Genomic DNA, 72,089 nt, shown 5'->3' with positions numbered 1-72,089 from the left:
CCTGAGGACCGGGGAACACCAGAGCGTCGAGGTGGGCGGCCTCTGGGTCGAGGTGCAGGTCTGCCTGGGTGAGACTCATGGAACTCCCGGAGAAGATCGGGGTCTAGAATATCATTTCGGGGCACCCATGAACGTTCCTCAGGTCCATATCCCTCCCAATCAACGAGATACTGTAGAGCCCCACCTCGACATCTGGAATCCAGGATCTCCCTTACCGAGTAGATCCCGGTGTCTTCTTCTAGGGTAGGTGGGGGGGTACTTCTTCAGCACCAGGACCTGGGAGAGATGGGAGAGAGACTGGTGAGTGATATGGTTTAAAGTGAGACATGTGAAAGACTGGATGTATACGATAGGTGCTGGGGAGTTTAAGTTGAAATGCCACTGGATTGATCTCCTTAACAATTTCGAAGGGTCCGATTTCCCGGGGATTCAGCTTTCTGCAGGGGAGCTGTAGACGGATGTTCCTCGTGGACAACCATACCTTCTGACCTACTTGGTAACACGGAGTGGATGAACGATGAATGTCAGCAGCCCTCTTGTGTCTTCTAACGGCTCCCTGCAATTGATGATGCGCCGAGTTCCATACCCTCTCACTCTCACGGAACCAATGGTCAACAGACTGGACATCCGAAGGCTCATCTGACCAAGGGAAAAAAGGTGGTTGGTAACCGAGTACACACTGGAAAGGTGTTAAGCCAGTAGTTTGCTGTCTCAAGGAGTTTTGTGCATACTCGGCCCATGGGAGGTACTGACCCCAGCTGTCCTGGTGGAGCTGACAGAAAGCTCGAAGGAACTTACTGACGTCTTGAATTTTCCGTTTCGTCTGACCATTAGACTGGGGATGATATCCGGAGGATAGACTGACGGCCACACCTAGGCGTTTGAAGAAAGCCTTCCAGACTCTGGAGGTGAATTGAGTACCACGGTCAGAGACAATGTCTTCAGGAATACCGAAATACCTGAATACATGCTCGAAGAGGAGTCCTGCAGTTTCCATAGCTGTGGGGATGCCTTTGAGGGGGATTAACCTGATAGATTTAGAGAAACGGTCGACCACAATGAAAATGCATGTCTTACCCTCCGAGGCAGGCAGGTCTGTTGCGAAATCGACCCCCAAGTGTGACCATGGACGGTTGGGAATGGGAAGAGGATAAAGTTTGCCCGTGGGCAGATGATTAGCTGTCTTGGTGGTGGCACAGACTGAGCATCCTAATACGAACCTCCTGACATCTTGGGCCATTCCGGGCCACCAATACTTCCCCTGGAGGAGTGAGAGGGTTCGACTAATGCCTGGGTGACCAGTGCCAACTGAGGTATGTATTTGGTTGATGAGGGGCATACGTTGAGATGAAAGAATGAACTGAACATTGGCTGGACATCCCGGTGGTGGCTGGACAGTCCTTGCTCTTTCACATGTCCACTGGATTGGGCTGATGATCATGGAGGATGGAAGGATGGTCTCTGGTTGGTCAGATTCCTCCTGAAGTGTGTGGATGCGGGATAAGGCATCAGCTTTCTTGTTCTTCACTCCTGGACGGTAGGTGATGGTAAAGTTGAAGCGGGTGAAGAACAGGGCCCATCGAGCTTGACGAGGGTTCAGCCTTTTAGCGTCTCGGAGATATAGTAGATTCTTGTGATCCGTAAAAACGGAAACCCTCTAACCAGTGTCTCCATTCTTCTAGAGCAAGTTTGATGGCTAGGAGTTTGCGGTTTCCTATGTCGTAATTAACCTCTGCCGGTGTGAACTTGCGGGAGAAGAAGGCGCATGGATGCAGTACCTGGGTTTTACTGTGAGGTTGTGAAAGAACTGCGCCGACACCCATAGTGGAGGCGTCGACCTCTACGGTGAAGGGAAGTTGTGGATTGGGATGAATGAGGACCGGAGCGTGGGTGAAGGCTTCTTTCAGCTCTTCGAAGGCTTTTGTAGCCAAGGGAGACCAGCTCAGTGATTTCGGTTTGCCTCGGAGGAGTGAGGTGAGGGGTGTGACTATGAGGCTGAAGTTGTGGATAAACCGTCTGTAAAAGTTTGCAAATCCCAAAAAGCGTTGAAGGTCCTTGATTGTGTTGGGAATGGGCCAGTTCTGAACCGCTTTTACCTTCCCCTCGTCCATAGAAATTCCGGACACTGATACCTCATAACCTAAAAAGGCTATCTGGGAGGTGTGGAACTCACATTTTTCGGCTTTTAGGAATAACTGGTGTTCCCGGAGCGTCCGTAGGACTTCCGTGACGTGTTGAATATGTTCTGGTAGGGATCTGGAACAGATGAGGATATCGTCGATATAGATGATCACGAACCGGTTCAGGAAGTCCCGGAACACATGGTGCATAAAGTCCTGAAAGACAGATGGCACGTTCGCTAAGCCATACGGCATCACCAAATATTCATAGTGGCCTGTCGGAGTCACGAATGCTGTCTTCCACTCATCCCCTGAACGGATTCTGACTAGGTTGTACGCACTTCTTAAGTCAAGTTTCGTGAAGATTCTGCAACCACTTAATTGTTCCAGGGCCGCAGGAACGAGTGGGAGGGGGTAGCGGAACTTGGTGGTGATACTATTGAGTGATCGGTAGTCAATACAGGGTCGGAGGCCTCCGTCCTTCTTAGCTACAAAGAAGAAACTTGACGCAGCAGGAGAGGTAGAGGGATGGATGTAACCTTGTGCAAGAGCCTCTTGAATGTACTCCTCCATGGCCTCTTGTTCGGGAATAGAAAGTGGATAGATCCTTCCCCTGGGCACTGGTTTGTCTGGGAGGAGATCAATCGCGCAATCCCATGGCCTATGAGGCGGTAGCCGTGAAGCTTTCTTGGGACAGAATACGTCAGCATATTCCTCATATTGGACCGGGACCTTGGAGGGGAGGTTCTGGTGAGGGCTTTCAATGGAGGTGGTACATACTTGTACTCTGGATGTTGATGGCCTACGTAGTAGGAAAAGCAGTTGAGGGAAACAGGTCGACAAACAGTGAGAACTCCATTTCTTCACCTCGCCGGTTTCCCAAGAGAGCTCCGGGTGGTGTTGTATAAGCCACGGACGCCCAAGAATGACATCTGAGGTGGAATTTTCCAAAACCAGAAGGGAGATGTCCTCCACATGCAGCGCTCCCACTGTCAACGTCACAGGTCCTGCACTATGGTGGATGTTGGATCTGTTTAGTGGTTTGCCGGTGATGGAGTGGGCTTGGAGTGCCTTCGGAACTCGGATCTTGGCTATCTGAAGGGTGTGACAGAGGCTCGAGGAGATGAAGTTGCCCGCTGAACCGGAGTCGAGGAGAGCTGAAACAGACATAGAGTGATGGAGAAAAGATATCAACACTTGAGTTTGTAAGGGTGAGTGAAGGGGTGGTTCAGACTGGATAACACTCACCGGGTGTCGTGGTGGGCGAATGGGGCATGAGGAGACCGTATGCTCCGAAGCTCCACAGTACAGACACAACCCCTGATTAATTCTCCGTTGATGTTCTGACAGTGAGAGATGCATGGAATCCACCTGCATGGGTGTAGGTTCTGGAGGAGCGAACACTGATCGGCTGAGAGATCTGGGTGGTGAACCTTCCGTCGTTAGACACCCTAGTCGGCGATGATCTGTGCGAATGGACAGTTGAATAAATCTCTCCAATCCCATTTGATCGTCATAAGAGGCGAGATGTATCCGTAATGATGGATTCAATCCATTGCGAAAGGCTGTAATCAACGCAGTTTCATTCCAGCCACTCACAGCTGCTAGGGTGTGAAACTTCAAGGCATAGTCAGTGACGGTCATGTTCGCTTGTCGTAAGTGATATAGCTCATCACGCGCCGAGGAATCAGCATCAGAAATATGAAATACCTCCTTGAAATGTGATATAAATAAAGCATATGACTGTACCGTCTGGGAGTTCTGTTGCCACAATGAATCTGCCCATTGGAGAGCCTTTCCTCGGAGATGTGAGATGATGAAGGCTATTTTAGAACGCTCGGTGGGATATTGTTGAGGTTGCATCTCGAACACTAGAGAACACTGAAGCAGAAATCCGGTGCAATTCTCCGCCGTACCAGAGTAGGGCGCCGGGCTGGCCATGGGAGATGCGACTACGGTCGCAGAAGAAGACGGCGCTATGACCGGTGCGGTGGCGCCGGATTGTAGCGATGTGCGAAGAAGATCCACTAATTCGCGAATGGGATCCGACGCTGGAACATTCATTGTGCTTCCGGGATAGGTCTGGTCTTCTGTAATGATACACAAGCCACAGGCCAGGGTAAGCAAAACAAACGAGATGTTTTATTGAAGTCCATGCACAGATGTATCGCAAATGATCTGTAAGAAGCACCACAAAGTTGCAGCACGCACAAACACACACGCTGGGGAAAACACAGGGATAAGAGAGACAGGATCCTTGACAGGAGCTAGTAGATGCTGGAGAATAATCCTGTAGCCCCGAAGGCGAGGGAGAAGGAAGGAGAGCCGATTGTTGAAAAGCAAACGGGAGTCTGGAGCTTGAATGACTGCGGGAAAAAACACGTTAGTACATGCGAGACTAGACAAAGACTGAGTGACTGAGATCGACTTATATAGGGTGTGTGTTGATTGATAAATGCAGAGCAGGTGGTGCTGATTAGTACTCAGGGGAATGTGAATGCTGGTGAGTGAGAGAAGGACCTGGTGACTCCGTGACATGCTTGCAAAGCATCATTATTGTTATTCTGCATACTTATTAATCTGCTTGCTAAAGCACATTCTTGTTCTCTTGCATACTTATTAATGGTGCTTGCAAAGCATCATTATTGTTATTCTGCATACTTATTATTATTATTATTATTATTATTATTATTATTATTAATGGTGCTTGCTAAAGCAACATTCTTGTTCTCTTGCATACTTCTTCTTCTTCTTCTTCTTCTTCTGGACACTTTTTCGGCGCGTAACTTGTCCCGCAGCTTTTGTCCTAGACCCATGAATGAGGTGTCAAATCGACCGGCTCGTTGAGGACAGGTGTGCTATGACTTTTATAAGCGATCGGAATTCCAGAATTCCCGTTACGGAAGCTCAAAGGGTTTTTTTCCCCCATAGACTTGAATGGGGAATTCTTAAAATTCTTTTGTTCTCTCTGTAGATGTAAAGCACACTCTCAATACATGTAACTATCAACTCCACACTATCAATCCAATGTTTCCAAATCCAAAGTATTGTCCCCCAGTCAATACACTTTCGTCCAAAAGTATTGGCACCCCACCGAGTATTCACGTGACGTCACGTGCAGACCGGCACCCAAAATAAGCAAAATCATAAAGTTAGCACAACATGGACATGTCATATATCAAAACACTCAGCCCAATGAGGGGAACTGCCTCACGCGTGTTTTAGGCATGTCACGTGACGTCACGTGTAGCCCCGCCCCCAAAATAAGCAAAATCAAAAAATTAGCACAACATGGACATGTCATATATCAAAACACTCAGCCCGATGAGGGGAACTGCCTCACGCGTGTTTTAGTCATGTCACGTGACGTCACGTGTAGCCCCGCCCCCAAAATAAGCGAAATCAAAATGTTAGCACAACATGGACGTGTCATATATCAAAACACTCAGCCCGATGAGGGGAACTGCCTCACACGTGTTTTGGTCACGTCACGTGACGTCACGTGTAGCCCCGCCCTCAAAGTAAGCGAAATCAAAAAGTTAGCACAACATGGACATGTCATATATCAAAACACTCAGCCCGATGAGGGGAACTTGCCACGTGCAAGCACCATTCACATTTTCTTCAGGAAATGTACATTCTAGTTAATGGTGCTTTCAAAGCATCATTATTGTTATTCTGCATACTTATTATTATTATTACATTTACATTTACGTCATTTAGCAGACACCCTTATCCAGAGTGACTTACAACTGAGCAACTGAGGGTTAAGGGCCTTGCTCAGGGGCCCAGCAGTGGCAGCTTGGTGGACCTGGGGTTCAAACCCATGACCTTCCGATCAGTAGCCCAACACCTTTAACCACTGAGCTACCACATCCCCATTTTATTATTTATTTATTATTTATTTATTATTATTAATGGTGCTTGCAAAGCATCATTATTGTTATTCTGCATACTTATTATGTTGGCTTTGTAGAAGCCAACATTCTGATTTCCTTTATAAGCTTATTATTATTATTATTATTATTATTATTATTATTATGTTGGCTTTGTAGAAGCCAACATTCTGATTTCCTTTATAAGCTTATTATTATTATTATTCTTAGACAAAAATTTATCAAGAGTAACTCCTCCTAGGGCTTTCGAGCCACAAAATTCGGATATGTCGTAGACCCTGGTCTGAGGTTTGTTGCTATTACTTTTCTAAGCGAACGGAATTCCGGCATTCCCGGTACGGAAGCTCAAATTGGCCTTTTTTTCCCATAGACTTCCATTATAAACTTTGGAGCTCGGCAAGTTTTCGAGCGATTTATACCAAACTCGGACAGGTTCTTTAGGACCTTACTCCGGACGAGGGTTTATTTCGGCGTTCCGACAGAACTTTCGGTTTTCCCGTAGTCGACGATCGAACATCCCATAGACTTGAATGGGGAATTCCTAAAATTCCTCTAAGCTCTCACACACGCAGCGTGCGCAGAGCTCAGGCACGGCTTCTCTCCTGTGTTCTATGCAGTATAATAATGAGTAGAAGTCCATAATGACTGCAGTATTGACATGAAATGTCCAAACACTCAGTAGCCACTTTTTGCCAAAAGTATTGGCACCCCATCAGGTATTCTGGTGACATCACGTGATGTCACGTGAATAGTATTTAGAAATATAAAATACAACGAAATAAAACAAAGTATAATAGATTAAAAAATCTATTGTAAACTAAAATAAGCTAAAGTGTTGTAGTGAAAGTGGTGTCTGAGCTGATCTTTCCTGTCCTGATAGCTGACTGTAGTAATGTCAATATGACAAAGAATAAAAAAGCAGCATGAGGAGAAAAGAAACCTAATAACTTCACCTCATTTGATAGATTCACATTCATGACATCTCATCACCGTTTACATTTAAATTGTTGACATTCGAATTTAAACACAGTGAGAGAACTTCATCAAGTGAGCGACTATTTAGAGACACTTTTACTATTCACGATTTACACAGCATGCGTTATTATTTTCACACAACACACAGCACACTTTTTACACAGCAAACTTTTATTTGAACAAATTTGACTTTTCAAACGAGGCACATCGCACCATCAAGTTAGGAAAATGGTAAGTTTCCTGATTATGACTTTGTTGATTAGTAAATTTTAAATAAATATTTACATTTAAATATATCTAATATTAATACTTGCACAATCTTGAACAACAAACTTGAATAATCTTGAACCTTTGTATTATTTTAATCTTCATATTAACCTTTTATTTTATGATTATGTTCTGTAAAGCTGCTTTGAGACAATGTCAATTGTTAAAGTGCTATACAAATAAACTTGAATTGAATTGAAAAATGTAAATTTGATCATCAGGATCCATTTTATTTAAACATTCATACTGTCTAGTTTAATGTCAAGTTTGTATGGTTTAATATTCACTTACATTTATATTCATTTCATATTAAATTGTAAGACAAATAGCTTATTATCTTAGGGAGCACTAAAGCCTTAGACATGATGATTTAACACTGAAGTGGAAGAATCCAAGCCTGTGGACTGCAAAGAGTACTACCACAACCTGCCACCTGACATCTACCCCAATCCCCCAACGGTGAAGTCTGTTGAAAAAGAACAACTGGAGTCTGTGTCTCCACCTGAGACTCTGTCGCCACCCAAACATGTGACTCTACCCAAACCTCTATTTCTGCCTGAACCTGTATCTCCAACCGCACCTGCATCTCCCAGTGAACCTGTGTCTCCCCCAAAGCCTGTGTCTCCACCTGAGACCATGTCTCAACCCAAACCTGTGTCTCCACCTGAGACTTTGTCTCAACAGGAGTCTGTGTCTCCACATAAAACTTTGTCTCAACCCGAGCCTGTGTCGACTCCTGAGACTTTGTCTCAACCCGAGCCTGTGTCTCCACCTGAGACTTTGTCTCCACCTGAGCCTGAACCTCAACTGGCCTCGGATCTGCCTCCTGTCCAGACAGTTAACGCTGTGTCCATCGACTCTTCGCCGACTCCTCCAAAAGTGACATGGGAAGAAATAATGGATGCACTGGATGCTGAGCTGGAGGAGGCAGAGAAGCTTAAGGAGCAGGAGGTCAGCAAGGAGAAGGAGATCCTTAAACTGGTCAAGAAAAAGAGGGGGAAAGTTCTTAAGAATAAGGACAAGATTGAAGAGTTCATAGAAAAGAAAGAAAAAGTTGAGGACTTGGCTAAAAAGAAAAAGATAGAGCAGAGGGAGGAGGCAGTGGATGTTTGGAAACAGAAGACAGCCTACAGCACAAAAACCCAAAGGTACAGCATTAAAATCTGTCTGCATATCGCAGACCTGAGAGGACAAGCCTTTGTGTCCATATATGGACATGAGGACATGTCGCTAATGTGATCTGATTATCATGAAGCTAGAGGCACACATTACTCACTTTTACATGCTGCTTTGGGATTTTCTGTTTATTCTTCTGTTTCATTGATTGGCTTATTTAACACACTGGATGTTAACTGGACTTTGTTTATTATTTATTAAACAATAATATTAGAATACAACAATTCAGTCAGGACCACTTTGTCAAAAAGAAGATTTATTGAGCGATATGCATACAGTTAGTGTTGGTGGTATGGTTCTGTTCTGGGCGAATTCTCCCATGCGCCTTCTGTGCGCATGCATGGATGGAGCGGGGAGAGCGGCGGCTGGAGAATCGAAGAGACCCCCCGGAGCAACAGAACAGAACCATGGCATGCATGTAATTGAAAAGGTTTTTTTTATTTTTTTTTTTTTGCTTGCAGTTGGAAAAACATAGAAGCATGGATTGGTGAATAGAATAGGGGAGAGAGGGGGAAGAGGGGAAAGGGGAAGGGAGAAGGAGAAGGGAAAGAGACGGGAATACATGAAGGTAACTTAATGGACTGATGGCGGGTTCTGGCTGGGAGGAATTTAAAGGGTCGTAAATTACAGAAGTCGTACCGGATTGGGCGCGCCGGAAACAGCTGATTAGCAGCTGATGCACTTGACTCCGAGGCCTGCCTGAACTAACGCGAAGCTTAATTATTATTTATTTATTTATTCATTATTTTGACACCTCGTTTCAAGAGTGTGCTCGAATGCTCAATTAACGTGAGACTTCTAGTCATTAAGGGTTAGCGGCAAGGACAGACATTTTGTATGCTCCGATGAAAAGTTTGTTCCAGTCTAAAAGGACTTGAATGGTCATAAGGAAGAATTAAAGACTCTTTCTCTTTCTCATAGCATGTAGCCAACAAGGTATTTGCTTTATTTTCTGTATTATATGTCTGTAAAATGTCACTTTGCATTTGATTTCACTTTTCGTTAATGTCATTATTTTGTTTTTTTGTTAATGTGATTATTTTATTTCAAGTTAATGTGATTATTTTGTTGTTAATATTGTTTAGTTTTCATGGTGGATTTGGAGAAAAGTCTTCAAATAAATAAATAAGTCTTTGGAGAACCACTTGTGTCTGTGTGTGCTTGGAGGGAGTTACACTAATAAAAATGTGTAAAAATACAAATTCCAAATGTTGCACAAATGGTCTGAGTTTTTAATGACAGTAAATAAATGTTGGTGTAAAAGACTCACACAGCAGCAGTAAAAGTGCTGTAAAATAATCAGCTCTAAAATTCCAGCTCAATAAAACAGAATTAGAAATGAATAACTGAACATCATTAAAACCTCATTTATGAACTATGTAATAACTGATGAACAGTGTTTACCGTAACTGAGTGTAGATATATATATGTATGTATATATATATATATATATATATATATATATATATATATATATATATATATAATTACATTTACATCATTTAGCAGATGCCCTTATCCAGAGAGCCTTACTTTTTTTCCATCTCATTTTTATACAACTGAGCAACTGAGGTTTAAGGGCCTGGCTCAGGGGCCCAGCAGTGGCAGCCTGGTGGAAGTGGGAATCAAACTCACAACCTTCTGATTGGTAGTCTGGCACCTTAACCACTAGGCTAGCACATGCCCCCGTAAATATGGCAAAGTACCATATAGTATAGGACACAACTCTGGTTCACTCAAGTCAAAAAAACTATAGATATAAATACAGATCATGTTTGTAACAGTAAACTGATCAGAGACTCACACAGTAGAAGACGTGTAAGAGTCAGAACACATGTGAGATTATATTTATTGTTGTGCGGTAAAAACAGTAAGTTTAATATGTTTAAAAAAGGACACGTCTGCTACATCACCTGTCACCAATCTGACTCGTATCACTCATGACCTCTGCTTACTTTTTTAACTTCCTGAGTTCCTGTGCAAGTTCTCCACAGTGTTTGTATGGGTTTCCTCCAAGTTCTCTGGTTCAAAAACATGACAGGAGGCAGAGAAGCTACACACACTAAAGTGACCCTGTGTGTTTATGGAGCCTTAAACCTTGTTCCTTAAACAATACTGACCTAAGAGAAATTTATTCTTGCTCGATGATGTCACGTGGCCGAGGAGCCAGAGATCTGATTTGGATAATGAAGCTGCTGAGTTGTGAAGATGCTCAAACTAACAATAAAACACAAAACACATCCATTGTTGTTTATTTCTTACACACATCTAAATCCTTCAAGTTGGCCGTTATTAACAGTGGTGAAGGTAACAAACTACAACTACTCACGTTACTGAAATTAAGTACATTTATTTTGGGGTATTTTTACTTTTATGAGTATATTTTTAAGTCTATAATTTTACTTGTACTTAAGTACAAATTAAAATTAATAATTTATTTAGTTATTTTAAAAATCACGAATCTGCATTTCGTTAGCCAATAAAAATATCTCATTAGTGATGGGAAGTTCGGATCATTTTACTGATTCAGTTCATTGAATCTCGTTCAGCAAAATGAACAGATCTTTTTTCGAGTCATTTTGTTCACTTCAGAGGAATGTAATTAAAATGTTTCCAGCTCAGACTGCATTGCCTTAGTGCCTATAGTGCTGTCACGTGCTGAACAAACCACTCGAAAGGTGAACTAATCTTTTCTGTTTAATGATCACATGCGATGATGTGCATGCACAGTCAACACAAAATGAAGGAATCACTCCCCTAAAACGAGTATTCTCGAGTCATGGTTCGTGAACGACACATCACTATATCTCATCTTAACGGACCAATGAAAAGCCTTGGATTTGAATGAAAAACTAAAGATTCAAAAGTGTTTTAGTTGTCTTTTATAAAATGTGTTTTGTTGTCTGGATCTTGTCTGATTCAGCAGTTACTGATAATTCAATAAATATCACCAACTAAAAATGTATTGGGATGTGTATATTGTATATGATGGCCACTAGAGGGCAGTGCAATGCTACCAATATAGTTATGTTGTGACTGTGTGCAACACCGGGAGCAGTTAATAAACGGGGTTTCGAACGGGATACTCCTTGTATAAGTCTCATCAATATATGGTACCAGGATAAATGATTAAAAATGATGAATTCCATCAGTTCACCAGACGAATTAAAGTTGAGAGGAAATATAAATGAAAACTGGAAAGCTTTCAAGCTAAGTTTAGAACTTTATGCCCTCACCATTGGGTTGGATGGAACCGAACGAAGGAAGTTAACATTGCTGCTAACAGGTGGCTGGACCTGGTGCACTGGATGTGTATAAAACGTTTGTCTTCATGGAAGAAGAAGAAAAACACATGTATGATGCAGTGATTGAGAAATTTGAGCAATATTGTACACAGACGAAAAATGAGACATATGAAAGGTTTGTCTTCAGAAACAGACTAGAATAAGTGTCAGAATCCATCAAACAGAATATCATGGATTTAAGATTGAAAAGTCAGTCATGTCATTTCGGAACATTGTGTGACTCCATGATACGTGATCAAATAGTCATTGGAGTACAAGATAAAAGAGTGAGGATGCAATTGTTAAAAGAGACAGACCTCACTGTAGAAAGGCCAATAGAAATTTGCCAGGGCTCAGATAAAGTCTCAGGACTCAGTTAAAGACTTTTAGCGAGGAAAAAGAGACAGCAGAAGTGGATAAAGTTCAACGTGCTAAAGACAAACGAGTAATATAAAATAAAGATTAATCTCCAAGAAGAAAATGCACGAAAGCAAAGGTTGCGGAAAGTGTGGAAATAAACATGCACCGAGAAAATGGCCAGCTTTTGGAAAAGACTGCAGATATTGTTGGGGAAAAAATCACTTCGCAAAATGCTGTTATTCAAAGAAAAATGTATAGCTAGTAGAAAAGAGGAGTGGCAAGGAAGATGATGAAGCAACAATCTTCGTAGACTCAATCGAAGAGGAACAAATTACTCCAGGAGGAGAACGGATGGCTCACATGGATGTAAACGGCATTGATGTCACATTAAAATTGGACACAGGGGCACAAGGTAAATATCCTCCCTATGAAAGACTTTCTGAGACTGAAAAGAAAACCAAAAATACATCAAAGAAAAGTGCATCTGAAAATGTATGACAACAAAACTATACGTACAAAGGGAATATGCAGAGTCTGTCTATCCTACAAAGGAAAGAAGTAGGATGTGTTTTTTGTACTTGTGGATGGAAACAGACAAGTTATTACTAGGGCTGAAATCGTGCATACAGTTTGGATTGATAAAGAGAGACCATGTCATAAACAAGGAAATGACAAAGATGCAACTACAGAAGGAATTACTCAGAATGACTGGATAAAAGAATACAAAGAGTTTTCAAAGGAATAGGAAAATTATTAGGAATAGGAAATAATAGGAAATAGTAATAGGAAAATTTTTAATTAAACCCCCCCCTACTCGAACCGCCACCTTATTGTATTGGAGGGGTTTGCGTGCCTGAATGATCCTAGGAGCTATGTTGTCTGGGGCTTTCTGCCCCTGGTAGGGTCTCCCAAGGCAAATAGTTCCTGGGTGACAGGCCAGACCAAGAGCGGTTCAAATACCCCTTATGAGTAATTTATTAACAAGGTCCGTGACGTCGCCCGGTATGGCGCAACCGGGGCCCCACTCTGGAGCCAGGCCCGGGGTTGGGGCTCGCATGCAAGCGCCTGGTGGCCGGGTCTTACCCCACGGGGCCCGGCCGGGCTCAGCCTGAAGGAGCGACGTGGGGCTGATCTCCTGTGGGCCCACCACCTGCAGGAGGGACCATAAGGGGCTGGTGCAATGTGGATTGGGTGGCAGTCGAAGGCGGGGGCCTCGACGACCCAATCCCCGGACACAGAATCTGGAGAATCAACAGAATCTGTCTAGGGACATGGAATGTCACCTCGCTGAGGGGAAAGGAGCCTGAGCTGGTGCGGGAGGTTGAGAGATACTGACTAGAGATAGTTGGGCTTGCCTCCACGCACGGCTTGGGCTCTAAAACCCAACACGTTGAGAGAGGCTGGACTCTCTACTACTCTGGAGTTGCCCGCGGTGAGAGGCAGCGGGCTGGTATGGGCTTGGTCATAGCCCCCAGCTCAGCAGCCATGTGTTGGAGTTCACCCCGGTGAACGAGAGGGTCGTTTCCCTGCGCCTGCGGGTCGGGGATAGGTCTCTCACTGTTATTTGTGCTTACGGGCCAAATGGCAGTGTAGAGTACGCGACCTTCTTGGCGTCTCTGGAAGGGGTGCTGGAAAGTGCTCCAACCGGGGACTCCATCGTTCTACTGGGGGACTTCAACGTTCATGTGGGCAGCGACAGTGACACCTGGAGGGGCGTGATTGGGAGGAACGGCCCCCCCGACCTAAACCCGAGTGGTGTTCTGTTATTGGACTTCTGTGCTAGTCACAGTTTGTCCATAACGAACACCATGTTCAAGCATAAATGTGTCCATCAGTACACATGGCACCAGGACACCCTAGGTCGGAGGTCGATGATTGACTTTGTGGTTGTTTCATCTGATCTCCGGCCGTATGTCTTGCACACTCAGGTGAAGAGAGGGGCGGAGCTGTCAACTGATCACCACCTGGTGGTGAGTTGGATCCGATGGCGGGGGAGGAAGTTGGACAGACTTGGCAGACCCAAATGTACTGTGAGGGTCTGCTGGGAACGTTTGACAGAGTCTCCAGTCAGAGAGAACTTCAACTCCCACCTCCGGCAGAGCTTCAAACAGATCCCGAGGGAGGTTGGAGACATTGAGTCCGAGTGGACCATGTTCTCCACCTCCATTGTCGACGCAGCCGCTCGGAGCTGTGGCCGTAAGGTCTCCGGTGCCTGTCGTGGCGGCAATCCCCGAATCCGGTGGTGGACCCCGGAAGTAAGGGTTGCCGTCAAGCTGAAGAAGGAGTCCTATCGAGCCTGGTTGGCTCGGGGGACTCCGGAGGCAGCTGATATGTACCGGAGGGCCAAGCGAGCTTCAGCCCGGGTGGTTGCGGAGGCAAAAACTCGGGACTGGGAGGAGTTCGGTGAGGCCATGGAGAAGGACTATCGGTTGGCCTCGAAGAAATTCTGGCAAACCGTCCGGTGCCTCAGGAGGGGGAAGCAGTGCCCTGCTCACACTGTTTACAGTAGGAGTGGGAATCTGCTGACTTCGACTGGGGACATCTTCGGACGGTGGAAGGAGTATTTCGAAGTTCTCCTCAACCCCACCGACATGTCTTCCATTGAGGAAGCAGAGGCTGAGGGCTCAGTTGTGGACTCGTCGATCCCCCAAGCTGAGGTCACTGAGGTAGTTGAGAAGCTCCTCAGTGGCAAGGCACCGGGGGTGGATGAGATCCGCCCCTGAGTACCTCAAGTCTCTGGATGTTGTGGGGCTGTCTTGGTTGACACGCCTCTGCAACGTCGCATGGAGGCTGGGGACAGTGCCTCTGGACTGGCAGACTGGGGTGGTGGTCCCTCTGTTTAAGAAGGGGGACCGGAGGGTGTGTTCCAACTACAGGGGGATCACACTCCTCAGCCTCCCCGGAAAAGTCTATGCCAGGGTACTGAAGAGGAGAATTCGGCCGATAGTCGAACCTCGGATTCAGGAGGAACAATGTGGGTTTTGTCCTGGTCATGGAACACTGGACCATCTCTATACCCTCGCCAGGTTGCTGGAGTGTTCATGGGAGTTTGCCCAACCAGTCCACATGTGCTTTGTGGATCTGGAGAAGGCATTCGACTGTGTCCCTCGTGGTGACCTGTGGGGGGTGCTCTGGGAGTATGGGGTCCGGGGCCCTCTGCTAAGGGCTGTCCGCTCCCTATATGACTGGAGCAGGAGTTTGGTTCGCATTGCCGGCAGTAAGTCAGACTTTTTCCCGGTGCATGTTGGACTCCGGCAGGGCTGCCCTTTGTCACCGGTCCTGTTCATTATCTATATGGACAGGATTTCTAGGCGCAGTCGGGGGCCGGAGGGAGTCCGGTTTGGGGACCACAGGATTTCGTCTCTGCTTTTTGCAGATGATGTTGTCCTGTTGGCTTCCTCAAATCAGGACCTTCAGCGTGCGCTGGGACGGTTTGCAGCCGAGTGTGAAGCGGCGGGGATGAGAATCAGCACCTCCAAGTCCGAGGCCATGGTTCTCAACCGGAAAAGGGTGGCTTGTCCCCTTCAGGTTGGTGGAGAGCTCCTGCCTCAAGTGGAGGAGTTTAAGTATCTTGGGGTCTTGTTCACGAGTGAGGGAAGGATGGAGCGGGAGATCGACAGGCGGATCGGTGCATCTTCAGCAGTGATGCGGTCGATATACCGGTCTGTTGTGGTGAAGAAAGAGCTGAGCCGCAAGGCGAAGCTCTCTATTCACCAGTCGATCTACGTTCCTACCCTCACCTATGGTCATGAGCTTTGGGTCATGACCGAAAGGACAAGATCCCGGATACAGGCGGCCGAAATGAGTTTCCTCCGCAGGGTGGCTGGGCGCTCCCTTAGAGACAGGGTGAGGAGCTCGGTCACCCGGGAGGAGCTCAGAGTAGAGCCGCTGCTCCTCCACATCGAGAGGAGTCAGCTAAGGTGGCTCGGGCATCTGTTCCGGATGCCTCCTGGACGCCTCCCTGGGGAGGTGTTCCGGGCATGTCCAACCGGGAGGAGGCCCCGGGGAAGACCTAGGACACGCTGGAGGGACTATGTCTCTCGGTCTGGGAACGCCTCGGTATTCCCCCGGAAGTGTCTGGGGAGAGGGAAGTCTGGGCGTCCCTGCTTAGACTGCTGCCCCCGCGAACCGGCCCCGGATAAGCGGTAGAAAATGGATGGATGGAGGAAAATTACCAGGAAAACACAAGATAAAGCTGAAGGTGAATGCAGAACCGGTCAGAAAGACTGAGAGAGAAAATAGAAGTTCTGATAAAGGAAGGAATAATCAGAAAAATAGAAGAACCTACAGAATGGGTGAATTCTCTCATAATCTCTCAGTAGAAAAACCAGATGGAGATCTAAGACTGTGTATAGATCCAAAAGACTCAAACAAGGCCATCCAACGTGAGCACTACAGACTTCCAACAAAGTCAGACATTACTAGTGCAATGAGTGGAACATGTTATTTCTCCACACTGGATGCCTCATCAGGATTTTACCAGATAGCACAAAATGGAAAGCACAAAATGATGCACCTTCAACACACCGTTTGGAAGGCATTGTTTCCAAAGGCTACCTTTTGGCAACAGCTCAGTAGCAGAAGTATTCCACAAAACTGTGCAACAGCTTTTTGATGGAATAGGAGTCTGAGTCTTCATTGATGATGTAGTGGTATGGAGCTCAAAAGAAGAGCATGATGAAAGACTTCGCACGGTCCTGGATCAAGCACAAAGAAATGGATTAAAGTTGAATAAAAACAACCAGACAACCAGACAAAGAAATCCGAGCAATAGACGAAATGCCAGAGACAAGAGACAAAAAAGTCCTGCAAAGAGACTTAGGGTTAAACTTCTCAGGAAAATTTGTTCCAAGTCTGTCAGCAAATACAAAGTCACTGAGAAGCTTGTTAGAAACAGACACCGTGTGGCAGTGGAACGATGAGCAGGCAAAAGAGTGGTCATGGTTGTAAAGCAGTTTAACAAGGGAACCTGTTTTGATTTTTTATGGCCAGGAAAAGCCTCTAAAGGTCTCTACAGATGGATCACAAGCAGGTTTAGGAGCTGTTTGCAACTACAGAGAAAGATGTGCAAATTCATGTGGACTCTATCAAAGCACAGATGCCAGTGTCAACAACAAAATGGGTTGAAACAGCCAAAGAAACACTGAAAGACGAACAGTTAAAGAAAGTAATGGACATGATTCACATGCCTGGAGATGAGATAATGGAAAATCCTTTCCAGCATTTTAAAGATGAACTGTCTGTGCTAGATGGAGTTTTGCTGAAAGGAACAAGGATTGTTGTGCCAATCTCAATGAGAAAACTGATGCTGAAACTTAAACTTCCCATAAAATGTATTATATTTATTTTCATTAATGCAATTTAATATATAAGTGTATTTTTCTTATAAGTTCAAGCAATAGTCTATGATGATTGCTGTTCATTAATCAACCGGCATGGGCATCGGAACCAAATAAAAAGTGGGCGTGTCCTGTCCCACCCACATATAATGGTTCCAACACCCATGGATTTCAGGAAGCAGGAGCGTGGTTAATGCTGTAGGTAAAACGCGGAATGGTGTTTAATTTATTAGGGCATTCCTCAAGCGGAATGGATTCGACTGGCGGCGCTCTGAAAAGTAATAAAAAAAAAGACATATGCGCTGAATAGAGACGGTAAAAGTGGGTGGGTCCAATATTATTGGTCTTAAAAAGTGGGTGGGTCCAATATTATTGGTCTTAAAAAGTGGGTGGGTCCTGTCCCACCCACATATAATGATTCCGATGATGATACCAATCCAAAATATTGGATCGGTGCATCCCTATCTATCCAATGACTGTAATAAGTGACAACAGACCGCGGTTTGCAAGTCAGAGTTTCAAGGACTTTGCAAAAAGTTATGCTTTTGAGCACATAACGTGAAGCCCTGTGTTCCCGCAGTCCAACGGTTTAGCAGAGAAAGGAGTTCAAATAGTGAAACGCCTTCTAAAAAAAGCCACTGAGACAGGGAGTAATCCGTACCTGGCTATTCTGAATTACAGAGCTTCACCACTGGAGAATGGACTTTCACCGGCGGAAAAGCTCATGAATAGGAAACTACGGACAAAGCTACCTTCGGTAAAGCATTGAATGGTACGTGGAATTCTGCAAATGAATGACAGATTAATCACTACAACAAAACAGCAAGACCACTGAGCCCACTTGCCCAAGAAGAAATTGTACGAGTGACATGTGATGGGCAGTGGGGACCATTGGCCAAAGTGATTAAAGAGACTACGCCCAGGTCATACGAAGTGTTAACAGAGCTTGGGAAAATAATGAGGACAAACACAAGACATTTGCTAAAAGTGCCTCAGAGAGAAATAAAAATCAATGAGAGTGAGACAAATGATCTGGAAAATGCAAAGCAAAATGAACAATTACTCTAGAAATGCAAGACAATGTTCGTTCGAACAACCCAAACCCCCCCTGCCTACGGGCTTGTAAGAGACAAAAAATAAGGCCAAAAAGACTAATAGACAATGTTATGTCCAAGGACGTATGTTTTTTTCCCCTTTCTTCCTGTTTCCTCTCTCTACTTCTCGCAAGCAGGAGGTAATAGGTACCACCTGACCCCAATGATTGGTGAGCTGATTGGAGGAGGAGAGGAAGCTGTGGAGATTTAAGCTGTGTGTGTGTGCGCGTGCGCGTGTGTGCGTGCACGCGTCACTGCCCTTCCCCCCTCTGATATGAATGTGAGAATGAAGTGAAAGTCAGCAGCTCCATTTTGTGTGGAGTGAAAACTAAAAGATTTCAGGAGTAAAAACACAGTGAGTATCTAAAGCTCTAATATATAAACACACTGAAGTGACACTAGATGCAGAAGAGTTTTGTGGGTTTGTACTGAAGCTTTAATGTACACAGGCTGTTTTATAACTTGATAGCGTGACTATTTCCTGTAAGTGAACTCTGTGCTGATTCAGGGTTTAATTTAACACACCGATGTTGGAGTGAAGTAAACGTGTGTCCTGCTGTAATCTGGAGAAGGAGACATGACCTCCAACATGAGTGTGTCTGGAAAACAGGACATAAAGAAAGATGAGAGGTGACTTACTTTTACATTCACCAGCAATAAATACACACTGTCTCATGGGAACACATCTGTATCTCTGAACACTCACTAGTTAACACAGGAACTCAACTTTGCTTTAAGGTGTTTAATAGCAATGAATATATCACTGATCTGATCTAAGAACAGTTTAGACAAATCATTCACTGAGAGAAGAGTAAAAAGGACTGTGTAATGTGGAGCATAAGAGCAGCATAGCTTTGTGTCAGTGAACTCTACAGGATTTAAGACCCAGCTGAGTCAGTTAGCTGTGATTGGGACTCCTGATATCAGTGTAATTCCTGATTTATGAGGCCTGTCTCCTGTTTGAATAAGTGTACAGACTGGATCTGAATTAAAAGGATGGAATTATTGGTGTTTAATGATGAACACATTGTTTAACAGTGCTGAGACAGCAGAGTATTAATTATTGCTGATATTTCTGTTGTAATTCTAGACTGATGGAGGGAAAGAGATCAGACTCACCAGAACCCAGCTGTGTCTCCATGAAGAGTGATGCATCAAAGGAACTTCCAATTGCCTTCAGAGACAGTTCTACTGGTGTGAGGTCAGTATAGTGAGGTGTTTTACAGCAGTGTTCCACCTGATCAAACTCACTCGTCTCATTATGAAGCCCTTCATGAGCTTTATCAGGTGTTGTTGCAGTTAACAGTGCTGAGACAGCAGAGTACTAATTATTGCTGATATTTCTGTTGTAATTCTAGAATGATGGAGGGAAAGAGATCAGACTCACCAGAACCCAGCTGTGTGTCCATGAAGAGTGACCAGTCAATGGGATGTCCACTTAAATTCAGAGCCAGAGACAGTTCTACTGATGTGAGGTCAGTATAGTGAGGTGTTTTACAGCAGTGTTACACCTGATCAAACTCACTCGTCTCATTATGAAGCCCTTCATGAGCTTTATCAGGTGTTGAAGCAGTAAAACACTAAACTGTGCAGTGCTGCAGCTCTTGGACTGGCAGTGAGGAAAAGTGCTTTAAGAGTTCAGTTCAGTCTGCAGTCCCTGAGCTGGAGGGTCTGCGGTGCTACAGAAGAATATTTACACCTGGGACATTAATGACAATATAAAGATTTTATTCATTTATTCAAGCATTTGGTTCTAAACATGTTGGTGTCAGTTAGGAAATCCTGAAATCAGTGTATTGTGTTAAGAGGATAGTGTTAAATATCTGTCTCTGTATATATTAGTGTGTGATTTGTGCAGCAATGAATACATATAGTCCATATTACATGATGGGTTTTGTTTGTTCACAGACCACAAAAATCAAACATCAGCAGAAATCAGCTGGACTCTATATTCAAGGTGTGTGTGTTGTTTTTAAAGTGTGTAATGTGTGTGTTGTGATCCCTTGTAATGTCTTGTGCAGCAGCATTAAGGGTAATCAGTTGTATGAGTTTTAAATGTGATAATAAAAATAGACTTTTCTTCTTTTGATAAAATAAAAGCCTCTCTCACTGTGTAACATGATAATATTTAGATCTGTTCCTGTGTGTTTCTAACCAGGAGCTGGAACACAAAGTCATCACTCTGATAAAGAATGAGCTGAAGAGGTTTAGGAAGCTCCTGAGTCCTGATTACCCAGCATGCACTGAGAGGGAGGTGGAGGTTGAGGAGGATCTGCACAGTGTCAGAGACGGAGTGCTGAAGATCACACTGCACGTCCTGAAGAACATGAACCACACAGATCTCGCTAACACACTGCACAACAGTAAGAGCTCTGAGTCATGACTTTATTCCATCAGCTTCACTTTAGAGAGAGGAAATAGTTTTAGATATGAACACTTTTAGTTTTAAATTTTTGTATCTGTTCATGGTCCAGCTTCAATAATATTTAGTACATCAGTCAGGAATTAATAGCAGTGTTTGAACGATTTTGCATTATAAGTATTTATTACTAAACTAGTTATTACTTTGTTTATTAGAACTCGCCCCTGTGTATCAGCCAAAGTTGAAGTCCAAGCTGAGAGAGAAGTTTAAAAGAATTAATGAAGGAATCTCAAAGCATGGAAGCTCAGCACTTCTGAATGAGATCTACACTGAGCTCTACATCACAGAGGGTTGGAGTGGAGATGTCAATAATGAACATGAGGTTAGACAGATTGAGGCAGCGTCCAGGAGACCAGCAACACAGGAGAAACCCATCAAATGTAATGAGATCTTTAAAGACAAGTCCATCAGAACTGTGCTGACTAAAGGAGTTGCTGGAATTGGAAAAACAGTCTCTGTGCAGAAGTTCATTCTGGACTGGGCTGAAGGAGAAGTAAATCAGGACGTCACCTTCATATTTCCACTTCCCTTTAGAGAGCTGAATCTGATGAAGCAGCAAAATCTCAGTCTGATGAAACTACTTCATCATTTTTTCCCAGAACTAAGAAAACTAGAATCAATAGACTGTGAGTCCTACAAAGTGGTGTTGATCTTTGATGGTCTGGATGAGTGTCGACTTCCTCTAAATTTCCAGAAGAATGAGATATTGTGTGATGTGACAGAGTCAGCCTTAGTGGATGTGCTGCTGACGAACCTCATCAAGGGGAATCTGCTTCCCTCTGCTCTCCTCTGGATAACCACAAGACCAGGAGCAGCCAATCAGATCCCTCCTGAGTGTGTAGACCAGGTAACAGAGGTACGAGGCTTCAGTGATCCTCAGAAAGAGGAGTACTTCAGGAGGAGGATCAGTGATCAGAGCCTGGCCAATAAAATCATCACTCACCTGAAGTCTTCAAGAAGCCTCTACATCATGTGCCACATCCCAGTCTTCTGCTGGATCTCAGCCACTGTTCTAGAACAAATCTTGGATGAAGCAGAGGGTGGAGACATCCCCAAGACTCTGACTCAAATGTACACACACTTCCTGATCTTTCAGATCAAACACAAGGACCAAAAGTACCATCAGAAATGTGACCCTGATCCTCAGCAGACCAGAGAGACTATCATGGCACTGGGAAAACTGGCTTTCCACCAGCTGGAGAAAGGAAACCTGATCTTCTATGAGGAAGACCTGAGAGAGTGTGGCATTGATGTCAGAGAAGTGTCAGTGTACTCAGGAGTGTGTACCCAGATCTTCAGAGAGGAGTCTGAGCTTCACCAGGGGAAAGTGTTCAGCTTCGTACATTTGAGTGTTCAGGAGTTTCTGGCTGCTTTATATGTATTTCTGTATTTTATTTCAAAAAAGAGAAATGTGTTAGTGAAGCAAGATCTTAAAAGTTTCAGTTCCATCAGGAAGTCAAACATGTCTGATCTCCTCAGGAGTGCATTGGACAAGGCCTTACAGAGTGAGAATGGACACCTGGACCTGTTCCTCCGCTTCCTTCTGGGTCTCTCACTGAAGACCAATCAAACTCTTTTACAAGACTTAATGCCACAGACAGGAAGCAGATCTCACAGCAAACAGGAAACAGTGAAGTACATCAAGGAGAAGATCAGGGAGAATCCATCTCCAGAGAAATCCATCAATCTGTTCCACTGTCTGAATGAACTGAATGATCATTCACTAGTGCAGGAAGTACAAACTTACCTGACCAGAGAAGGTAACAGTCGTCTCAGAGGAATCAGTCTCTCTCCTGCTCAGTGGTCAGCTCTGGTGTTTGTGTTACTGACCTCAGAACAGGAGCTGGATGTGTTTGAATTGAGGAACTATTATCCATCAGATGAATGTCTTCTGAGGCTGCTGCCAGTGGTCAAAGCCTCCAGAAAAGCTGAGTGAGTATTTTTAATTATAAATGTATTACTGCATGGTTTATTATTTTAATGTAACACTGAACTGCACTGTTTGGATTAATGTTAGTTAATAGTTCCTCTAATCATCTTTAAACAAACCTCTGGTACTTTTACAGAAGATTGTTTCACTTTTTACACTAACATGTTATATCTGAACTGAGGGCTGGGCCACATGGACAAAATCTTATAACATCATATGAGTAATTTTATAGCTTTTATATATGAATCATGAAAAATTAAGTGTTCTCTGAAATTTATGAAAATATATATATATATATATATATACAAAATAACTGCATGCATTTAAGAACTAAAGACATTTCTGAACTAAACACCAGTGAAAGACTTTTTCTTTTCTGTTTATTGTTTACAGAGCTCATTTTTCAATGTTTTCTCTATCACCTACAATTAATATCTCCATTTTATCCTGGTTTAATTGTAGAAGGTTCTGTGACATCCAGTCAGATATTTCATTCAAGCATGTAAGAAGAACAAGAATGGAAATGTGATCAGAACTGGAACTTAGTTACAGATCATTTAAAACCCTGAGCAAATGCTGCACAGCACAGAACATTTGTGTTTAGTGACACTAAAACTCTATAAAAGGTAAATGGGAGTTATTGTGACTTATTAATGTAAGAGCAGCTGAAGACCAAAATGTGGAACCAGTTTACAGGAAAGGTGAATTAGGTGTGAATGTGGTGAAGGGAAAGAAAACGGTTGGAAGGAGAGAAAAAGAGATCTACACTGTACCCAGGTGATCATGAACACTGTAATGACCAGTCGGCAAAATCCATGTGAAGAAGTTTTAATGAAGAAAAGATAAGACAAACAATCCAAAATCAGTAAGCAAAGGCAGGGTCAAAAAACAGGCCGAGTCTGAAATAAGTGTAACAAACAGTCCATGAGGAGAACAAATCACATCCACAAATCTGAAGAAGCAATAAGCCAAAGAGCAAAAACAGGGTCAATAGTGATAAATATCAACATCAGAAACAAAGCTAATTCACACCATATAGAAAAACACTTATTTGTGAAAGATCTACATCACTTCTCACATCAGAACAAAGTCCATTTATTTCCACAGTGTGTAGATCAGTGTACATTACACACACATTTAATAACAAACTAATACTCTAGTCATACTAAAGTGTTGTGCAGCATTTAAATAAAGATGTCGTGACAAACAGAAGTAATTAATAAACCAGCTTTTATCCTCCAGAAACATCACACTGGCCTCTAAAAAGCTCTAACAGTGTGCTCGAAATCTTCTGTCAGCTCAGGTGTTTCCCAAATATGTAAATACTCCTACACACACACACACACACACACACACACACACAATACTACTCCTATTTACAGTGAGGACAATAAATTAATTTCTCTGCTGTTATCTGTCTTCATGGAGCTGCTACCATTTTATAGACCTGTTTCTGTTCTTCAATGGGAGCAAAAATATTCCTGAAAATATTTAACAGAAAGTAAAAGTGTGTACAATGTACACAGATCTACACACTGTAATGAAGCAGTAAAGGACAGTGTGTAAGCAGAACTTTCTCCAGAGCTGCTGAACACACTGTATGAAAATCTCTCTGCTAGAAATAAAGAGACGTGTTTGTTCAGAGTGACCTCTCTGTTATCTTCTTTCAGAAAGTTAAATACATCTCAGTCTCATATGAGCTGAGACTCATGGATCTGTCCAAGAGCAGTCCAAGTTTATTTTATAGTAGATGTTCATTTTATATTTTTATCCTGATATTAGAACCTTGTGTTCAGGTAGACACTTTATTTCTCACTGATGGAAACACCTCAATTCACTATCAGACAAATAAATCAAACACTTCATTTCTCTTCCAGTCTGTGTCGGTGTAATCTGACAGAGGAAAGCTGTAGAGTTCTGTCCTCAGTTCTCATCTCAAACTCCTCCAGTCTGAGAGAACTGAACCTGAGTAACAATAAACTGCAGGATTCAGGAGTGAAGCTGCTCTCTGATGGACTGAAGAATCCACACTGTACACTGGAGATACTGAGGTACACACACACACACACACACACTGTGTTTAAGCTGCTTTGTAAATGTATTTAGTGAAGGTGACTGATGGATAAACTGAGAGTGAGATCCACATCCTGGGAGCAGCGACACTAAAACAACCACTGGGGTGGGGTGGTTGTTTATATTTTAGACTGTTTTAATAATTTAAATGTAATTGTATTTAAACATGCCTTCAAAATAAAATACAGTTACACCAAAAAATGAATATAAAGTGATTTAACATTTTAACTCACTACAACGCTAAATCAATGAGAACCCTGAGCTTGTTTCTTTGCAACGAGACGGTTCCATCTGGGGTAATAGGAGACAATGGCACCCAAAGTGTGTTGCTTATGTCCAGTTTATTCCATTGTTTTGTTTTGGTTGCTGTCACTGCAGAAAACCCCGCTTCACACAGATAGGATGTCGGAAATGGCAATAGGGATTTAAGTGCTGTGGTGGCAATCTCAGTGTATTCCGCCATGACTTTAATCCAGAAGACCGGCAGAGTTTCTAACTTTCTAATGACGTCAGTTTCTTACTCATTTTTGCTAATTTGTGGGTTAAATTTGAGCAAACACAATATACACGTACACCAAGTACTGTTATACATGAGAGAGTATTGGTGAACAGAGAGAAGAGCGATATACACCTTCTCTCCACCAAAGCTACAACGCCACTGCCGCTTGCAGCCGCTAGGTTCCAGACGTCACCTAAAACCGCCCCGATATTTTGCACATGCACGGTATTGGTGCGGCTTTAGGTGATGTCTCTCAGCTCCGGGTTAACCTCTCGTCCATGGAAAGTCGCAAAAAACCCGAGAGAAATACACCACAGTAAATAAAATGGAAATAATTTAATGTTTATTGGGCGGCCCGGTACCATTTGATCCACGGACCAGTACCGGTCCGCGGCCCGGGGGTTGGGGACCACTGATCTAATCTACTTGGAATGATTGAATGTAGAAAAAGTTTTTCTGTTTCTTCTTTACATTAAAATGGACAAATTCTTTCAGTGTACCTCGAATGATAAAATGTGACTTTAGAGATATTATTGATGTGAGGAACAAAGCTGAGGTCAGAGTCGACTATTACACCCAGATCTCTAACCTGTATCCCAGCTCATTTTTCAATAAGTTTTCTCTTTTTTCTTTATCTCCTTCAATTAATATCTCCAATTTATCCTGGTTTAACTGTAGAAAGTTCTTTGACATCCAGTCAGATATTTCTTTCAAGCATGTAATCAGTTTGTTAATTAGCTCTTGATTACACAGTGACACTGATATATAAACTTGTGAGTCATCTACATAACTATACAAACTGATTTGATGTGTTTGAATGAGTTGAACAAGAGACATGTAGAGGGAGAAAAGCAAGGCTCCTAAAATAGATCTTTATGGAACTCCAAGTGAAATTTCATGTTGTCTTGATAAGTGACTTCACATTTGACCATAAAACTGTCTAGCACACAAATATGATGTGAACCAGTTTAGTACTGGTCCTGAGAGACCTACCCTACTCAAGTCTGTGTAGAAGAATCTCCTGGTCTACAGAATCAAAAGCTGCACTCAGGTCAAGAAGAACAAGAATGGAAATGTTATCAGAACTGGAACTGAGTTACAGATCATTTAAAACCCTGAGCAAATGCTGCACAGCACAGAACATTTGTATTTAGTGACACTAAAACTCTATAAAAGGTAAATGGAAGTTATTGTGACATTAATGTAACAGCAGCTGAAGACCAAAATGTGGAAACGGTCAAAAAACAGGCCGAGTCTGAAATAAGCGTAACAAACAGTCCATGAGGAGAACAAATCACATCCACAAATCTGAAGAAGCAATAATCCAAAGAGCAAAAACAGGGTCAATAGTGATAAATATCAACATCAGAAACAAAGCTAATTCACACCATATAGAGAAACACTTATTTATTTGATCTGTGTATTGAGGGTATTATGTGATGTGTCTCTGTGTGTGAAGGTTATAAAAAAAAACACCCACCAACAGTTTTACTGTCTCTGTGAAAATACTGAAAGATCTACATCACTTCTCACATCAGAACAAAGTCCATTTATTTCCACAGTGTGTAGATCAGTGTACATTACACACACATTTAATAACATACTAACACTCTAGTCATACTAAAGTGTTGTACAGCATTTAAATAAAGATGTCGTGACAAACAGAAGTAATTAATAAACCAGCTTTTATCCTCCAGAAACATCACACTGGTCTCTAAATAGCTCTAACAGTGTGCTCGAAATCTTCTGTCAGCTCAGGTGTTTCCCAAAAAAGAGAATTCCATATGTAAATACTCCTACACACACACACACACACATATACACACACACACACAATACTACTCCTATTTACATTGAGGACAATAAATTAATTTCTCTGCTGTTATCTGTCCTCTGTCCTTATAGACCTGTTTCTGTTGTTCAATGGGAGCAAAAATATTCCTGAAAATGTTTGTAACACAAAGTAAAAGTGTGTACAATGTACACAGATCTACACACTGAACACACTGTAATGAAGCAGTAAAGGACAGTGTGTAAATGTGTAAATGTTCTCCAGCAGAACTTTCCCCAGAGCTGCTGGACACACTGTACTGTATGAAAATCTCTCTGCTAGAAATAAAGACGTGTTTGTTCAGAGTGACCTCTCTGTTATTATCTTCTTTCAGAAAGTTAAATACATCATCTAATATGAGCTGAGACATTTACATTTATATTTACAGCATGTGACAGATGCCCTTATCCAGAGCGACATACATAAGTGCTTAAATCTAACATTGAATACATTAATGCTGGCTCACTAAGTTGCATACTTAAGATAGCATGAGTTTAAAACATTTTTACAAAGTTACAATGAAAAAGTGTCAAAGGTTGTGGTTTTTTTTAAGTTTGAATTTAACTAGCATTGTAACTTGATTGGGCTTCTATATTATCCACAGTAATATGCTGGAACTAAAATGAAATAAACCAATGACTTAAAAATTATTTTCCCACAATTCCCCCTTTGAGTGTTTTAATAACTCTCACAAAAGATTAAATTCAATAATAGTAATAATAAAATAAAATCAAAAAGAAACATTCAAGTCATGCTCAGCTTTCTATTTACAAAATTTCTCTGGCCTGAGTACGTTAACATAGAGCCAGTATTCTTGCAACTTTGAGTTGCAGGCAAAAACTTACTTCCCGTTTTGGTGTCCCTTGATGTGGTTAAGGGTAATAGTTCTTTTTGGTTAGTGCACTTACTTCCTTTCTAGAGGGAACAGGAATTTTCTATATACAGCACTGCATAAGACAAGAAAAATGATAGTAACAGAACTGCTATATCCTTAATCCATAACCATGAATCTCCAAAAATGTTTCTGAACCAAGAGGAATTCACTGTAGTCATATTGTGAAGTTTCATTGACAAGTCCCTTATGTCTTTTTGTATTCTGCTTAGGTTAATGGTTGGGTCAACCAAGCCAGTGCAGCATTCAGGACCAATAATAGTACAAGCTCCCCCTTGTGTAGCAAGGATATAGTCTAATGCCACTCTGTTCTGTAGAATCATGATCTTATGCGATGCCAGTGTATTGGAGATGTTACCAATGGCGAGGGCTGTATCATTTGCTAGCTTCTGCACTTCATTTGATAGACTCCTCACTTGGTCTAGAGCCTGCATAACTCCGTAGCTTGGGATTAATGCACCAAGAGTTCTTGACCACCAGGTTTGGGCACATGTAAGGCCTGGAATACAGTCATCTTTCCAGCTGACAGAAGGGGGTAATCCCCGTAACTGTGGGTAGTTTCCATTAGCAATATCTGGGAGTTGACTTTGTTTGGCCCCTAAATACTCCCTAATGGCTGGAAGAGCATAGACTAAGGTACACCGTCCATTAAACTGGGCCAGCAACTCGCTATAAATTGATGTTCCACATAGCCAATATGTGCCTACTGGGGAGGGAATTTTGCACCACATATTAATACACAGTTTGAGGGATATGCTTCAACACACCAGTGAAATGAAAAAGGTAAAAGCAAATCAGTCATTATGGGTGATGTTGATGTCATATTGCATAGCTGCATGCCTGGAGTACAGCACTGCACAGCTGAAGGTACTGTGATATTGTGGCATGTGCTTCTGTTGAACCTAGTACTGTCCGTGCGTAATAGAGAGCAGGTGTCACAATCAGAAATGGGGTGTGCTACCCAGGGAATTCCTGCCCCTACAGATGGAGGATGAGGCATGCATACATCTTTCCCAGCAAACAAAGCATTTCTGGACATATTCATCAATGCCGTAAATATGTTAGTTCTGGGTTCCAAAGCTTCTGCAGTGTTTATCATAGTCACCAGGATGACAAAGCTGTACATTGTAGCTTGATATAAGATATCCAGTTTGTCGATCAGGTGAATGAGGTCAGGAAGAATTGTGGTTGTCTGCCAGTCCTGAGGAATTGTTCTGCAGATGTCTCCAGAGGTCAGTGTGTTTGGTGCTTCTGTTGCCTTGGTTGTTGCCAGGATTTCCAGTTCTTGTATCTGTAACACACACAAAACAAAAGAAGGAGAGAGAGAGAAACAGGAGAGCAGTATTTCCATACTACAGTTTATATTCAGGATATATGGGATCGTATAGTTTTTTTTGTTTTTTTACTTGCCCTAAGCTGTAGTATTATGACATCTAAGGACCAGTAAGGTGGGGATAAACTAATACAAAGGGGAATTCTATGAGGAAGTCTTCACCACCGGGTTGACATCCGAGTCCTATTGCCTTTGGTTCATCCCTGGGCTCCTCACTGGTCTGTGTGTACTAGTCTATCCTTGCAGGTGGTGGAACGACTTTACAGTGTGATACATGAGTCCAAGTTCTTTTTCCTTCACACAGTACTGCAGCATCAGTGACTACTAATACTTGGTATGGTCCCTGCCACCTAGGTTCTAAGGGTTTTCTTTTGAATGTTTGTATCATTACCCATTGTCCTGGAATTATAGCATGCCCACCCTCAGGTGGGGGTTGCCAGCAAGCTTCGACTCTGTCTTTGGCCATCTTCACTGCCTTTGTGAGATTTTCACAGTAAGATATTAACCTGTCTGAGGCAATGTGTACATCAGCATGTCTGAGATCAATGGCACCTGGCATTGACATGGGGCGCCCTGTGATAATCTCATGCGGACTTAATCCCACAGACCGATTGGGGGATGCTCTCATGCTACATAATACTGCTGGCAGCGCCTCAACCCATGGTACACCCTCCTGGTGCATTTTTCTGAGCCTTGTCTTCATTGTCTAGTTTGCTCTTTCCACTTGACCTGAAGCTTGTGGCCTATATGGACAATGAAGTTTCCACTTAATTTTAAGCATTCTGGCAACTTCCTTTACTACTTCTCCTGTAAAATGCGTACCTTGATCTGAGTCAATTGAATCAGGCAAACCCCATCTAGGGATAAAATCATTGATCAGACATTTGGCTGTGTGTGAGGCAGTGGCCCGTCCTGTAGGATAGGCCTCTATCCATCTAGAGAATTTATCTACAATTACCAAGACATCAGTCTTTTCCTTACATGGGGGCATTGAGATGTAATCTGCCTGTAAGTGTCGAAAAGGCCCTGGTGGAGCTGGGGTATGTGCTGCTGCTGTGACAGTTGATGGGATGTTATTATTCTGTTGGCATATGACACAACGTTTGGCTGTCTCTGTTGCTATTCCTCTAAAAGCTGGATTCCACCACTGATTTGAAAAACAGTGGATCATTGCTGCTGAACTAATGTGACCTAAGTTATGTAGCTGCTGGGCCAAATATGGCAGAAGCGATTCGGGTGCCACATATTTCCCCCCTTTGGTCCAGCAGCCTGATGAATCAACTACAGCTCCCTTATCTAACCATTTCCATGCTTCATACAGTGGAACATCTTTGTACAGCTCAGTAAGGGACTCTGGAGGCTTAATAACATCGGTTGTTGTCATACCAGCACACACTTGCACCATACTGTATGAACAGGCTTTTTTTGCGGCTATGTCTGCAAGAGCATTACCCTGAGATTCTGCAGTGTCAGGTTTAAGATGTGCTTTGACCTTCATCACTGCTAAATGTTTTGGAAGAGTCATGGCAAACATTAGGTCTCTCACTAATTTAGCATGTTTAATAGGGGATCCTGATGATGTTAGGAACTGACGACTCTGCCATATTACACCAAAATCATGAATAACACCAAAAGCATATCTAGAGTCTGTGTAAATGTTCGCAGTTGAACCTGATGCCAGTGTACATGCTCTCGTTAATGGAATTAGTTCTGCTGCTTGTGCCGAGAGGTGATCTGGGAGACGTCCAGAAGCTACTACATCGGATACAGATGTCACTGCATATCCTGCTCGCCTATTCCCTTCAATGACTTGAGCTGAACCATCAACAAACAATTCAAAATCAGCATTATTTAGTGGAGTCTCTGCAATAGCACTTGAAGATGAGTGCGTAAGAATAACACAGTCATGAGTTATTTCTTCATCCTCTAAAGAAACATCAATCATTGCAGACATCATACACGAGGATGGGTTAGTGACAGGGGCACGCTGCAAAACAACGTTCGGGGCTGTGAGTGTAGTTAACCAATTTCCCCACCGGGAGGAGGTGATGGAGGTGATTTTAGCTTGATTCATGAGTGCAGATACTGAATGTGGGCACCTGACTGTTATTGTTTGGCCTAAAACTACGTTTGTACAGGCCTGAATGGCAAGGTGAACTGACTGCACTGCTCTTAAACATGGACCCATGCCCTGGGCAACTATGTCTAGCTTACCAAAATAATAATGCACTGGACGTAGAATACCACCATGATCTTGCATAAGACATGCTGTCATGAAGTCCAATTGTTCATGCACATACAACACAAAAGGAAGATCAGGTTGTGCAATGCCTAATGCTGGTGCTTGGCATAATGCCTCTTTCATGTGACGGAATGCTTTAAGGTGCAGTTCTTTGAGATCTATAGAATCTGAGTCTTTGACAGGTCCCTTTAACAAATCATAGGGCAAGCAAGGCATAATCTTCTATCCATGGTCTACAATATCCAGCTGTGCCTAGAAATCAGCGGAGTGCTTTGACAGTAGACGGTGGGCATATTTTCTTTACAGCAGCTGCCCTGTCTTCAGTTATGGATCTAACCCCTGCTCCAGTGGTCTGCCCTAAGAAGGTAACCTGCTCTTTAGCAACTTGTGCTTTGTGTAGGCTGCACTTGTGTCCTTTCTTATGCAAATAGTCAAGAAGAGCTGACAACTCCGCTTTATGTATGTCTATGTCTGATGAAGCAATTAAGATGTCATCAACATACTGAATGACTGTTGACTGTTTTACTGGACATTCTGGATCAGATAAATCACGCCTCACTGTCTGATGATATATGGTTGGAGAATTTTGAAAACCTTGAGGTAAACGTGTCCACTGATATTGTTCAAAATCTACAGTAAATGCTAACCAAGGTTGGCTATCCTGGTGCAAAGGAACAGAGAAAAAACCATTTGACATATCAATTACAGAAAACACTTTACAGTCTAAGGGCAAACCATTACAGATAGTAGATGGATCTGCAACTAAAGGAGTGATCTTGTTTATGTGTTTTGTTATATGGGATATCAAGGCTTTTGGCTAACGCAATTGGAATCACAGTAATTTCAGCACCTGTATCAAGCAGAAAATCAACCTCCTTTTGTCGTATAGTACCTTTTACAAAAATTATTTTATGATTGTGGTAGAGGACTGGAGAAAGGTACGCACTCACAGCCCCAACAATTAGTTTTTTGTCTGCTCTCTCTGTTCTTTTTGTGCTATCAGCAAGGCTAGAGCAAGCTGTCCTAGGGTTTCGCTAGAAAGAGGATGGACTACCTCTGGGTTATAAGCAGGCTGGGCGGGAGAGGGGTTATGCTGTAAGTTTCTTCTGATATCTTGCTGCTTTTTTCTACAATCTTTTACCCAGTGTCCTGATTTCCTACAATAGTTACATGTTCCCTCTCTCCTAGGGAATCTGTGTTCTTGCTTTGTCTCTGCATAGGAATTATTCAGCGACGCTGCGGCTACTTTGACTTTTATCTTAACATCAGAATCGCGTTCCCAGGTGGCTAAACTGTCCAAGTTGCTTCTCAGTGTTCGATTAGACCATGTAAGATCTAGGAAAGGCAGAGCATTCCTGTACTCTGATGAAAGGCCATCAAACCATGCCCTGACTAATGGTCCCTTATCATCTAACACATCATCTGGACTGTTAGCTATTCCACTGTATGCAACAGCTGATTGACAAAATCTTTCAGTGTATTCACTTAAAGTTTCTTCCTTTTTTTGCACACAACTAGTGACTCTGGCCCAGTCAATCTTGGGCCCAATAATATCCTTCAGTATACTAAGGACTCCTTCTCGAAACTCATCTTTGCTATCATGTTTGAACTCCGAACTATTCACAGCACTTTCAAAGCAATTAAATTCTGACTCTGTTAACACCTGAGACATAAGTTGAGTGACCTCCGCTAGAGACATGTCATAGAGACGCAATTTTTTTGATAATGCTCTCCTAAATTCAAAAAAGTTGGCACGTGCTGATGGCAAACTTTTGAGAAAGTCTCTCTATTGCTTCAGGCCCTAAAGCTTTAATCACAGTTGTACTTGACAGTTGTACAGATGCACTTGTAATGTTGGAGATGGGCCAGTATTATTTTCTACCTCCTCTATTCTACTCTGAACCCTTTTTCGTGCTCCACACACAAGGGCATTGACCGGCCGATCAGTAAGGTCGCTAAGAGACACATTGTCTCCCTCTTGGTTAAACAAAGACTCCAAGTCAGGATATACATTTTCTGACGGCGTTGACTTTTTTACACAATTTTTTCCTGAAGCCTTGCTGTGCCCTAACTTCTTAGTGATGGAAGATACTCGAGCACGTAATTCTTTGTTTTGCTCTTCTAGCTCTGCAATACGTTGGGCATGCTCATGTGCCGAGGAAACACAAAATTCCATGTGGCAACAGATAATTCCTTTGACATTTTTCTTTCTGATACAAGCACCCAGCACCTTTTTGCACTCTTCAATAGACCATACTTTGTCTGGATGAATGCCATATTTCTTTGTCAAATTCTGTTTGACTGTGTCTGTCACTATAGCATTCATTTGCTATGATAACATTGATTTGAACTCTCCACTAGTCCACAAAGGGGTAGCTAATCCACCTTTTTCAGTAGTGGGGATCAGTCTTGCATTTTTTTTTTTGATTTTTGGTATTTCTCTTTTTAGGCAATTTACTGTTGGTTTCTCTAAAGTAGAGACTAACCTAAAACTTTTTCTGATTTATAGAGGATAACACAATTCTTCCCTGATGTACAGAGGATAAACCAAAATTCTTCCATGATAAACAGAGGGTAACTCAAATTTCTTCCCTGCTTCAACAGAGGAAAAACAACAAAATCTTCCCTGGTAAACAGAGGATAAACCAAAATTATTCCCTGATCAACAGAGGATAAACCACAAAATCTTCCCTGGTAAACAGAGGATAAACCAAAATTCTTCCCTGATCAAGAGAGGATAAACCAAAATTCTTCCCTGATCAACAGAGGATAAACCAAAATTCTTCCCTGATCAACAGAGGATAAACCACAAAAATTCTTCCCTGCCTGAACAGAGGATAACCCAATATTCGTCCCTGCCTAAACAGAGGATAGCCTAAAATTCGTCCCTGCCTACACAGAGGATAAACCAAACTTGTAGATAAGCAAACCCTGCAGCTGTTTGTTAACTCTTCCCTGACAAAGCAGAGGATAACCACATGTATACTGGTCTGTAGGTTCTTTGGATAGAGTGACACTCACCAAATCAAAGTTGAGTTGGAAAAAATCTGAAGATTCTGGAGCTTGAAGTTTTGAAGAAGTTTAGTGAGATGAGAAGCTCTATCCGGGTCACAGCACCATCTGTTGTAAACTTTTTCCAGAGAAGACCAGGAGACTTGGATATCCTTGTGCAGTAGTCTTTATTGTAGATACACGATGAAACGAGTCTGCAAGTCAGAGCGTACTAGCACGGGCTCTGCAGTCATCAAGTCTGACTTATAGTTGTAATACATTGTCTATATACACATTTTAGGGGCAGTCCCATCAGATAGAGACAAAACACTCATGTCATTAACATAACAATGGGACAAATGGTGCAGACAGATGATACCCTGAGTTACCTTGCCCCTTTCCTTTGATATTTATGAGATACAGGAACCACAAGTTTATTGTGAAGTTTGAATTTAACTAGCATTGTAACTTGATTGGGCTTCTATATTATCCACAGTAATATGCTGGAACTAAAATGAAATAAACCAATGACTTAAAAATTATTTTCCCACAGCAGGTTTCTTTAGGATGGGAATAACCCTTGCTCTCTTGAAAGTAGTTGGTCCCTGACCAGATGCTATGGATCTATTGACGTTAGTGGAAATGAAGGGCAGAAGGTCTTGCAAGATGGTCTGGAGCATAGTGGAAGGAAGTGGATCCAATGGGTAGGTGGTATTATTGCAAGACTGGATGAGTTGTAAAATCTCTTCTGCTGCTACATTTGAGAAATGCAACAACGAAGGTGTAGGGGAATCCGTACTATGAGATGTAAGTGCAGTCGGGGCTGAAGTGAAGGTCCGGCAGATTTCCTCAATCTTCTCCTGGTAGAAAGAAGCAAAGTCTTCTGCAGTCAGGGAGGATGAAGAAGGTGGAGCCGGGGGGTTGTGCAGAGAAGAGATGATGATGTGGAATTTCCGAGGGTCATGTGAGGAAGCTTCAAGCTTTTCCTTGTAGAAGGAAGTCTTGGCAGAAGTCACATCTGAGGAGAACTTGGCAAGAAGTGTTCGGTAAGAAGTTTTCTTGGGTTTAGTGAACATAAGGCAGAGGAAGTCCATAGTTGAGGAAAGAGATGAGAGGAAAGTATCTGTGGTCGAGTCCAAGGGTAGTGAGGAAAAAGACTCAGGATCAGGAAGGGAAGAAAGAGTGCCATAAGCTACAGAAGAAGGGGAGACAGAGTGAAGGTTGCGCCGGGTAAGAGCAAGGGGGTGAGAGGTAATTTTAGGTAGGATAGGTAACCTATGATCAGAAACGTGTAGTGGGGTAGCAGTCACGTCTGTAGCTGGAGAAGGACGGGTGAAAACCAGGTCCAGGACATTGCCTCCTTTGTGTGTGGGGATATAGCTGTTGAGTGTGAGGGTGAATGAGTCGAGAAGAGACAGGAGGGAAGAAGAATGTAGCTTGTCTGAGGGTAGGTTGAAGTCACCAAGCACTGTCGGGGGGAGCTATCGGAAGGGAAAGCGGAAAACAACAATGATAACAAGGTTGATTGGAGAGGCAACTGAAATGGCATGGAATTCAAAAGAAGAGCTGGTTAGATGGGATCTGTCCAAGAGCAGTCCAAGTTTATACACAGATGTTCATTTTATATTTTTATCCTGATATTAGAACCTTGTGTTCAGGTAGACACTTTATTTCTCACTGATGGAAACACCTCAATTCACTATCAGAGAAATAAATCAAACATTTCATCATTTCTCTTCCAGTCTCTTTCAGTGTAATCTGACAGAGGAAAGCTGTAGAGTTCTGTCCTCAGTTCTCAGCTCAAACTCCTCCAGTCTGAGAGAACTGAACCTGAGTAACAATAAACTGCAGGATTCAGGAGTGAAGCTGCTCTCTGATGGACTGAAGAATCCACACTGTACACTGGAGATACTGAGGTACACACACACACACACACATACACACACACATACACACACACATACACACACACTGTGTTTAAGCTGCTTTGTAAATGTATTTATTGAAGGTGACTGATGGATAAACACTGAGCGTGAGATCCACATCTTGGGAGCAGCGACACTAAAAGCAGTTTGACTGAAACTTCTTCTTATTAAAATTCACCTTAAGGAAGTCAGCATTTGTTGATGATAAATAAATATTTGAGATGATATTAAAATGATTGTGGATATCACAGGTAACCAGTACAGTTCCTGTACAATAGGAGTGATTTGGTTACTAACTGTAATGTATAAAGGATTTTATGTGAAATACATAAAAGAGAGCGTTACATTAATCTAATCTACTTGGAATGATTGAATGTAGAAAAAGTTTTTCTGAATCTTCTTTATATTAAAATGGACAAATTCTTTCAGTGTTCCTCAAATGATAAAATGTGACTTTAGAGATTTTATTGATGTGAGGAACAAAGCTGAGGTCAGAGTCGACTATTACACCCAGATTTCTAACCTGTATCCCAGCTCATTGTGTTCAGGTAGACACTTTATTTCTCACTGATGGAAACACCTCATTTCACTATAAATCAAACACTTTATCATTTCTCTTCCAGTCTGTGGGAGTGTGATCTGACAGAGGAAAGCTGTAGAGTTCTGTCCTCAGTTCTCAGCTCAAACTCCTCCAGTCTGAGAGAACTGTACTTGAGTTACAATAAACTGCAGGATTCAGGAGTGAAGCTGCTCTCTGATGGACTGAAGAATCCACACTGTACACTGGAGATACTGAGGTACACACACACACACACACACACACACGCACAAACACGCACACAGTTTATAATTATTACTTGAAATTGTTTAACATATTTAATCATCATAGCTTTATTTCTATAGAACATTGTAAACACTAAGTTCAAACATGCTTTACAATAGAATTTTTATATAATATAATCAAAATTAAAATGCATTAACTAACAGCAGTACAATATTAAAGCTAAATGTAAAAGTCATTAGACATGAACAATCAGACAGAAGGTCATTAAGAAATAAAAAGCTCTGATGAACTTGGACTTGTACAGATATGGTATTATATGATACTGTTTTCCCCAAAGCTCCAACTCAGTCCAGAACTAGAGCTGCTCATTTCCATTGTAGATGAATGTACAGATACACAGATATAAAACTTCTCCAGAGTGCTACAGTCTCTTCATAGCATGACTCCGCCCCCTTCTCCTCTTGTTGAAGACTCACATCTGAACTGAATGAATGATCTGTCTCGTTCCATCATATCCTTCAGTTCAGACTGAACCACGTGTCCCAGTTTGTACAGAATCAGTACCGCTCTCGTTCAGTAAGAGGTGAATTCCTTCAACAGGTCCAACCAATGACATTGCTCCTTCACAGCACACACTCTACTGCAGTCAGTGAAAAGCAGCTGAAGCAGTCATGTGTTTTACACAGGAGGGACTTCAGTGAACCAGAAATATGAGTCAGCACATGGAAGTTTGTTTCAGCACATTATCCTGTTTCAGAAAGTTAAATACATCTCAGTCTCATATGAGCTGAGACACATGGATCTGTCCAAGAGCAGTCCAGGTTTATACACAGATGTTCATTTTATATTTTTATCCTGATATTAGAACCTTGTGTTCAGGTCCACACTTTATTTCTCACTGATGGAAACACCTCAATTCACTATCAGAGAAATAAATCAAACACTTCATCATTTCTCTTCTAGCCTGCGTTGGTGTAATCTGACAGAGGAAAGCTGTAGAGTTCTGTCCTCAGTTCTCAGCTCAAACTCCTCCAGTCTGAGAGAACTGGATCTGAGTGACAATAAACTGCTGCAGGATTCAGGAGTGAAGCTGCTCTCTGATGGACTGAAGAATCCACACTGTACACTGGAGATACTGAGGTACCCACATACACACACAGACACACACACACTCACATACAAACACACACACAGTGTTTAAGCTGCTTTGTAAATGTATTTAGTGAAGGTGACTAATGGATAAACTGAGTGAGATCCACATCCTGGGAGCAGCGACACTAAAAGCAGTTTGACTGAAGCGTCTTCTTATTAAAATTCACCTTAAGGAAGTCAGCATTTGTTGATGATAAATAAATATTTGAGATGATATTAAAATGATTGTGGATATCACAGGTAACCAGTACAGTTCCTGTACAATAGGAGTGATTTGGTTACTAACTGTAATGTATAAAGGTTTTTTTTTTGTGAAATACATAAAAGAGAGCATTACAGTAATCTAATCCAGTGGTCCCCAACCTTTTTATCGCCGCAGACCAGTCAACGTTTGATAATTTTCCCGCGGCCCGCTTTTGTTTTTGTTTTTTTTTTTTTTTTTTTTTGGGGGGGGGGGGGGGGGGGGGGGTATATTTTGTATATATTTTTATATTTTATATTTTGATATTGTTTATATTTTAATAATTTACCAAAGCATTGACAGTCAAATTACTGCACCGTCCAACCAATCAGTTCAACACATTCATCAGGTGTGCAAACACTTGTTTGTGTAATTGTAGACACACCAACCAAGGTGTATAAGCACTATAAAAAGCAGCAGGTGAGTTCATCGGTCTTCAAGCACAATGGAAAGAGTCAGAGAAAGAGTAAGACGAGGAGGAGAACGAGGAGGAGGACGAGGAGGAGGACAAGGAGGAGGAGGAAGGGGAGGAAGAGGAATCAACAGAGGAGGAATCAACAGAGGAAGAGGAAGAGATGGAGGCCATGCTGGAGATAGAGGTAGAGGAAGAGGAAGACAAGAATGTGCTCAATGAGGACCGAATATGACAAATGAGATCCGCGCAACACTGGTTGACCACGTTGTCAACCACGGCCTGACGCCGAGGGAGGCTGGACTGCGAGTACAGCCGAATCTAAGCCGATACACAGTGGGAAGTGTGATAAGAACATTTCAACTGTAAAATAGGTATTGTAAAAATATCATCATATCAAAAACATCTGCACGGTTTCAGTAACTGCAAACAGTACTGTATTCTATGCACTATCAGCACTTCTGTTACCTTTTCCTGTGAAATTACGGTACTATTGTATACTGGGTTTTTTTTCCTACACAGGATTGAGGGTCGGGAACGACAAGGGGGAAAGCCTCCTATGTTCACTGAACAGCAAGAGAGGGAGATAGTAAACATGGTTTTGGCCAACAATGCTTTAACACTCAATCAGCTCCAAGCTAACATTGTCAATAACCACGCCAGTTTCAATGATATCCATCAGGTCTCAACATCAATACTGGCAGGCATCCTACAAAATAAACATATTCAAATGAAGCAAATTTGTCGAGTGCTTTTCGAGCGTAATTCAGAAAAGGGTGAAACGACTGCGGCTTCACTTTAGCAGTGTGTTCTTGCATACTGTCTCATAATCTTTTACTGTACTGTAATATGTATACTAGATCTACACTGAACTACACAATTTTGCATGACTCTGTTCTTCAGAGAGTTTTACGAATGGATGGAGAGGAGATCCAGCATGAGTTCATTTACGTAGATGAGGCTGGGTTCAACCTGACAAGAACACGAAGGAGGGGAAGAAATATCATTGGCCACAGGGCTATAGTCAATGTCCCAGGGCAACGTGGGGGTAATATAACACTCTGTGCAGCCATTACACAGAATGTGGTCCTCCACCGCCATGCCCATATGGGCCCTTACAACACAGCACTCATACTTACATTCTTGGACCAATTACACAACATAACAGCAGCAAATCAAATCGATCATATGCAACACATTGTTGTCTGGGACAATGTGTCTTTCCACCGCTCTGCTCTCGTTCAGAACTGGTTTCAGCAACATCCACATTTCACCGTCCTATATCTTCCACCAGAGGTGGGAGTAAGTCACACATGTGCAAGTCACAAGTAAGTCTCAAGTCTTAACCTTCAAGTCTCAAGCAAGTCCGAGTCAATTTTTGTGAGTGTCAAGTCAAGTCACTGCTTTATGTCAAGCAATTCAAGTCAAGTCATAGCTTGAGTCAAGCAAGTCACTGGCAAGTCATACAGATGTTTGATGATTTAACTAAATGTATATATTAAACAAAGTTAAATCTACAATATTTATGGTATTTACAGTATTTAAAACTCTGAGAGTTTATTTGCAACAAAAAATGATTATATGCATTTATTTTTAAAAGGTGTCCACATACAGGTGAGTTGTAAATACAATAAAAATCTAAAAAATGAATAAAAATCAAAACTACAAAGCCGTAAATGTAGATGTAAATGTAGCTGAAATAAGGCACCATAAAAGCATGAAAAGTTTCAATATGTCTCAAACATGGCAGAAGACCATGGAAAAGTATATATAAAAAAGTGCAATGGTTTCTATGCAACCAAATGGCATTTTTTGAACAGGCATTCCCTTTTAATGGGACATGAACACATCCTTAAATTAGATCCTTCCTTTTTAACAACAGAATAACAACAGCAATCAATCAGGTCAATCAATGTGGAGAGAGAGAGAGAGAGAGAGAGAGAGATATGATTGGAGTGAATGTAATTTATTAATATTAAAGGGATAGTTCACCTAAAAATTAAAATTCGGTCATCATTTTCTCACCCTCATGATGTTACAAACCTGTATAAATTTCTTTGTTTTGATGAACACATGTAGATATTTTGAGGAATGTTTGTAAGCAATTTTATACAGGGGGGGCACGGTGGCTTAGTGGTTAGCACGTTCGCCTCACACCTCCAGGGTCGGGGTTCGATTCCCGCCTCCACCTTGTGTGTGTGGAGTTTGCACGTTCTCCCCGTGCCTCGGGGGTTTTCTCCGGGTACTCCGGTTTCCTCCCCCGGTCCAAAGACATGCATGGTAGGTTGATTGGCATCTCTGGAAAATGGTCCATAGTGTGTGATTGCGTGAGTGAATGAGAGTGTGTGTGTGTGTGCCCTGCGATGGGTTGGCACTCCGTCCATGGTGTATCCTGCCTTGATGCCCAATGACGCCTGAGATAGGCACAGGCTCCCCGTGACCCGAGGTAGTTCGGATAAGCGGTAGAAGATGAATGAATGAATTTTATACAGGTTTGTAACATCATGAGGGTGAGAAAATGATGAAAGAATTTTAATTTTTTGGTGAACTATCACTTTAAATTGAATGTGTGTGCATGTGTATGCGAGACAAGAATATGACTGTGCTTGCAACACTGAGTTTTTAATTTTTATTTTCAGGTTATTTTTATTTTTAATTTTTATATATATATATTACACTCAAAGCCTAACACTGAAGACCAATTATAAGTGCTATTGCAAAACAGCTATTTCCACAGAAACAGTGACCAACCATTTACACTACATTGCACTTGCAAAAAATTAAGTTTGATAGAACTTTGTCACTCAATTGTGAGCAATGTGGTCTCATTATCACCCCACCATGGCTGAATACACGTTCAACAGGTGCACTTGATGCAGGGATGGCCATAACACTTTCCGCTAGCTTGAACAAAGAGTGGAGGGTGTGTCTGTTCACAGCCCAAAACTGCAGGGAGTTCTGTCCATCACAAAATTTGGTACCCAAACTTAATTATTTTTGGTTAATTATTGTAGCACCTTCCATTTTTCGTCACGACTGTTAAGGTTTATTAGTTAGTGCGCACTCTCCCTCTGCTTCAGTGGCGGAACTAGTTTTATACAGGGTGTGGCCAACGCAACTTTATTTATATTATGTATATTATAGCTAAACTGGGGAACGAAACGATCTCTCTTGTCTGATTAATCTGTTAATAGCGTCTAACGTCAATTTATATAGCGACGTAACTTTTGAAATATTTTTCTGGAAAACTAAATCCTATGTTTAATCTCAAAACTTACCAAAATTTGATGTTTTAGTATTAGACTGTTTTAGTATACTTCTCTACCTCTCAACTCTTTCTTGTCATTGATTAATGGATTTGAAATGTTGAGCGGTGCCACGACCAAACGTCAAATGAAGATTTCTTTTGATAGGTGAAATGAGATGTCGATCAGCATAAAAATTCCAATGCTATCAAATAAAAATTCGGGGTGGCACCTGGTGTGGCCAGTCAGATGTCAGGGGCACCCCTCTGGCTCCGCCACTGCTTTGCTTGCCTGCTGCGTCACGTGGTTATATTACGCTCTTGCGTGCGTTCAAAAACAGATTTAAAAAAAAAACAAGTTATTTCGAGTCTTTTAACTCAAGTCATGAATGTCAAGTCAAAGTCAAGTCGAGTCTTTTTTAATATTTGTCAAGCAAGTCTCAAGTCTCAAATTTGAGACTTAAGTCTGACTCGAGTCAAGTCATATGACTCAAGTCCCCCATCTCTGTCTTCCACCATACTCTACATTCCTCAACCCTATAGAAGAGTTTTTCTCGGCATGGCGGTGGAAGGTATATGATCTCCGTCTCCAGGCTGAGGTACCCCTCATCCAAGCCATGGAGGAGGCCTGTGACCAGATGGAGGTAGCAGCAGTGCAAGGATGGATTCGTCAACATTTTGGGCGTGTTGACAAATAAACGAGTTTCTTCAGTCTGCAACATGTCTTGTGTAGTGTTTGGTGAATTTACATTATATTTGTACTTTATTGATGGTAGCCTGGGGGCATGGTGGCTTAGTGGTTAGCACGTTCGCCTCACACCTCCAGGGTCAGGGTTCGATTCCCGCCTCCTCGGGGGTTTCCTCTGGGTACTCCGCTTTCCTCCCCCGGTCCAAAGACATGCATGGTAGGTTGATTGGCATCTCTGGAAAATTGTTCCTAGTGTGTGTGCGCCCTGCGATGGGTTGGCACTCCATCCCGGGTGTATCCTGCCTTTATGCCCAATGACGCCTGAGATAGGCACAGGCTCCCCGTGACCCTAGGTAGTTCGGATAAGCGGTAGAAGATGAATGAATGAATGATGGTAGCCTACTCTAATCATACATTTACAGCATTTGGCAGACGCCCTTATCCAGAGCAACGTACATAAGTGCTTAAATCTCTAGCATTGAATACATTAATGCTGGCTCACTAAGTTACATACTTAAGATACCATGAGTTTAATACATTTGTTCAAAGTTACAATGAAAAAGTGTCAAAGGTTTTTTTCTGTTTGTTTTTTAATGCAAAAGATAAGGAAAGAAGTACTAGTTGAAGTGTTTCCTGAATAGGTAGGTCTTCAACCGCCGCTTGAAAATACCCAGTGACTCAGCTGTCCGGACCTCTAGGGGAGGTTCATTCCACCACCTTGGTGCCAGTACAGAGAAGAGTCTTGTAGTATGCTTGCCTCTTACCCTGAGAGATGGTGGAACCAGTCGAGCAGTGCTGGTAGATCGGAGGGTGCAGGATGCAGTGCACGGAGTGATGAGGGCTTTGAGGTAAGAGGGAGCTGGTCCATTTTTGGCTTTGTAGGCCAGCATCAGTGTTTTGAATCTGATGCGTGCAGCTACCGGAAGCCAGTGGAGGGATCGCAGCAGCGGGGTGGTATGCGAGAACTTTGGCAGGTTGAAAACAAGCCGGGCAGCTGCATTTTGGATCATTTGCAGAGGACGGATTGCGTTCATAGGTAGAAATGCCAGCAGTGCATTGCAGTAATCCAGGTTAGAAATGACAAGAGACTGAACAAGTACCTGAGCAGCCTGTGTGGACAGAAATGGCCGAATCCTTCTAATGTTGTAGAGAAGAATCCAACATGAGCGAGTCACATTAGCAACATGAGAGGAAAAGGACAGTTGATTGTCCATGGTTACTCCAAGGTTGCGAGCTGTGGCTGAAGGGGAGATCAGATCGTTGTGCAAGGATATAGCAAGGTCATGACCTGGGGATGAATCACCTGGGATGAACAGCAGTTCAGTTTTGCTAGGATTGAGCTTTAACTGATGAGCAGTCATCCATGATGAAATTTCTGCCAGACATGATGAGATCCGGTCAGAAGCTGTGGCATCTGAGGGTGGGAAAGAGAAGATAAGTTGTGTATCATCAGCATAGCAGTGGTAAGAGAACCCACGTGAGGAAATAACTTCCCCAAGAGAGTGAGTATACAGGGAGAAAAGAAGAGGACCAAGTACTGAGCCCTGTGGGACGCCAGTGGAGAGTCTGCGTGGAGTAGATGTCACTCCCTTCCATGTTACCTGATATGAGCGTCCTTCCAGGTAGGAAGCAAACCATTCCCAAGCTGATCCACAAATCCCAAGACTCCTGAGGGTGGATAAGAGAGTCTTGTGGTTGACCGTATCAAATGCTGCTGAAAGGTCAAGGAGGATAAGGACGGATGACAGTTTGGCTGATCTAGCAGCATGTAGTTTCTCAGAGACATCCAAAAGGGCTGTCTCTGTGGAATGAGCTGCTTTAAAGCCAGACTGGTTGGGGTCTTGGAGGTTGTTCTGTGAGAGATAGACAGACAGTTGATTATTGACAATGCGCTCAAGAATTTTTGAAAGAAATGACAGAAAAGTGATACCGGTCTGATGTCTGATGTCTGATGAATCAAGAGCGGGTTTCTTTAGGATGGGAATCACCCTTGCTCTCTTGAAAGTAGTTGGTACCTGACCAGATGCTATGGATCTATTGACGATAGTGGAAATGAATGGCAGAAGGTCTGGAGCATAGTGGAAGGGAGTGGATCCAATGGGCAGGTGGCAGGATTGCAAAACTGGATGAGCTGTAAAATCTCTTCTGCTGCTACAGTTGAGAAATGCGACAACAAAGGTGTAGGGGAATCCATACTCTGAGATATAAGTGCAGTCGGGGCTGAAGTGAAGATCTGGCAGATTTCCTCAATCTTCTCCTGGTAGAAGGAAGCAAAGTCTTCTGCAGCCAGGGAGGATGAAGAAGGTGGAGCCGGGGGGTTGAGCAGAGAAGAGATGATGTTGTGGAATTTCCGAGGGTCATGTGAGGAAGCTTCAAGCTTTTCCTTGTAGAAGGAAGTCTTGGCAGAAGTCACATCTGAGGAGAATTGGCAAGAAGTGTTCGGTAAGAATCAAGATCTGCAGAAGGGGAGACAGAGTGAAGGTTCCGGCGTGTAAGAGTGAGGGTGTGAGAGGTAGTTTTAGGTAGGGTAGGGAGAGTGATGGTGAAGGATACCAGGTGATGATCAGAGACATGTAGTAGGGTAGCAGTCACGTTTGTAGCTGGAGAAGGACTGGTGAAAACCAGGTCCAGGACATTGCCTCCTTTGTGTGTGGGGATGTAGCTGTTGAGTGTGACAGGAATAGACAGGAAGGAAGAAGAATGTAGCTTGTCAGAGGGGAGGTTGAAGTCACCAAGCAACGTCAGAGGGGAGCTATCGGAAGGGAAAACACTAAGCAGTGTGTCCATTTCTTCCAGGAAGTCACCTAGGGGACCAGGAGGGCGGTAAGCAACAATGATAACAAGGTTGATTGGAGAGGTAACTGAAATGGCATGGAATTCAAAAGAGGAGATGGTTAAATGTGACAAGAGGAGAGGTGTAAAGCACCATTTCTTTGACAGCAATACACCTGTACCACCACCCCTGCCTGTTTCTCGTGGTGAGTGAGAGAAAGCATAGGCAGAGGATAAAGCAGCTGGTTTAGCAGTGTTCTGTGGGGATATCCAGGTCTCTGTTAGCGCAAGAAAATCAAAGGAGTAATGGGAAGTTAAAGCAGAGATAAAATCAGCTTTTTTCACAGCAGACTGGCAATTCCAGAACCCACCTACCACCACTGTTTGAGACTTACACAACAGAGGAGGGTAGATGAGGTTACTGGGATTGTGACCTCTGCTCTGTGGACGAGAGCATCTGTGAGAGTAGGAATTGAGTACAGAGATGGGTTTAAGGCACATATTTGCAGTCAAATGAGTGAGAATTAAGGTATGGTAGAATATATCAAAACAGTACTAGACACTAATGTTACAATGTGTGAGAGAGAGAGATACTTACAAACCTTCAATTTAAATAGGTAAGCCCTGCCCACAATTCACACCTTAAGGTAGATTGAAACTACTCCTTATTAATCAGCTGAGAGAACAACAAAGACCAACACTATAAAATCAACAATGGTATAGAATATAACACAATTCAAATCACACTACTCTAGAACAAAGTGAGTTAAGCAGATAGTATACAAAAGTCAGGAACCTACTTTACCAGAAGACAATATATTCAAATGAAGAGAGTCAAAGCACAATCATAGGGAAGTAGAAGTGCTAAAAGTGTTTTAGGTTTATCACAGCAGAGTGTAACTCATACAAACAGAGTATAGTAATGTGAAAGGTGTGTGTTTCATATGGTAAGAAAGTGTGATTTTTAAACAGAAGTGTATAGTTTTCACAAGAGTGTTTAATTATGCATGGGATCTGTAGTGTTTTGCTAATTGGGTGTGTAGTTGTGCTAATTGTGTGTAGAGTTTTGAAAACACGGGCCCTGTTTTGAAAATCGTGCTTAAGCAATCCAAAAAAACTGTAAACATGCCTTCAAAATAAAAGTTACACCAAAAAATGAATATAAAGTGATTTAACATTTTAACTCCCTAGAACGCTAAATCAGTGAGAACCCTGAGCTTGTTTCTTTGCAACGAGACGGTTCCATCTGGGGGTAATAGGAGACAATGACACCCGAAGTGTATTGCTTATGTCCAGTTTATTCCGTTGTTTTGTTTTGGTTGCTGTCACTGCAGAAAACTCCGCTTCACACAGATAGGATGTCAGAAATGGCAATAGGGATTTAAGTGCTATGGTGGCAATCTCAGGTTATTCCGCCATGACTTTAATCCAGAACACCGGCAGAGTTTCTAACTTTCTAACGACGTCTGTTTCGTACTCCTTTTTGCTAATTTGTGGGTTAAATTTGAGCAAACACAATATACATGTACACCAAGCACTGTTAAACATGAGCAAGTACCGGTGAACAGAGAGAAGAGCGATACACACCTTCTCTCCACCAAAGCTACAAAGCCACTGCCACTTGCAGCCGCTCAGCTCCAGACATCACCTAAATCCACCCCAATATTTTGCGCATGCACGGTATTGGTGCGGCTTTAGGTGACGTCTCTCAGCTCCCGGTTAACCTCTCGTCCATGGAAAGTCGCAAAAAACCCGAGAGAAATACACCACAGTAAATAAAATGGAAATAATTTAATGTTCCTTGGGCAGCCCAGTACCATTTGATCCACGGACCGGTACCAGTCCGCGGTCCGTGGGTTGGGGACCACTGATCTAATCTACTTGGAATGATTGAATGTAGACAAGGTTTTTCTGTATCTTCTTTACATTAAAATGGACAAATTCTTTCAGTGTTCCTCAAATGATAAAATGTGACTTTAGAGATATTATCAATAATTATTATTATTGATGTGAGGAACAAAGCTGAGGTCAGAGTCGACTATTACACCCAGATTTCTAACCTGTATCCCAGCTCATTGTGTTTAGGTAGACACTTTATTTCTCACTGATGGAAACACCTCATTTCACTATAAATCAAACACTTTATCATTTCTCTTCCAGTCTGTGGGAGTGTGATCTGACAGAGGAAAGCTGTAGAGTTCTGTCCTCAGTTCTCAGCTCAAACTCCTCCAGTCTGAGAGAACTGAACCTGAGTAACAATAAACTGCAGGATTCAGGAGTGAAGCTGCTCTCTGATGGACTGAAGAATCCACACTGTACACTGGAGATACTGAGGTACACACACACAGTTTATAATTATTACTTGAAATTGTTTAACATATTTAATCATCATAGCTTTATTTCTATAGAACATTGTAAACACTAAATTCAAACATCCTTTACAATAGAATATTTATATAATATGATCAAAATTAAAATGCATTAACTAACAGCAGTACAATATTAAAGCTAAATGTAAAAGTCATTAGACATGAACAATCAGACAGAAGGTCATTATGAAATAAAAAGCTCTGATGAACTTGGACTTGTACAGAAATGGTATTATATGATGCTGTTTTCCCCAAAGGTCCAACTCAGTCCAGAACTAGAGCTGCTCATTTCCATTGTAGATGAATGTACAGATACACAGATATAAAACTTCTCCAGAGTGCTACAGTCTCTTCATATCATGACTCCGCCCCCTTCTCCTCTTGTTGAAGACTCACATCTGAACTGAATGAATGATCTGTCTCGTTCCATCATATCCTTCAGTTCAGACTGAACCACGTGTCCCAGTTTGTACAGAATCAGTACCGCTCTCGTTCAGTAAGAAGTGAATTCCTTCAACAGGTCCAACCAATGACATTACTCCTTCACAGCACACACTCTACTGCAGTCAGTGAAAAGCAGCTGAAGCAGTCACGTGTTTTACACAGGAGGGACTTCAGTGAACCAGAAATATGAGTCAGCATATGGAAGTTCGTTTCAGCACATTATCCTGTTTCAGAAAGTTAAATACATCTCAGTGAGCTGAGACACATGGATCTGTTCAAGAGCAGTCCAAGTTTATACACAGATGTTCATTTTATATTTTTATCCTGATATTAGAACCTTGTGTTCAGGTCCACACTTTATTTCTCACTGATGGAAACACCTCAATTCACTATCAGAGAAATAAATCAAACACTTCATCATTTCTCTTCTAGTCTGCGTTGGTGTAATCTGACAGAGGAAAGCTGTAGAGTTCTGTCCTCAGTTCTCAGCTCAAACTCCTCCAGTCTGAGAGAACTGAACCTGAGTAACAATAAACTGCAGGATTCAGGAGTGAAGCTGCTCTCTGATGGACTGAAGAATCCACACTGTACACTGGAGATACTGAGGTACACACATACACACACACTCACACACATACACACACACAAAACTACAGCAACAATGACCAGATGTGTACATTGTGAGTTCTGCATGAGGAATAAAAGACAAAATCAAGATTCAAGTTAATGTTATCATTTCATGGGTAACAACAACTTTGTCAACAATGTCTTTCTTAGCAAAGACCTGCTGCAGGTATTTTAATATTGGAACATACTGAAATGTGCTGGTCTGTTTTTCATCAAGACAGTATTCAGTATATTCCCTCAATATTCAAAGGACCCCCTCTGCCTATGGCTGAATGCAGTGTAGCTGTAATGATGGTAGTTGTGATTTCATTCATAGATTCATCAACATTGATATTATGTTTCTTAAACACATGCTGTGAGAGGAACTGACAGACTTTACATAGTAATGCAGTTCACCTAAAAAAATCAACAGTAGCTGAAGAAGGTACATGTACAAGATGTTCTAGTTTTAATAACATTGTCATCATGTACTAAATTATTACTGGCTTCACCACTGTCAACATCTTCAGGCTCCTGTAATTGTTCAGAGATGGTTATTACACCAAGATTAAGATAACTTAGTGAATGTTGGTTGTGTTTTTATGTGATTTAAAAGTCTGATATACATTTGACTGGAAATCACAAACTGACAGTTTCATTCTTCTTTAAATGACTGTTTATGTGAGCAAAGTCATTTCTTTCTGAGGAAAGTCCACTGTATGCACACAAATGACAAGTAAAGATTTTTTTGAGCGAGAAAGAGCAGTACGTTTTACCCCTGATACAGTAACTACATGGTGTAGTGATGCTTGGTCTTTTCCCAGCCCATGTCCACAGTACAAGATAAAGGTATGATATGTTCCTACTCCATCCTGCCACACTGAAAATCACAGACAGTGACCCCTTTTGATCCTTTAACTCTTCCTAGGATGTGGAAATATTTCTGAACTTGACATCAGAGCAGAGCATTGACCGGCAAGCTAACTATGGACCGCTTGGCTAACAATGCTTTGAGTGTGGAGCTGCAGCCTTTTTCAAAACTTGGTCCATACTGAACTTTAACCTAGCCAGGTCTCATACATCATAGTGCAGTGAATTAACTTTTCTTTTTTCTTTTATTCATAACATTTGTTAGTTCAGGCTGGCTATAGGTTAATGCCTAGCTTTGGCCTGCCTACACTCATCTATAAATGTTTAATATAGGCCTGGACCAGTTCTAGCACACTGGGCTGACTGTGCTTTACTGGACTTGCTAGCTGGGGTAACTATAGAGTGGAGAACTGATCAGCTCCTTATAACCACTACAGTAAACTGACTTTTTGTTTAACTTTTTTAATGCTCAGCTCCGCTCTCAGCTAATCCTTGAATGCTACTGTTAAGGTAGCTAGTTTATTTTGGTCGTTCCATTGTACTATATTTCACTGTATGTAGTTTTATTCCACAGGTCTATCTATCTTACAAGCTCAGTCAGGACCACTTGAGTCAAAATAAAGACAATTCTTTGACATATATTTAAATTTTTATTTGCAAGCTTGTTAAAGTTACATTTGGCGTTATGGCTCTGATCTGAATTCCCCATCCTTTTCATGAGCTCCATGAAAGCTAGTCAGGGAACAGCAGCAGCTTCTGGGGACAATCTCCCATTTAAAACTGGGAAATCAACAAGACAAAAGACCCCCTCTCCTTCTAATGCCAAATAAATGCCATGGATGTAAAGGCATAACTTCGAAGGCATCTGAAATTGCCTTTGCGAGCCATGCACCCCTACCAGCTATCTTAATCATTTTAATTGCGTCGTCAAAGTTTGCGTAAAACAGAGAAACCGGAGCCAGAGGAATAAGACTGTTAATACTCCGCGTAACATCATTGTGCGGACAAGTCAAAAATTAAGCGCTTCTTTCCCGATTTTTTTTTTTAGAACAGAAACACAATACAAGCAGAGCCAGCAGCCATTGATTATCAATCTGCCAGGTCACTATCTTTCTTTCGCTGGACACTGCTGTAGAGCTTCTACAAAGAGGAGAGAAATTTAATCAAAAGCTTTTCATTGCTGGCTAACATTTAACCATTGTCAAGTTTAAGAAGAGTTAGACCATTTGTCAATAAATATTTCCTGACGAATTTTCTGTAACCTTTAGTATATAATGCATGAAAAATGGACTCAGTTGAACAGAGGAATCAGCTGTTATAACCACCAACCATTTATACACATTTTGCGTTCTTTTCAGTGAATCATAAAATCTTTTATAGCATGCATTTGGCAGCATTGTGAGTTACTTATGAAATCGCAATGTGATATTTGAGGCTCCCTGTGCAGTGCTGCGATCCGTTCCACTTCTAAACCCAGTAAACTAGAGCTGCAGATCAATTATTGCCAATTATTGCGACTGGAAGCATGTCAACCGAAGCATAAAACAGGAAATTGGGGAGAGGAATAACATAACCTAGCATGACATAGCATAACATACATAACATAGCCTAACATGACTTAACCCTCTGGAGTCGATGAATACGTATACGCGTTTTGTGGCATAATCTACTGTTAAGGCCGAAAAGAACTTAAATTACACTTTCAGTTTCGATCGTACAGACAAGAGCAATACATCAATCGAATCTGTAAAGGGTCTACTTTTATTTGTATACACACATAAGCATGTGATGTTCACTTGTGTGTTCAGCTGAAAAGGAACTGTTTCCTAGAGTGGCACAAAGATGTATAATTGTTCAATTCTGGGTACTATGTGACAGAGTAGGTTAGTGGGCGTCTATAAACCTTACACCCTTTTTTATCTTGCACTCTTCCTGTTGACACTTTTTTGTTGCACAGTTTTGCCCTGATTGTGTCTTCTGTGTTATTACTAACTTCTAAAGTTATTTTGTGTGATAGTTAAATATTCTAAATAAACTACAAAAAAAAATATACACATTTATTTTGTCCTCAAATTCTTTCTTGTAACTCCTCTCTCATTATGCAGCTCATTATGCGGGCCTTTGTCTTCTCAGGTGTGAATCACACTAATATTCATGATAGTTGATTTCTACTCGCATATGCCCTTTACAAACAAAAAGTGTCTTAGAAAATTTAAATCAATATATTGTTTTCTGTGAGCGAGTAAACAGGATGATTTTCACATAATTTTGAAGCAAAAACTCTAGGCTACAAGATCCAGTTCTCAAAAGTCCTGTGAACCGATGTTCTGTATGTGTTTTATGGCCTTATTCAAGTGATTTTAAATGTTTCGTTTTTCCACTAACCACGCATAAATATTTTTTTCTCAAAAGCACAAATGTCAGGGTATGACAGAACTTCTCCAGGCCCTAAAAATACCCTCATACCTCAGAGGGTTAAGCTTAGACAAAAATATATAAAATTTATTGCGGCCTAGGGCTTTCGAGCCACATTCACCAAATTCAAATATGTCGTAGACCCTGGTCTGAAGTTTCTAAGCGATCCGAGTACCGGTACTTCCGGTACCGGGTCTCAAAGTGGCCTTTTTTCCCATAGACTCCCATTATAAACTTTGGAGGTTTATAACTCTGCAAGCTTTTGAACTATCTACACCAAACTTGGCCAGCTCCATTAGGGTGATAATCTGAACAAACTTTTAAATTGGTGTACTGACTGGCCTTCCGGTTGTGCCGCAGCCCCGCCCCCAAAATATGCAAAATCAAAAAACTTTTTACAACATGGACATGTGACATATCAGAACACTCAGAACAATGAGGGGAACTTCCTCAGGAGTATTCGGATGAGGTCACATGTTCGTCTCCACTTGCCTCCAAATGTTTTGGCACCCTATCTTTCTGTCCAATTGCCTCCAAAAGTAACACTGACCCTTATGTCCACTCGCCTCCAAAAAGCATCGGCCTTTGCGAATACTTGCCTCGTCAAAGCCAACATCAAAGTTTGTTGCGACAAACTTTACAAATCTAGTTATATTTTTTTCTTAGCCGGCTTTCTACGAAAAAAAATGTGGCCTAGGGAATTCGAGCCACATGCACCAAATTCAGATATGTCGTAGACCCTGGTCTGAACATTTATGCTATTACTTTTCTAAGCGATTGGAATTCCGGAATTCCCGGTACGGAAGCTCAAAGTGGCCTTTTTTCGCATTGACTTCCATTATAAAATTTGGATGTTTATAACTCTGCAAGTTTTTGAACTCCGAGTTTTTGAGAACTCGGATAGGTTCTTTAGGACCTTACTCCGGACGAGGGTTTATTTCGGCGTTCCGACGGAACTTTCGGTTTTCCCGTAGTCGACGATGGAACATCCCATAGACTTGAATGGGGAATTCCTAAAATTCCTCTAAGCTCTCACACACGCAGCGTGCACAGAGCTCAGGCATGGCTTCTCTCCTGTGTTCTATGCAGTATAATAAGTAGTGTCAAGTTATCCTAAACACTTCAGCTCTACCCAAACTTGAAAACGGCTTGTTTAACACTTGAAGGTTGCAAAGGGACAACTCAATTCCTTTTTGGTATTTTTATTTTTCTTCCAGATGGTTTTGATGGCATTGGTAATATGTTGAAACAGTTGAATTGTTGAGTGTAATTGAATGAAATGAATGGCATAGGATTATGGACCACAGATTAAGGAATAGACAATAGGCGATAGACGATAGGCGATAGGTTGATAACCTTAAAGATAATCAGAAAATAAACATACATTACTTCACACAATAAACAATGCATGACAAGGCAACAAAGCATAGCTTTTAAGTAAAGGGATTGTTTAAACATCTCAATGTAATCCAACACTTCATACAATTACTTCCACTGCCACATTATCTGCACTAAAGATACATTCAAAAGATACATTTAGTGCTAAACACTAAATGCAACATAGCAAATCATCCCAAACATTACATACCAGTTGCGTCTTTAGGGTTGAACAACGAGCTGAGTGTTTCTTGTTTTCAAGTCGAGGAATACAAGCAATAAAAAGAAGTGGCAAAGCTAACCACAAACATTTTTATACCCATGCTTATTTGGCAGGTGTGCAGGTGAAAGCAGCCCCTCCAGCAACGCTGGCTAAATCATAAGTTCCACCTATACATTTGGGTTCTCTGCCCTCTTCAGGCCTGGAGTTAGAAAAGCTCATTCATAGTGTATTCTTTCCCTTGACGAAACAAGTAGAATCCCATAATGACTGCAGTATTGACATGAAATGTCCAAACCCTAAGTAGCCACTTTTTGCCAAAAGTAATGGCACCCCACCGGGTATTCTGGTGACGGCGCTCGACACCACATGACGTCACGTGTAGCCCCGCCCCCAAAATAAGCGAAATCAAAAATTAGTACAACATGGACATGTCATATATCAAAACACTCAGCCCAATGAGGGGAAGTGCCTCACGTGTATTCTGGTAACATCACGTGACGTCACGTGAAAATCAAAAATTTGCACAACATGGACATGTGACATATCAAAACACTCAGCACAATGAGGGGAACTGCCTCATGGGTATTCGGATCACGTCACATGCTCATGTCTGCTCACCTCCAAAAGTATTGGCACCCTAGCGGTCCAGTAGCTTTCACAATCTTTCTGTCCACTTGCCTCCAAAAGTAACACTGACCCTTATGTCCACTCGCCTTCAAAAAGCACCGGCCTTTGCGAATACTTGCACCGTCAAAGCCAACATCAAAGTTTGTCGCGATGAACTTTACAAATCTAGTTCATTGTGAGATTTTAACATGCCACTGTACTGTAGACAAGAGAACATCTGAAAAAATTTTTACAAGTGAAACTCTTTCACAACCTCATGTCCAGTGTGAACAACCTTGTTGTTGATTATAATGAGAATTATTCCAATAATATTTATGGAACATAACACAAGGCTGTTTCATTGTAATATCTGATTTATTATGACAAACTCACAATGGATTCAGATAATCACTAATGTTACAAAATGAATAAGTTCTACAAATGTTTCAGTTGATGATGGTCTCAGTATTGGTGGGTTGTAATAGTTAGTTCTGTGGTGTCCTGCCCTCTGATTTGTGTGTGACACAAACACACTGACATTTCTGTTACATCTTCAACTTTAGCTGGATTATGGCTGTGTTTGTGTGTTTGAGATCAGTTTCATCATTTCTCTTCCAGTCTGTATGACTGTAATCTGACAGAGGAAAGCTGTAGAGTTCTGTCCTCAGTTCTCAGCTCAAACTCCTCCAGTCTGAGAGAACTGGACCTGAGATGCAATAAACTGCAGGATTCAGGAGTGAAGCTGCTCTCTGATGGACTGAAGAATCCACACTGTACACTGGAGATACTGAGGTACACACACACACACAGATAGAGAGAGAGAGAGAGAGAGAGAGTTTTAATAAACACCACAACATCCAGTTCTCCTCTGTGGTAACTGTAATTGTAGTGATCTGATATATTGTCATTGTTGTGTGTGTGAGATGGAGAGTAAATGTACTGTATATAAAGATTTTGTGTAGTTCATGTTTTCAATACTAAAACTGAGTGTGTTAAGTGTGAGAAGGTTTTCTTTCTTGCAGGATGATTAACTGCAGTATTACAGATGAAGGTTGTGCTGCTCTGGCTTCAGCTCTGAGGTCAAACTCCTCATCACACCTGAGAGAACTGGATCTGTACTATAATAATCCAGGAGAATCAGGAGTGAAGCTGCTCTCTGATCTGCTGAAGGATCCACACTGTAAACTGGAGACGCTAGAGTGAGTTACTGACTTACTGTCTCTTTACTGTATGATATTGTGTAATATTCACTGTGTGATGTAAAATGTCACATCTAATGTATGTATTTATGATTCTGTTGTTCATAAGCAATGTGTTTAAATGTGTCTGTAATTCTGTCCTGTTGTGTTTTTCAGCATTAAGTATGATACACTCACCAGGTCTGGTGTGTGACAGGAGTCTCTCCTCAGACCTTTTTTCCAGGATAAAGCAGTTATGGTGGTGAAGCATTAGAACACGTCCCACATTTCCAGCAGTTTGGGAGCTGAATCATTCATATTCAGATGTAGAAGATCCATAACAATAACTGTGACTGATCACATCCTTTTATCCTCTCAGCTACAACTTCACACTTTAACATATTTTACAATCCAAAGTCAAATCCTTCAGCATCTACACACAACACAGAGATATCATCACATCATTACAATGATTACACAAATACACATCCATGTGTTACAGATGTTTATACATTATTTTACCTCTTTAATTGTGTCTCAAATTTGTTTCTCTACAGATGATTGACTCACAGTTGTGATCTTGATTTATTATGTTGGCTTTGTAGAAGCCAACATTCTGTTTTCCTACTTAAGCTTAGACAAAAATTTATAAATTGTAACTCGTCCTAGGGCTTTTGAGCCACATGCACCTTTCGAACTATCTACACCCGGGGTGTCAAACATAGGCCCGCTGGCGGAAACTGGCCCGCCAGGGAGTTCAGTCCGGGCCGGGGATGAATGTGCAATATGAAAACAAAATCATTTTCGTTTTCGGCGTAACTACCAGCAGATGGTAGTATTGAGCTTCAGGGTCTGAGTGGCATTTTAGTCAATAACTCAGGAGTTATTGACCCGCTCCTTCAGTTCTCTCCAGCGCTGGAAAGCTGATCCTATATTAACACTAATTCCTACTTCTTGCTTTATCGTAAGCCTTTCTTCGCTTTTTTCTTTGTTTTTATCATCCAATTCAATGTTTAAACCGCTTTCTGTTAATGTCACACATGCGCACTGAACACTCTCTCCGCCCATATTGACAAGACCCGCCCCTTTCTGCTCATTGGCTACACGTTTGTTTTGATTTTTGTTTTGTTTGGTGGCCCAACGCAGTTTTCTGAAGCATTTCTCAAGTATCGGAGACCCTGTCTTTACATGAGATTCTAAAATTGGCTGCTACTCAGGACATAATGCCTGATATTGATGCACTTGTGCAGGCTAAAAGATGCCAAGTTTCAGGGGCAAATTGATCAAATAAATTTGTTTACTTAAAAAACATACATACTTACGAATAAATTAACAATTTTTACGAATATTTTCTTTTTAAAACAGCTGCCACTTAAGATTTTAAGTGTGTGGAGTCAATTCATGTATTCAGCATTGCTTCCCGGAATTGGAAATTGGATTTTAAACAATTTCTATAATTTGATGTTTGATTTATGTTAACATGCAGGACAGTGTTTTTAAGTTCCACAAATCTGTGACTAAATGTTTTGCACCACTGTACAATAACTGTGTTCTTATGTGTTCTTCTGTGTTCTTACTTAAATAAATGTTAAACTGGGTGAAAGTGTTGTTGAAATTGCACTTACTTCTTGTTCATAATATATTTTTGTAAAAGGACAATTCATTCATTCATTCATTCATTCATCTTCTACCGCTTATCCAAACTACCTCGGGTCACGGGGAGCCTGTGCCTATCTCAGGCGTCATTGGGCATCAAGGCAGGATACACCCTGGACGGAGTGCCAACCCATCGCAGGGCACACACACACTCATTCACTCACACAATCACACACTAGGGACAATTTTCCAGAGATGCCAATCAACCTACCATGCATGTCTTTGGACCAGGGGAGGAAACCGGAGTACCCGGAGGAAACTCCTGAGGCACGGGGAGAACATGCAAACTCCACACACACAAGGTGGAGGCGGGAATCGAACCCCGACCCTGGAGGTGTGAGGCGAACGTGCTAACCACTAAGCCACCGTGCCCCCTAAAAGGACAATTCATTTAATATAAAGATTTTTATAATTTACTTCTTCTTTGCACTAATACAAAGAAAAAAGTGGAGTTAGTTCTATGTAATTTTGCTATGAGTTTACTGGTCTGGCCCCCTTGAGATCAGATTAAGCTGTATGCGGCCCCCAGACCAAAATGAGTTTGACACCCCTGATCTACACCAAACTCGGCCAGCTCCTTTAGGGTGATACTCTGAACAAAGTTTTAAATTGGTGTACTGACTGGCCTTTCAGTTGTGCCGCAGCCCCTCCCCCAAAATATGCAAAATCAAAAAACATTTTACAACATGGACATGTGCCATATCAAAACACTCAGAACAATGAGGGGAACTTCCTCATGTGTATTCTGATGACATCACGTGATGTCACGTGAAAATAAAAAAAATTAGCACAATATGGACATGTGACATATCAAAACACTCAGCCCAATGCGAGAAACTTCCTCAAGAGTATTCGGATGACGTCACATGCTCGTCTCCACTTGCCTCCAAATGTTTTGACACCCTATCTTTCTGTCCACTTGCCTCCAAAAGTAACACTGACCCTTATGTCCACTCGCCACCTAAAAGCACTTTGTGAATACTTGCACCGTCAAAGCCAACATCAAAGTTTGTCGCGACGAACTTTACAAATCTAGTTATTATGTTGGCTTTGTAGAAGCCAACATTCTGTTTTCCTATTTAAGCTTAGACAAAAATTTATCAAGAGTAACTCCCCCTAGAGCTTTCGAGCCACATGCACCAAATTCGGATATGTCGTAGACCCTGGTCTGGAGTTTGTTGCCAATACTTTTCTAAGCGATCTTAGTACCGGTACTTCCGGTACCGAGTCTCAAAGTGGCCTTTTTCCCCATAGACTCCCATTATAAATTTTGGAGGTTTATAACTCGGCAAGTTTTCGAACTATCTACACCAAACTCAGATACTTTAGGGTGATACTCTGAACAAAGTTTTAAATTGTTGTACCAACTGGCCTTTCAGTTGTTCCACAGCCCCGCCCCCAAAAAATGCAAAATCAAAAAGTTTTTTACAACATGGACATGTGACATATCAAAACACTCAGAACAATGAGGGGAACTTCCTCACGGGTATTCTGATGATGTCATATGATGTCATGTGATGTCACGTGAAAATAAAAACATTAGCACAACATGGACATGTGGCATATCAAAACACTCAGCCCAAGGAGGGGAATTGCGTCACAGCTTTTCGGATGACGTCACATGCTCGTCTCCACTTGCCAATGTTTTGGCACCCTAGCGCTCCACTAGATTTCCACTAGAAGTTTTATGTCCACTTGCCTCCAAAAAGCACCAGCCTTTGCGAATACTTGCCTCGTCAAAGCCAACATCAAAGTTTGTTGCGACGAACTTTACAAATCTAGTTATTAATTTTAATGCGGCCTAGGGCTTTCGAGCCACATGCAGCAAATTCGGATATGTCGTAGACCCTGGTCTGAAGTTTGTTGCTATTACTTTTCTAAGCGATCGAAATTCCGGCATTCTCAGTACGGAAGCTCAAATTGGCCTTTTTTCCCCCATTGACTTTTATTATAAACTTTATTTCACGGTTCCAAAGGAACTTTCGGTTTTCCCATAGTCGACAATCAAACATCCCATAGACTTGAATGGGGAATTCTTAAAATAAGCCCCCAAAATAAGCGAAATAAAAAATTAGCACAACATGGACATGTGACATATCAAAACACTCTGGAACTGCCTCACATGTATTTTGCTCACGTCACATGATGTCACGTGAAAATCAAAAATTTGCACAACATGGACATGTTACATATCAAAACACTCAGCACAATGAGGGGAACTGCCTCACGTGTATTCTGGCAACATCACAGGACGTCCTGTGATGTCACGTGAAAATCAAAATATTTTCTAAAAATCGAAATATTTTCTATATTTCAATTTCTTCTTTTTTAATTTCCTCATGACATTTTTTATCTTGGTTGCATCTTGTTTTTATATAATTTAACTTCTGTTTTTCCTCTTTCCACCATATATTTTGCTTTATTTCTAAATTTTGCCCCCTCGAGTTCTTTCTCCTCCTTTTTTTATATTTTTGTTCTCTTTGGCCAATTCATTCTTTAATTTTTTTTAAAATATACTTTTACTTGTTATTTATTTCTTTCTTTCTCTTTTTCTTTCTTTCTTTCTTTCTTTCTTTCTCCCATTCTACAATATTTAATTAAAAATGTTTCATTAAAAATGTAACATTATCTTCTTCATTCATTTCATTTCCTTTTTAGTTTTCTATGATTCCTCTTATCTTAAAATCATAGTGGTTTTTCTTTAAACTTTCTGTATTTAGAATCCATACACTTTGTCCCCTTTCTACATTCCAGTCTTAAAAAATAAAAACTCATGATACTCAAACTTGTTTCCTTATATCTGTCTGTAAAGTTTTCTACATTAGTTGTACATAAAATAAAGTCAATCGTTGTCCTGATATTTAAAATTTTCTCTACACCAGCCTCTAGACTGCTTTAAGCTGCTGTCAGGTAGTTTTCAAGAAAAAGAAAAAACTAAACTAAGAAAACAAACTGAAATGGAGGGGAGCTTCACTCTTCCGAGATCAGACGAGATCAAGCGTTCACGGGTTGGTTTGGCTGCAACAAAACAGTTAATCAGCTTAATTAGTTAGACATGTAATTTTCTATTAAATAATAACAGTCTGTAACTGATTTCATGGGACTTTTGTATAAAATATAATAAAGAAATCTTTATACAATGATGATACTATTCCATATTCCTGACAACCAGTACAATAAAGATTAAAGGCTCGGCTCAATCCTCATAGCAGTGTTTTATACCAACACTCTTTTGTTGGAACCTTTCTTTGTGTCTGTTATTAGGCCTGGTCCTATTAAATATACCAAGTCCTTGAATCCTGAACCGATTACTCTGTGAAATCTAACCCTAGACTGGCTCTTAACTGTGACGTGACATACGGCTAAGTATGGTGACCCATAATCAGAATTCATTCTCTGCATTTAACTCTCTAACCATTAGGCCACGACTTCACACCTTCTGACTGGTAAGCTACGCGTTAAATAACCCTCCGTCACCTCACCACATTGACACAAATGCACACATAGCTCACCCCATAGAAACTGTGTCTGTTCCCCGAGCAGTGAGATTCAAAAGTAATTATGTGAGACGTTCTCGAAATAATCTTAATGTAATTAGACCAGAAAAATGCCAAAGAAACAAACAAAACCAGTTCCTAAAGTTTGGGCTTCTGAATATTAGATCACTTGCACCAAAAGCACTTATTGTAAATGAAATAATCTCAGAAAATGCCTTACTGCAATCTGCCTTACCGAAACTTGGATTAAACCAAATGATTACATCGCTCTAAATGAGTCTACACCATCAGGATATACCTATAAGCATGAGCCTCGTCAGACTGGTCGTGGAGGTGGTGTCGCCACTATTTTAAGTGATCACCTTACTGTTACACAGAGAACACAGTACAGATTTAATTCTTTTGAAGTGCTCGTCCTCAATGTTACAATATCGCACATGCACACGAAAAAATCATAGACGTCTCTTGCGCTAGCGAACGTGTATAGACCACCAGGGCCCTACACCGATTTTCTTAGAGAATTCACAGATTTTCTGTCAGACCTATTGGTTAGCTTTGATAAAGTATTAATTGTAGGAGATTTTAACATTCATGTTGACAACACAAACGATGCGTTAGGACTCACATTCATGGACTTACTAAACTCACTTGGGCTTAAACAAAACGTCACTAGAGCAACTCACCATCGTAATCATACTCTAGATTTAATAATATCACACAGAATAGATGTCACTGATATAGATATCATTCCTCAAAGTGATGATATCACAGACCATTATCTCATAATGTACACACTACCTGTAGAACAGACTAACTGTGTCCCACCACGTTATCGACTCGGTAGAACTATTACTTCGACCACTAAAGACAGATTCACAAATAACCTGCCTGATCTGTCTGGACTTCTTACTGTACCCTTAAACACAGACTATTTAGATGAAATTACTAACAGCATAGGGGCTATATTCATTAGCACATTAGACACTGTTGCCCCAATCAGATTACAGAAGGTTAGACATAAAACTCTTGCACCGTGGTGTAATAGTCATACTCACACCCTCAAGAGAGAGACCCATAACCTCGAGCGAAAGTGGAGAAAAACTAAATTAGAGGTTTTTAGAATTGCATATAAGGAAAGTATGTCCAGCTATAGACAGGCTCTAAAAGCTGCCAGGGCTGAGCACCTGAGCAAACTCATAGAAAATAACCAGAACAAGCCCAGGTTTTTATTTAGCACAGTGGCTAGATTAACAAAACACCAGAAATCTGAACACACTATTCCATCACAGTTCAGTAGTGAGGATTTGATGAGATTCTTCACTGATAAAATCGAAAGTATCAGGAGTAAAATAGGTGACACTCAACATATGAGAGCTTCTAGTGACCCAGTCTCACCTAAGGCTCTAGACACAAAACTACATTGCTTTACAAGTACAGGACAGGAAGAGTTAGTTAAGCTTATTACCACAGCTAAATCAACAACTTGTTCACTAGACCCCATTCCAACTAAACTACTGAAAGAAGTGTTAAATAAAGCTGGTGAGCCTCTTCTTAATATTATTAACTCCTTGTTATCTTTAGGTTATGTCCCTAAGTCCTTCAAGTTTGCAGTTATTAGGCCACTCATCAAAAAACCCAATTTAGATCCAAATGAACTATCAAATTACAGACCTATTTCACACCTCCCTTTTATGTCTAAAATACTTGAAAAGGTTGTGTCTGTTCAAATGAGCTCCTTCTTACAGGAAAACAACATCCTCGAAGAGTTTCAGTCAGGTTTCAGGCCCCACCATAGCACAGAAACTGCACTTGTGAAAGTCACAAATGACCTGTTCTTAGCTTCGGACCAAGACTGTATATCCCTATTAGTCCTACTTGACCTTAGTGCTGCATTCGACACTATAGATCATAACATTCTCCTAGATCGTCTACAAAATTACACAGGTATTCATGGATAAGCTTTAAGTTGGATTAGATCTTACCTGTCTGACCGATACCATTTTGTAGAATTGGATGGTGAACCCTCCAGTTTACTACCAGTTAATTATGGGGTCCCTCAAGGATCAGTTCTAGGACCTCTGCTTTTCTCGATATACATGCTTCCATTAGGGTACATTATTAGAAGACATGGGATTAGTTTCCATTGCTATGCTGATGACACACAGTTATATATCTCATCAAAACCAGATGAAATAACTAAATTGTCCAAATTAACTCAGTGCCTTAGAGAGATAAAAGACTGGATGAGCTGTAGCTTTCTGTTATTAAACTCTGATAAGACAGAAATACTAATTATAGGTCCAAAAACCAGTACACAGAAACTTCCAATTAGAGGGATGTACTGTTACTAGTAGCTCGACAGTGAAAGACCTGGGTGTTATATTAGACAGCAACTTGTCCTTTGAAAATCATGTCGCCCAAACCACAAAAACAGCCTTCTTTCACCTTAGAAATATTGCCAAGCTGAGAAACATCCTGTCTCTATCTGATGCTGAGAAGCTAGTTCATGCTTTCATGACCTCTAGACTGGACTATTGTAATGCATTACTAGGTGGTTGTCCTGCATCTTTAATAAATAGGCTACAGTTAGTCCAAAATGCAGCTGCCAGAGTTCTCACTAGGACAAGAAAGTATGACCATATAACCCCAATTTTATCATCTCTACACTGGCTACCTGTTAAGTTTAGAATTGATTACAAACTGCTGCTACTTACGTACAAGGCTCTTAATGGTTTAGCTCCCACGTATCTAACTAGTCTTCTAACACGTTACAATCCTTCACGCTCTCTGAGATCACAAAACTCAGGACTTCTGGTAGTTCCCAGAATATCTAAGTCTACTAAAGGCGGCAGAGCGTTTTCATATTTAGCTCCCAAACTCCGGAATAGTCTTCCTGATAGTGTTCGGGGCTCAGACACATTTTCCCAGTTTAAATGTAGATTAAAAACCCATCTCTTTAGTCAGGCATACACATAATACATCCCATTATATTATATTGTGCACTATTACACTAGATTTGCACTTTTTTATGAACAGCAGATATGTTAATCCCTTTGCACTGCTCTTCTCTTTTTCAAACCATGCCGAGACACCCAGACATTGTACCAGCTCCGATCGTCTTCCGTGCGATGAAGTTTCGGAAACATCTACAGATCTACCAGCTCCAGTTGGACTCTGTGATACTAAGAGGAGATCTGAACTCCATGTGATCCCTACACCAATACAACATTTGTCTGATTGTATATTTGGAATCACACCATCTAGTGTCACCCATATGAGGATGGGTTCCCCTTGAGTCTGGTTCCTCTCAAGGTTTCTTCCTTTACCAATCTAGTTTTTCCTTGCCACTGCTGCCTGAGTCACCTCAGACTTGCTCATTGGGGATAAACACATATACATACACATGTACACTGTGAACTATATATTTTGAATTTTGAAATTTTTTATTATATTAATTCTTTATATTAATCCTTATGCCTATCTTTTGTTCTATATTTATGTTCTGTAAAGCTGCTTTGAGACAATGTCCATTGTAAAAAGCGCTATACAAATAAACTTGAATTGAAATTGACTTCCAACAGATGAACTCTGTACATCTGTGTACCTCATTTCATGTTCAACCACAGAGTTGCTGTGGAGTCTATCCCAGGAATACTGGACATGTGACAAGAATCCACCATGGATGAGATAATATCAATCACAATGAAGTATATTATAGTAGATAAATAAACCTTGTTTTGTCTCTCTGGTTTCTAGGTATGTAACTGAACATTAATACATCATTTGGATTAAACAGACACAGTGACCAAGAGCATCAGTACCAGAGATATTATGTGACGATGGCTGTGGGAGTTTGTGCTCTGTGGTAGTTTTTAGGCTTCACAGCTGACATTAGTGATGATAGTGGAGAAAGAAGCTGACCAGTAGGGCTGAGGGAAAAAAAATCAATTCACCTAACTATTGCAATTATTTTTAAAACAATTTTAAAATCGATTGTTTTCCACAAGAATCAATTTATATTTACATTTACAGCAGATGCCCTTATCCAGAGTGATATCTCACATTTTATCTCATTTTTATACAACTGAGCAACTGGGGGTTAAGGGCCTTGCTTAGGGGCCCAGCAGTGGCAGCTTGGTGGACATAGGAATCGAACTTACAACCTTCCGATTGGTAGCCCAACACCTTAACCACTAGGCTACCACATACCTATTTACTTATTTTACTTTTCCTAAGAGGTGGTGGAGGGAAGTTTCCAATTTAATTCCAGCAAAGGGCACAATGTATTTGTTGTTATCTACAGTATATGACATCATGTCAGTTTCAAGCTGGTGCGAGAAGTAAAACCATGGTGGAGGCAGAGGGTCAAACCTCTTTGAAGATTCATGCTGCACCTTCACGGTTTAAATATCAAGTTTGGAAACACTGGATTTTACACACTGCTGGAAAAACTGCACTAGACATGACTAAAACTGTATGTAAACACTGTCATATACTGATTCCATATTGTGACAATATGACCAACTTGAGTGGCCAACTTGCTCGTCACCATCCAGAGTTGTATGTCGAGCTAAACACCAAACAATCTGCAGCAACCCAGCTGACTGTCACAGAGTGCAATGCACATTTTTACTGCAAAAACATTCGGTTGTATAAATGTGGAAAATGCAGGTTTTCAATTAGGTACAGTATTGAATCGGCAGGTAAGTGTATCTTTCCAGTACTACTAACCAGGTACCCAGTTTAGTCCAGGTGAACAGATCAGGTCAAGTGTGTGATCATGAGGGTGGGTGGGTAAGTTTACATGTTGCATAAATTAAGGTTTTCCAGTATTGACAGAGGTTCCTTGGTTTTAGCAGAATTATTGTCTACATGGGCGTCGGAACCATTATATGTGGGTGGGACAGGACACACACACCTTTTATTTGCTCCCAACGCCCATGTTTGAAGTAAACAAAACCAAAAAATTTGGAGAAAATTTGGGAAAAAAGAGAGATGTATTTAGATGTGTATATTGTATATGATGGCCACTAGAGGGCAGTGTAATGCTACCAATACAGTGATGTGACTGTGTGTAACACGGGGAGCAGTTAATAAATAGGGTTCTGAATGGGATACTTGGTGTAAGTCTCATCAATACACGTGCTTTATTAAAACAAAGGCTGATAATATATTTGTATTTAGTTAAGAAAAGGTTGAAGTTATTATAAAAAATAGGGAATTTAACACAAATAAATGAATCAGTAATTTCTCACTAATTAACTTTAGTCACAAGAATCCCGAGCTAAAGTGAGTCCCTCTTGTAGATTCGCTCTGATTCTCCCATTTAAAACAATATTTCTTCTCTAATTAATACAGAGTTGAAGTTAATCATAACTCGTAACGTTTACATGAGATTTGTGTTTTTTTAATCACGTCCCGTCCAAAACATGACACTTTCATATGACCAGCCTCACAGCAGCATTCATACGCGTCACTTTCGATCAATTAGTAATCATTAAAAAAGCATATTTGAATTTATATCAAATATTTATTATATCAAATTTAAATCATCTAAATTAATTTCTGATTCCGAATCAGTTCAACTAAATGATTCACTTGAAAGAGTTGTTTAAAAGGAATCGATTCATTTGCGAATCTTTAATCTGTACTGTTAATAAAACAAGTTTTCTCAAGAGGAAGAACATCCTGTTAGGTTCAGATGTAGGCAAACAAAGCTGCAGCTCCACCTGTTCATGCAAAGGCAAAAGCAGGTAAAGTGTAGACTTCCAAACAGTTGAAATGAACCATTAAGAGTCTTAAAAGTGGATAAATGAGGGCGTTTGAGCACTGCATTATGAACCACAGTCTCTTTGTTACATGTTGTGAAAACCATCCTGTTAATTCATTTATTTAAACAATAGACTTTATTTTAAAATACACATATTTTTGAATCAGCCTTTAGGAGACTAAAAGAACAAAGGTGTTTTTGTTCTTGTTTGTATTATAGGTTCAAATGTAGGCACATTTTTAAGCACACAGTAATTGATCTGGACCTTCAATTCTTCCTGTGCAAGACTTCCAAGCTGTTTTAGCCTAAAACTAAACCGTCTTTAAATTCTAACGCTCTCTGAGATCACAAAACTCAGGACTCCTGGTAGTCCCCAGAATATCTAAGTCTACTAAAGGCGGAAGAGCGTTCTCTTATTTAGCTCCCAAACTTTGGAATAGTCTTCCTGATAGTGTTCGGGGATCAGACACACTTTCACAGTTTAAATGTAGATTGAAAACTCATCTCTTTAGTCAGGCATACACATAATACATCCCATAAATATTGTGCACTATCACACTAGACTTGCACATTCTTATGAACAGCAGATATGTTAATCCCTCTGCACTGCTCTTCTCTTCTCTTTTCTACCCATGCTGAGACACCCATGCTAAGATCGTCTTCCGTGCGTTGAAATTTTTGGACCTCCACTGAGACAAGGCTGACTATGTGAGAACCCTGAGACATCTACAGATCTACCGGCTCCAGTTGGACTCTGTGATACTTGTATATTTGTAACCACACCATCTAGTGTCACCCATATGAGGATGGGTTCCCCTTGAGTCTGGTTCCTCTCAAGGTTTCTTCCTTTACCAATCTAAGGGAGTTTTTCCTTGCCACTGTTGCCTGAGCCCTCAGACTTGCTCATTGGGGACAAATACACATACACACATACATACATACATACACACTGTGAACTGTATATATCTTGAATTTTTATTATATTAATTCTTTATACTTCTCCTTATGTTTATCTTTTGTTTTATGTTTATGTTCTGTAAAGCTGCTTTGTGACAATGTCCATTGTAAAAAGCGCTATACAAATAAACTTGAATTGAATTGAATTGAATAAATCTATTCAACTAACTCTGCAATATCCTTTGTTACATTTTAATGACTATAAATTCTCTATAAGTTCAAATGGAATTATTTTGACTGGTTATACAGAACCAGGGATTTACAGAAAATATACAATTTGATTTTCATTCATTATAAATCCAACAAAATAATAGTGAGAGACTTTGTAACTTATAACATTTCTCCATGTCTCTAAACTGTATTAGGAGCATTAGAATATTTATATACATAGGAAAATAATTATAACTTCCCATAATGTGCATACAAGGCAGATTTATATGGTTACTAGGAATGAGCGAGTACAGCATTATCTTTATCTGTATCTGTTAACCATATGAATGATCTGTATCTGTATCTGTACTCGGAGTGGGAGGGGCCTAACCCGGAAGTGGGGCTTGTCTTGAAATGGGCGGGGCTTTAACCGGTATGTTATTTTAAGCATGCAATTGATATGGGTTGATCAGAAATTGTTATATTTATTGCTGATTAGAAAAATATTTACAGGACAGCATCAGGATTGAGCTTCAGATCAATGGTTTTGATCACAATAGCAAACGAACTATATTACAGAACAAGTTTTGCAACACGGTTGCTTAGTGGTTAGCACGTTCGCCTCACACCTCCAGGGTCGGGGTTCGATTCCCGCCTCCACCTTGTGTGTGTGGAGTTTGCATGTTCTCCCCGTGCCTCGGGGGTTTCCTCCGGGTACTCCGGTTTCCTCCCCCGGTCCAAAGACATGCATGGTAGGTTGATTGGCATCTCTGGAAAATTGTCCGTAGTGTGTGATTGCGTGAGTGTGTGAGTGTGTGTGTGTGTGTGTGTGCCCTGCGATGGGTTGGCACTCCGTCCAGGGTGTATCCTGCCTTGATGCCCAATGACGCCTGAGATAGGCACAGGCTCCCCGTGACCCGAGGTAGTTCGGATAAGTGGTAGAAGATGAATGAATGAATGAATGAAGTTTTGCAACAATGAAAACAAAACAATGCAGTGCAATTATGAAACGCAATTAAGAATGTAATGAACAACATAACTTTCTTTTTTAACTTTTCATTTTTTTATGATCAGTGTGACTTTTTATAATTTTTTTTTTTTTTTATTTCCACACCAGGTGTGTGTGTGTGTGAGTGTGTGTGTGAGTGTGTGTAGCTTAATAATTAATTTGTAATATTTATAACACTAGCTTACAACCTTTATGTTTTTATGAAATACAGCAAAAACGTGTCAGACACTCAGTGTCTGGTTACTGGTTAGAGACAGTTGAAGGTTTAAAAAAGAAAAAAATCTCCGACAGGCAGAGACGCAATGCGAGTCGCATTCTACCAAGCAAGCACCACGTCTGAACAAACCCACGTTTACCAGAACTCTACTGGTTAGTAAGTATGTGTTATTAATGTTACAACCCGAAGTAAAAAGCTGAAGAAACCCTAAACGTTAACGGAAAAGACCCGCGAACCCGAGTGACTGAGGGAGAGACAGAGAGCTGTTCTGTGTGTGACTGTGAGTGAGCAGAGCGAGACACAGCAACACAATACATCTGTATGTGTGTAGGGGAGGGGCGCTGTGACTAGCCTATCACAGTACACTGACACAATAAGATACCCAATGATGATTTTCATTTAATCCGAGCACAGATATTGACTCGTATTACTCGTATGATACTCGTTTCAGCCGAGTATCCGGCTCATCTCTAATAATAAAAAAATATTTTATTATTATATTATACAAAGGGAGAAAGTTTTCTGTAAGGATGTTTGACTTTTTTTTGGATGGAGTCTCCAGAATGTTTGAGCATTGGAACATCTTAACAAGAGAGACAGAGACAGAGACACAGAGAGAGAGAGAAATCTACATTCACACTTGGAGCGATGTCATCAGCAGGTGTTCTTGCTACTGGTTGCCATAGTAATAACGCTTCTCATCACGTACTACTTCACAGCAAATCGGTTTTCTGGTGCCTAAAATAAAAGATTCTCTAGGGAGATTTGGATTTTATGTATAAAATTTAGCAGTGTTTATCTGCATCATATCATATGAGCTGAAGAAAGAGGGATGTTCATTATTAAAAGCTCTATACAAATACATTTTAAATTGAATTGAATTGGATGTGGTAGACTAGTGGGTGGAGTACTGATTGTAAGGTTGTGAATTCGAATCCCAGAGCCCGAATCCCAGTGATAATGTTCTAGATGTTTTAAAGTCTTATGTGACACAAACACACACTCCCAAATAATAAATGGTAATAAGACTATTTTAATTACTTCCTTCACATGCACCTAGTTAGAGGAGCATTAAGAGCAGTGTTCACTTTATTTAGTTCTACAGACTTAAGTAAAGTTGCATATGTTTAGGTCATAAAAACATAATGTTTAAGTCAAGAAGCTTTTATTGTCATTTCAACCATATATAGCTGTTACAGTACACAGTGAAATGAGACAACGTTTCTCCAGGATCATGGTGTTAGGTAGAACAAAGACAGAGCTATAAGGACTTAGTAAGTTAGTCCTAGACACAAAGTGTATCTGTGTAACCTGGTGTACACAGTGCAGGACAAAATACAGTGCATACAAACAATACAAAACAACTACAAGACATTACACAAAAGACAATACACAAAAACAGCACTGACAGTGTAAATACTGTATGTCCAAACAATATTGCATGTGCAGAAATAATGGAATGAACCCTAATATTATAGCAGCAGTTACATGAGGTATTGTGAAGTATTGTGCAAAACAGATATCAACTGAAATGTGAAAGACAGCATGTGTAAAGACCACAAACCGTGTGTAAAAACAGCAAGTAAACAGTTTGATATGGTGCTGCTGTAGACATGGATGTACTGTATATTGGATGCAGTCCATACAGTTCATTGTGTGTGTGTGTGTATTGAGCTCAGTACAGTACAGTTATTGAGGAGTCTGATGGCTTGTGGAAAGAAACTGTTACACAGTCTGGTCATGAGGCCTGTTGCCCAGATTTTCACCTGCTTCCGAACCTGTTTAGAGTCTGACGAGTGGTCTGTATGCTGGAATTAGCATAACAGAGATGTGGTCGGAGTAGACGAGATGGGGCGGGGTGCCGCACGGCAGGGGGCGGGAATGTTTGTGTAAACAAGATCCAGTGTGTTTTCTCTTGTTATAAAGTCCACATACTGATGGATTTTAGGGAGCACTGAATTGAGATTTTATTAACTTCTGGTGGTTGTATACATGAACACCGGCATCTCTGGTGTCCATGTACTAGCAATAGTCGGGCTTAAAAAACGTAAATAACACCATATTGTATCCGGAATGGCCACTGTGTGCTACTGCAGCACTGCCATCTTGGATCAAGCAACCAAAATAATGTTGTGTCATTTATTTATGAAGGTGCATGAGAATATTATACTTATATTCTTATAGCAGTTTATTTAACAAACATTGAATCTTCATGTAAGATAGAAGAAATCTATTTGTTTAATTTAGTTTTAAACTGTTAAACTAAAATCATTTCTTTTTTGCCTTAATAAAGTGTGTAAATTTAAAAAGTAAAAAGGTTAATAAAATTGATGAAAGATTGATTATTGATTCAGAGTGATATGACACATAATATGGATGATAAACTTTCCAGCTGTCGCCCAGCACTAACTTTATATGATTACACTTTATTATAGATGTTTTCTATACAATGACACCAAAAAGTATTTGGACACTTAATCCACAGTTATATAAAAATAAAAACTCCTTAATAAACATGTTGAGCCAAGTGGCATTTATTTAAAAAAAAAAAAAACGATACAAATATGTGTGTGTGTGTGTGTGTTCAGCTTCTTATCAGCTGTCTCAAGTCCCTCCTTCGCACTTGCTTCATTCTTTGGTTCTGAGGCCTCCAGCTCTTCTGTCATTTCCTGCATGGTTGCCCTCTCTGGAATCTTTTCGTCCACTCTCCCTTTTTCAGTTTATTCACTTTTTCCTCCAGAAAACCTTCCATTTTACATTTACAGCATTTGGCAAACGCCCTTATCCTGAGCGACGTACATAA

General features: G+C 41.2%; 1 protein-coding gene across 5 annotated transcripts; it reads left to right on the top strand.

Annotated features, from left to right (window-relative positions):
• Positions 1-18,791: 18,791 nt before the first annotated feature.
• Positions 18,792-57,633, top strand: LOC132845446 (NACHT, LRR and PYD domains-containing protein 3-like). Of its 5 annotated transcripts, XM_060869413.1 has the most exons (16): positions 18,792-18,866; positions 19,020-19,141; positions 19,602-19,712; positions 19,870-19,986; positions 20,420-20,468; positions 20,670-20,874; positions 21,089-22,865; positions 24,741-24,914; positions 36,467-36,640; positions 37,273-37,446; positions 38,397-38,573; positions 48,103-48,276; positions 49,188-49,361; positions 55,471-55,644; positions 55,875-56,051; positions 56,208-57,633. In XM_060869413.1, exons 2-16 carry the CDS (start codon positions 19,089-19,091, stop codon positions 56,242-56,244), a joined length of 3,747 nt encoding a protein of 1,248 aa, XP_060725396.1. In that variant the 5' UTR covers positions 18,792-18,866; positions 19,020-19,088; the 3' UTR covers positions 56,245-57,633. The 5 variants fall into 5 exon arrangements, 3 of the variants coding, with proteins under 3 accessions (XP_060725396.1, XP_060725397.1, XP_060725398.1); XM_060869414.1 differs by lacking the exon at positions 19,602-19,712; XM_060869415.1 differs by lacking the exons at positions 19,020-19,141; positions 19,602-19,712 and having other exon boundaries at positions 18,801-18,866.
• The last annotated feature ends 14,456 nt before the right edge of the window (positions 57,634-72,089 follow it).

Source organism: Tachysurus vachellii, chromosome 5 (assembly GCF_030014155.1).
Source record: "Tachysurus vachellii isolate PV-2020 chromosome 5, HZAU_Pvac_v1, whole genome shotgun sequence".
In the NCBI taxonomy this organism is placed as follows: domain Eukaryota; kingdom Metazoa; phylum Chordata; class Actinopteri; order Siluriformes; family Bagridae; genus Tachysurus; species Tachysurus vachellii.
This window is presented reverse-complemented; position numbering and strand designations above follow the sequence as displayed.

What these genes read in the sequence shown, in the direction of transcription:
- LOC132845446 (XM_060869413.1), top strand. Translation starts at nt 19,089, where the DNA reads ATGACCTCCAACATGAGTGTGTCTGGAAAACAGGACATAAAGAAAGAT. An exon ending in GACAGTTCTACTGATGTGAG is followed by an intron (nt 19,987 to 20,419) that starts GTCAGTATAGTG and finishes GTTTGTTCACAG; the next exon opens with ACCACAAAAATCAAACATCA. An exon ending in TGTACACTGGAGATACTGAG is followed by an intron (nt 36,641 to 37,272) that starts GTACACACACAC and finishes TTTCTCTTCCAG; the next exon opens with TCTGTGGGAGTGTGATCTGA.